The sequence below is a fragment of the Danio aesculapii genome, chromosome 9 (assembly GCF_903798145.1).
Source record: "Danio aesculapii chromosome 9, fDanAes4.1, whole genome shotgun sequence".
NCBI classification, from domain to species: Eukaryota; Metazoa; Chordata; class Actinopteri; order Cypriniformes; family Danionidae; genus Danio; species Danio aesculapii.
Window position 1 is genome coordinate 18,002,077 of NC_079443.1, and position 67,716 is coordinate 18,069,792.

General features: G+C 34.9%; 3 protein-coding genes across 5 annotated transcripts; all 3 read right to left on the minus strand.

Moving 5' to 3' along the window:
• Window positions 1-2,989: 2,989 nt before the first annotated feature.
• On the minus strand, window positions 2,990-8,723 carry creg2 (cellular repressor of E1A-stimulated genes 2). Its single transcript, XM_056465356.1, has 4 exons — window positions 8,226-8,723; window positions 6,401-6,570; window positions 6,016-6,129; window positions 2,990-4,536 (listed from the first exon to the last, which is right to left on the minus strand). Exons 1-4 carry the CDS (start codon window positions 8,643-8,645, stop codon window positions 4,395-4,397), a joined length of 846 nt encoding a protein of 281 aa, XP_056321331.1. The 5' UTR covers window positions 8,646-8,723; the 3' UTR covers window positions 2,990-4,394.
• Window positions 8,724-10,764: 2,041 nt separating this feature from the next.
• cracdla (cracd like a) lies at window positions 10,765-48,693 on the minus strand. Of its 3 annotated transcripts, XM_056465072.1 has the most exons (12): window positions 48,289-48,693; window positions 32,635-32,686; window positions 27,492-27,563; window positions 27,212-27,341; window positions 24,457-24,592; window positions 22,047-22,208; window positions 21,747-21,815; window positions 21,417-21,611; window positions 19,381-20,845; window positions 17,261-18,192; window positions 13,590-13,704; window positions 10,765-13,508 (listed from the first exon to the last, which is right to left on the minus strand). In XM_056465072.1, exons 3-12 carry the CDS (start codon window positions 27,547-27,549, stop codon window positions 13,327-13,329), a joined length of 3,444 nt encoding a protein of 1,147 aa, XP_056321047.1. In that variant the 5' UTR covers window positions 27,550-27,563; window positions 32,635-32,686; window positions 48,289-48,693; the 3' UTR covers window positions 10,765-13,326. The 3 variants fall into 3 exon arrangements, with proteins under 3 accessions (XP_056321047.1, XP_056321048.1, XP_056321050.1); XM_056465073.1 differs by lacking the exon at window positions 21,747-21,815; XM_056465075.1 differs by lacking the exons at window positions 27,492-27,563; window positions 32,635-32,686; window positions 48,289-48,693 and having other exon boundaries at window positions 24,457-24,537; window positions 27,208-27,274.
• A 148-nt stretch (window positions 48,694-48,841) lies between these two features.
• Window positions 48,842-60,684, minus strand: mitd1 (MIT, microtubule interacting and transport, domain containing 1). The gene is given in 8 exon segments (XM_056465076.1): window positions 48,842-49,282; window positions 52,137-52,197; window positions 52,327-52,439; window positions 52,639-52,725; window positions 52,805-52,941; window positions 58,533-58,634; window positions 60,281-60,328; window positions 60,331-60,684. Coding segments are annotated over 8 exon segments (729 nt in total). The 5' UTR covers window positions 60,416-60,684; the 3' UTR covers window positions 48,842-49,186.
• Window positions 60,685-67,716: the final 7,032 nt, after the last annotated feature.

Below are 67,716 nucleotides of genomic sequence, written 5' to 3' on the forward strand. Positions count from 1 at the left end.
ATGATGGATGGACGGACGGACGGACGGACAGACAGACAGACAGATAGATAGGCGGGTGGACAGACAGACAGACAGACAGACAGATAGATAGGCAGATGGATAGATTGATAGACAGACAGACAGACAGACAGACAGATAGACAGACAGACAGATAGATAGATAGATAGATAGATAGATAGATAGATAGATAGATAGATAGATAGATAGATAGATAGATAGATAGATAGATAGATAGATAGATAGATAGATAGACAAATAAACAGATGGACGGACAGACAGATACAGTAGATATTTTAAATACATTTTTAATCTATCAGTTGAGTTTGTCATTGATAAAAGCACTCACACAATAACAGAGGCTCATGATTGAAAGCAGATTGTTTTTTGTTATTTTTTTCCCGCACAGATGTTATTGCTTCCCATATGAAAGAAATGTCATAAAACATTTACCTTCCTGTCAATATTTCTACTATTCATATAGTTATATATCACATAATATATATAACAACAAAAAAGTGAGTTGTCTGTTATATTTAGATGTGCATGTGTGCCATGTTTGCTGTCTGAATGTGGGCACCAGAGGGCATGCAGATTTAATGAATAATTGATTGGTTTATCTGACCTTCACTGTCTGTCACTGATAGCTTGTGCGCCTGATCCTTTAATTTGTTATTATTCCTCATATACCCTTACCAACTAACTGAGTAGAACCTTTTTATTAATGCAAATATCAATCACATGTCAGCAACTCAAATATTTCAACATGCAGATAGGGTTAAGATGATCTGCTGACCTGATTCTCAGAATAGGTGATAAAGGTTATTCAAGTGACTTTGATCCCATGTGGGCTGGTCAGAGAGTATTTCAGAAAGTGCAGATACGCTGAGATTTTCACATACAGCTATCTCTAGAGTTTACAGATAATGGTGTGAAAAAAGAGAGCGAATATATCCAATGAGTGGCAGTTCTGTGGGTGAAAATGTCTTGATGCCAGAGGAGCATGAGAAGATTGATCCTTGATCCTGCAGTTTTGTCAAATTTTAGACCAGTCTCTCACCTACGCTTTTTATCCAAGCTTTTAGAAAAAGTTTTTATACAGCTGCACTCCTTTCTTGAAAGAAATCACATCTTTGAGAAATTCCAATCTGGTTTATTTCACGTTAGAGTACTGAATCTGCTCTGTTAAAAGTTCAAAATGAAATTCTCCTGTCCCTTGATGCTAAAAAATACCTGTGTTGTTAGTCATGCTGGACCTTACTGCTGCATTTGACACTGTGGATCACTCAGTCCTCCTTTCGCGGTTGGCCCACAAGGTTGGGCTTCAGGGGGCTGTCTTAGACTGGTTTAACTCATATTTAACTGGTCACAGTTTCTCAGTTATAGTTGGTGACTTCTCTTCATCTCCTGCCCCTTTGTCCTCTGGTGTGCCTCAGGGATCCATTTTGGGCCCTGTTTAGTCCTCTTTGTACATGCTGCCTTTGGGTTCACTTATTTTAAACCACAATGTCTCTTTTCATCTGTATGCTGTGTGTACTGCTTTATATTTCTGTTACTTATATATTATATTTATTCACTTTTGTTAGTTCGCGTTTGGATTACTGTAATGCACTTTATGTAAGAGTTAACCAGTCATGTCTTCATTGTTTGCAGCTTGTGCAAAATGCTGCTGCTCGCATGTTAACTAACAGTTGGAAAAGTGAACACATTACACCAATTCTGTACTCCCTCCACTGGCTCCCTGTTAAATTTAGAATGGATATAAAACTTTTGATGTTTGTTTTTAATGCCATCAATGGTCTTTCTCCTTCTTATTTTTGCGAAATTTATATTATAAACCACAGGAGAGGGCAAATTCTTCAGCAGGACAGCTTTCCTTCTCATACTTCAGCCTTCACACCAAAGTTCCTGAAAGCAAAGAAGGTCAAAGTGCTCCAGGATTGGCCAGCCCAGTCACCAGACATAAACATTATCAAGCATGTCTGGGATAAGATAGAGGAGGCATTGAAGATGAATTCAAAGAATCTTGATGAACTGTTTCTGCAAGAACACTTTCTTTGCCATTCCAGATGACCTTATTAATAAATTATTTGAGTAACTGCAGAGATGTATGGATGCAGTCCTCCAAGCTCATGGGAGTCATACACAATATTAATTATTTTTCCACTACAACATGACTTTATATTCTATACTGTACATTATTTCTGTTAAGTGACAAGACTTTTGTCTAAGCAAAGTCAGACCTTACTGTCCTAATTAAATAATTAAAAATCAAGGCATGATCCTATTTTATTTGGGTAAAATAAGCGTAATCTAGCAGCTTTTTCCTTTCATATAAGCCACTTCTGATACCAAATCATCAACTAGAAGTCAAGTTATTATTTGTTGTTCTTAAAACTTGGATAGGTAACAAGACTGTTTTTTTTTCTCTCATCTTGAGGTTTAATGTAGAGTTGGTAAATTTAGCTAGTACTGAAGTCCTTTTTAGAGACTAAGCTCTTTGCCGCAGACTGCTTTTATTCATACGCTCATCTCTTCTATATTAACTCTACAGCCAGCAGTTTACTCCTATATTCATCCATTTGTGGTTGTGTAACTAAAAGCAGCACTATCTTAGACATGTGCCAGTGTAATTATTTTTATTCTCTGTTAATTTGAAACAAACTCTTTCATTTCCGTTTCTCTGTTTCACAGAAAAGTTTGCTTTATAAGAACTCGTAGGCTGAAGATAAAGCTGAAATCATTTAAAATAGAGATGATAAATTACAACCCACACAGACCACTTTTTAATTCAGCTTAAGCCAGATACAGTATTACATAAGACAGTTTTTCTGAAGTCTCCTGGCAATATTATTTTAGGCTTAATTATGCATTATATAATCAAATTACTCTAATAAATCCTTTTTGAAATCCACGTCATTTGCTCTTCATTTCACATTAAGAACAAAATTAAAAAGCAAACCACAAAAAAATTGACTTCCACAATACAATATCACTTATTATTTAGAATTTTATTTGAGCAGCTCATGTGAGGAGGTAATGCAAGGCACAAACAGCTATTTGAGATTTTTCATTAAGCCGACGATTACATTATAGTATTAGGTAGTGTAACATACTGTATTAACACACCACACCTCAATTCTGACCATAAACTAAATGCATTAGATGCCATGAACATTAAATTTGCAAGCACATGACTTGTATTTCACACGTCTGCCATTAATGAAAATTCAGACCTTCAATGATATATAGCGTAAAGTGTGAGTTTTAGAGAAAACAGGCTAAAACCTCTACTGCTATTTGGTATATAGTTTTTGTGTGTGTAGTAAAGCATTCAGAATAGAAAGTACATACTTTCGTGAAGGCATAAATGGTGGAAATATTTAATATGAGTGATTTGAATGTTTATGTATAACGAATTAATAACTTTTCTTTCAATGTAACTTTAGTAAGTGTGGAATTATTTAATTAATTAATAATTTTAGACTTTCTTTGAATGAACAATTCATTCATTTAACAAATACTTGAAATTTGTTAAGAACACCCTAATGCAGTGAACTGGCATCACTGCAAAACAACAACAACACCTACAAAAAACACTGTTTGGAAAAACCCAGAGTCGTTCTGAAAACGTACCGCTATACATTTCTGGAGATCGCAAAATACGTCCCAGGAGCTATGTTTTTTTGCAGTCTTTGTTTTTGCGAATCCACCAGAGAGCGCTGTGTACGCTTTTTAAGATCTCAAACCGAGATTCTCTTGGTAGTGTTATTTGCACCTGCTATTCTCATGTAAATCCACCAGAGGCAGCTGTCGACTGAATGAATGATGAAGAGTGTTTTCAAAAGCACCAACTGACCAGCGTCCAATCACTTCCCTAAACCCAACCAACATCAAAAGCAATCCAAAAAAGCCCTTGCTTGATTTTTACCACATTTTCAGATTTTACCACAGTCTCACCCTGTTATTTACTTGTTTATTTTATTTTTTGGCTTCTGTTTTTGTCTTACGCACTTTCTAGAACCATTCTTCGCCAGACTCAAACCCCATTGCCATGATCAACTCCTCTCTGAGTCTCAAGTCCGCCAACGTACACGGCCAGCTACTGGACAAATTGGTAACAGCAGGAAAGCCGTCCTTATGGAGGTAAGCAGTCAACTGGTAAACGAGAAAAGGAACGACGTCATACCGCCCCGTAACATTTGTTTAAAAGACGAAATGTAGCCAAACGTACTTCTGGATACAATATTTGCGATCTCCAAAAATGTATATAGGTTATATGCAACGTTTTCAGAATGAGCCTATGTTGGTTTGGAAGTAGCAAGAAAAGCATAACCACCTTCTGTCCATAATCAGTTCAGCTCTGCTTCTCAAGATAGGATGTTGCCATTTTGGCCTTAGAAAGGTGTCGCTTTGAAATACTCTTCAAGTGGAACGACGGACACCCCACCAAACCAATCCTGAAGCCAAACTTGCTGCAAAACCATCTTCATGAAGAACCACTGATGTCCAGGGGGCCACTTCTTCATGACCGGATGCCTAAACACAGCGAAAACACTCAAATTACTTTTAACAAAACTTTACAAACACACCGCTCACCCTAAGAAAAGATTTTGATATGCTTAATATCAGTGGCATTAGCAGTACCTCTTAGGTATAAAATAAGAGTGCAATTGTAGGTGAAAAAACTTTAATATGACAACCTACTAGTAGGGCCAGACAGAATCTGCGGGCATTCTGTGCAGAATTTTGTAAATAATCTGCAGATTTATGTGAAATGATTGTGCAATGCTAATCCAATTAGATCCACTTCTTTGATAAACACAGCAAGTCATATAATGTATCTACCAAAAGAAACTAATACTTTACAAACTGAACTGTATTGCAAATAAATCAAATGAACATTTTAATATCCATCAATATTACTAAAATTAATATAAAGACTGAATAAATATAAATTTATAAACATTTACAGTAAATAAATAGACTCAATGATGGGAAAAAAATCTGTGGAAATCTGCATATTTCTGCGCTCACAGATTCCGTGTGGGCCTAATAACTGTTTAATTGACCAGAGAAAGCCATCCCAAAATATTTTAAGAATGTTTTAGCACTTTTGAGCTGCAATTATCACATTACTAGCACAGTTCTAGCTTGTTTTTCCGCACATAAGATGTCTAGTATGTTGCTAGCATGTTTTAGCTTGTTGTTAGTGTATACCTTGCACACTAAGCATGTTGCTAACATGAATTGTCACTGAAAGCTGCTTGTTTAGCATGCTGCTTGCATGAATTATCATTAACAAATTTCTAGCACTTCACAAACACATTTAAAGATGCCACTAATATGCCTTAACCTAAAGCTTGCACAAATTAGCATGATTGGCTTTTTAACACATGGCTAAGGCTTTTCCTAACATTGTTTAACCATAAAACCAAGAAATAACACTTACTACCATCTTAAGCATGTTGCCAGCATGTATTTAACATATTTTTAGCCTTTTTACATCATGCTGCTAGCATATTTTCACCATGCTTAAATCAGAAGGCTAGCAGCTTGCTAACACTTAATAATTGTACAACATTGTTCAGTCAAATAAATAGTGGTAATGTTGTTTTGAAGTCACACTTACATGTGATTTTAAGCCAAATATTCAAAGTACTGTGGTCAACAATATAGGAAGCATGTCACAATTTGTCACTGAGAGAATATAAAACCAACTTTACCTCAATTAAAAAAAATACTATAGTAATTTTTAACAAATACTAGGGTGTTTGTGAACCATACTACGATAAAATGTATTATACTGTACATATTATAATACTTTTTGATGAATGCTACAGCTTACTATATTAACTATAGTGAACTGATAAACTGTAATAAATAGTTTAGTATATACACTGACTGCACTATATATACTTGACCAACAGAATCAGACATAGTACACTTCCCAGCTTTGATTTAAAATGTTTTTGTTGCATTCACAGCGTTGTGTATGATTTATATTGTTCATATTACCTGGAGAACATGGCTTCTTTAGCAAAATCAAGCTCCTCTGGTCCTACCTCCACCATCTTACCAGTCAAAGTGAGTCTAGCGCACCTAGGGTCTTCAGGGTCATAAACCTGCTTCCTTTTGAGGAAAATGCACAGGAAAACACATCACTGTACAACACAATTATGTATTCAATGTAATAATAATAATACAATCTATTTTAAGTACCTTTAAAACCACTCAAGGTCACCATACATAAGACACAATAAATAAAAACAATAAATAACCATAAACTGTCAACAAAAAAAACATAAAAAAGCAGTAATTTTAAAAACAGTAATCAAGATAATCTAAACTAAATGAAATAGATAATCTAATCTAAATAAGTAGGTTTAGCAATTCAACAAACCTGCAGAAATCTCCTTCTGCTTCAGAGAAGGTTAAGGAAGCAAAAGGGAAGCTGCGGAGATCAGTTACAGTGTTGTCCATTGGCGTGACATAGAAATAAGGAACACCAGTGCTGTTGTCTGCTGGACCGTCGCTGACTGAGAAGATGTTGCCAAATGGAAGTCCTCTAATCTAAAAAGACAAGGTATAAACAGCACCCTAAAATAAGCAAAACGTTTAAACTTTGTTATGATCCCTAAAGAGTGCAAAACCCTTAAAGGGATAGTTCCCCAAAAAATGAAAGTTCTGTGATAGATTTGATAGGTTTGAATTCAGTTGTTCTGCTTAACACAAAAGAAGATATTTTGAAGAATGTTGTAAACCGGTTACCTTTGACATCCAAAGTAGGAAAATAAATACTATCGAAGTCAATGGTTACCGGTTTACAACGTTCTTCAATAAATTCTTTTATAATGTGACCTGCATGTGCTGCAGCAGGAAAAGGAACAAACAGGGTCAAAAAGGTTCAGCGGGGTCTATGAGGTCCACCTGTGCCTCAGTGTTGACAATGACTGCTTATTCAAAGCCGTTTGTATTGGAATTGTGACATGTGAGAAAGAATAAATGAATATTCTATTATGTATTTATTTATCTATTCATTTATATTTTGTATATGTGGCCTATATTTCAAACTTTTTGGCGAAAATAAAGACTGACAAAAAACCGTCACTTCATTTACACAACACAAATTAATATTTATATATCAGAGGTTACAGATGTTAAAATCATGCAATAACCTTAAATGACACTCCAGGGTTGAACTTTTGCATTTCCAGATATTTAACTGAGCGGCCTATATAGCGTTAAAAACAGATAAAATAGTGTCAACATTCAAAGGATGTTTTTTCATTTTAAAAGATTAACAATCATGTCATTTATCTCCACAAATCATAGTTTCAGTCATGGTTTTATAGTAGTAACACTAACGAGAACCACTGGCAGGGGTATTCATATGATATATTAAAAAATATATTAAATGTGTAATATGATTAAATGTATGCACTTTTATTTGTACTAAATGTCTTTATTTTTGCTCTTTATTGCAAATGTAATAGAACACAAAAAATAAAGCGTAATTTTTCTTCAATAGTGAGGTTGTAATATTTATAGTCACAGTACTGTACTAAAAAATATATATATATATATATATATATATATATATATATATATATATATATATATATATATATATATATATATATATAATGTGTTAACATTTACTAATGAGCAATTACAGTGTTATTGATGTGACAGTATTGTAAAAATAAATGTATTGTTCATGTTAGTACATTTACTAACATTAACTAATGCAACCTATTGTAAAGTGTTACTGAAAAATATATAGATTTTAATAGAAACTATAATGGTTTTTGGGTTTCTGGTAGTATTTTTGGCACCCATTGGTGGCATATTTAAAATATCCAAATGGAAATATGTCCCAAAACACACTAAACCATTAAATGTACTTTTTTAATAGTTAAACTTTGATGGCTTGCAATGTTTTGAGGTATTTTTAGTGGAAATGGTCTATTTTGTCTTTTCAGCTGGCTGGGTGAAATAAATGTTATTATATTAGTAATATTGCATTTGCAGCGTGTTGATGCCAGCATATGTAGAGCTGAATGGCACCAGTGCCAATGCTTTCAAATGTAAGTATATAAGTCCGAAGCGCTGGTTTGTTTTTGTTTGTTTTTTTGTTTGTTGACAGCTGAAAGAGCTGCACAAAAAACATATCACTAAACGGGCACTCGGGGAGAACGACAGGGCGGTCAACATCGCATCATCACCTGCTCCAGCGTGGAGAGGGTCGACAGGAGCCCCCAGTCCCCCTGATGCGCCATGTATCGCGCGACTCTAGCTGTCTCCTCGTGTGGAGGCGGTGGCGTCGGGATGCTGGACGGCACTTTCACCTCCTCCATCCGATATGAGAACACGCGGGACGCGGACGACACATCCTCGCCTTTCGAAATCTGCTCGGGCTTCTTCTCGGCCCCTTCCCGGTACACCGAGGACGGGTAGGACTGTTTCCAGATGCCAATGTTGTCGACGAGCACAGCGGGCGCCTCGTCCGAGTGAGTGTCCAGCTCCTCTTCCGCCGCGTCCCCGGTAACAGCCCATGACACTGAGCTCCTGATGGTGTAGCTCTCGCAAACACAGAAGAGTGCCGTTAACGCAGTAACGAGAAGCATAGTGCTGTATACATTCATGAGCACCGAGCCCGTTCAGACTGCATGTTTATTTCGCAACTACAGTACAGACACAGTATGGCGTTACATGATACTGAACAGAAAGTTTGTTGGCTCCGAAACAGCGGCGCCGTCTGGACCGCCTGACAACTGCAGTTATTTCTAAACTGGGTTCAGATATGATATTGTGATGGTGATTTCAAGATTTGGATATTAAAAGTACAACAAAGTATTTGCAGAAATAAAATCAAAGAAACGAACGAACAAAAAAATATTTATTTTGTTAGCTATTTGTAGTATATGTACATATTGTATTGTAACCTTCACAGTCACCATTCAATATAAAATACAAAATAAAAAGGTGGTGTTTTGGTATAAAATACATTTTTAAAACTCAATATTGAAACCCAAACATAAGGACTGAATTTAAAGAGTTTTATAAATCGATTTTGGTATTAATTGTTGTATGTCAGTACAAAATATTGCCATGTATCGATTGTTTGTGTTCTGGGGCATTTTGATGATAATCTCACATAAAAATACATGTATTATATACTGTAAAAAAACAGTTCATTTTGATTTATATTATTATTTATTAAAATCGCTATTGATTGTGTTCAGTTAATACAAAAAATAAACAAAAAAAATTATTAAAATGAATGTAGAATAATAATATTAATGTATTCATTGTATTGAATAATTGCAAATAAATAAAATATTATGGATCTATGTGTTGGTAATTTGCTATACCAAATGTGCTCTTTTTAATAACACCACAAAATAAATATATGGGAGCCTGAATTCATATTATTGATAGTACAATGCACATAAAAAAATTAATACTTAAAATAAACAAGTAATTTTAAAAATGATTGAATTGAGTTAATACAAACATGAATGCAAGTCTGAAATTCGGCATTTCAAAATAGGTAAAAAAAAAAAAAAGCATCTTTATTTTTAAATAATACATTTTTTTAGTTGTTGTTGTATTTTTATGTATGCATTTTTATGATGAAGGGAGAGGTTCTGGCACTTCTCCTGTTTAACGTTTATATGCTCCCACTGAGCCGAATAATGACAAAGAACCAAATCTCCTACCACAGCTATGCTGATGACACTCAGATCTACTTAGCCTTATTGCATAATAACTTCTGCCCCCTTGACATCCTCTGCCAAAGCATTGATTAAATTAACAGTTGGATGTGCCAAAACTTTCTTGAGTTAAACAAGGAGAAAACTGAAGTCATTGCAATTGGCAACAGAGATGAGGTTCTCAAGATTAATGGCTCTAAGGGCCAAACAACAAAAAATAAGGTAAAAAATCATGGTGTGATTCTGGAGTCAGATCTGAGATTCAATAGTCATGTCAAAGCAGTTAGTAAATCAGCATACTATCATCTCAAAAACATTGCAAGAATTAGATGCTTTGTTTCCAGTGAGGACTTAGAGAAACGTTCATGCTTTTATCACCAGCAGGGTGGATTACTGTAACGGACTCCTTACTGGCCTTCCCAAAAAAGACAGCCAGATCATTTCAGCTCATCTAGAAAGTGTGGCCAGAATTCTAACCAGAACCAGGAAATCAGAGCACATCACACCTGTCCTCAGGTCTTTACACTGGCTCCCAGTTACATTCAGAATAGATTTTAAAGTATTATTACTGGTCTATAAATCACTAAATGGCCTAGGACCTCAATACATCACAGATATGCTCACTAAATACAAACCTAACAGATCACACAGATCTTTAGGATCAAGTAAATTAGAAATTCCAAGAGTTCATTCAAAGCAGGCTGAATTGGCTTTCAGAAACTACGCCCCTCGCCGCTGGAATCAGCTTCCAAAAATGATCAGATGTGCTCCAACTTTAGGCACATTCAAATCAAGACTGAAAACACATCTGTTTAGCTGTGCCTTTACTGAATAAGCACTGTGCTACGTTTGACAGATTCATTGTTTTATAAACTGTTTTAACACATTTTAATCTGTTTTTAATCATTTGTTTTTATTTTCTTATACTTGTCTCTTTTATACCTGCTAAGCACTTTGAATTACCACTGTGTATGAAATGTGCTATATAAATAAACTTGCCTTGCCTTGCCATAAACTACAAATCACAGGTCTCATATTTAGTGTGATGAATTTATTTAAGATGAGTATTTTCAAAAGCAAGCTGACCATAATTTGATATTTCAAAGTACATGATATTCTTTACAGTCACATAATTTAACATAAGAGAAATCTTTAAACCTAATAGGTGTCAGAGAATCAACAGGTCATACAATGATTCAATACATAAAAACCCACGGATGGAATCACGGAAATAAATAAAACACATAATTAGAAAAGGAATAATCATATTCAATTAAATTAATACTCAGACAACAAGAAAAAATACAAGAAAAGGTAAACCTGAGAAACACTGAGCAATATATTATACAGGAACAAATATATAGATTTGGGTAAAACATATACAGTAGCATCAGTTTCTATTCCTGAGATCTCACTCAGGACACTTTTGTTTGAGTGTGAACCTGAATTCCTTTCACCTTCATCTCTAAGAGTTACACTGTTGTGTTGTGCTGTATTGTGGCACTTTTACAAAACACATCACCAGCAGGATATTTACTTACATATTTGTTTTCTGTTACTGATGCTTACACATGACAATCAAAAGATTGGAATAATTCAGTAAGATGTGTAATGTTTTTGAAAAAAAGTCTCTCATCTCATACTGCATTTATTTGATCAAAAATACAATACAAACAGTTAAATATCTATCTTTACAATTAAACTAACTGTATTTAACTGCATTAACTGCTGTATTTAACTGCTGTATTTTCTTTGATACACAACTGACTTTTACTTCAAGGTCAAATGAAACTTCAGAAATCAGTCTAATGTGTTGATTTGCTGTTCAAAAACATTTCTCATTAGCAATGTTAAAACTGTTCAACCAAGGCTCATTATGGATACGTACCCAGGCCTACATTTCTGGGAACTGCCAAATATGGAACTGGAGGTACGTTTGTTCGCAGTTTTTGGTATTGCAAATCCACCAGAGACCACTGTGTACAATTTTTGATGATCACAAATTCCTCTCGCGCCTCCTCTTCTCGCAAAAATCCACAGGAGGGTGCAATTTACACTTCAGCCAACCAGGCCAGCCTGCTGTCAACTTACTGACCCACTCACCCCTTCCTTAAACCCAACTGATAGTGTTTTTAAAAAGCAATCCAGAAAAAGAAAAGCAGTCGAGTGATTTCACCATATTTTCAGTTTTCAGAAACATTTTCAGAAATGTTTTTTATTTACTTCTTGCTTTTGTTTTGCTTAGTATCTGGAACTGCTCTTCGCCAGACTCAAATCTTGTAATTGCGGTCAACTCAGCTCAACGTCCCAAGTCCATCTCCATACGTGGTGAGTGACTGAGCAAACTTGTAGCACCGGAAAAGCCATCAACATAGAGGTAAGCGGTAAGCTGGTTGTGCTAAAAGGAACAGAAGTCGTCGGCGGCCTCATATCGTCCTGTAGCATTCATTTTAAAAACAAAATGCAGCCATACATACCTCTGGCTACATAATTTGAGCTATCAAGAAATGTAGACAGGGGTACGTATCCACAATAAACCTGTGTTTCAAATGTTTGTGCGGTTCAACAGTACAGAAAAAACAGAGTGAGTAAATTATGACAGAATGTTTATTCTTGGGTGAACTATCCCTTTAAATTGTAAAAATACAATTGATCAAATGAATGCTTTCTCTCTGAGCAGAAGAAACTTCATTGGAAAAATAAAAAATATATATGTTTGGTTAATGCATTCATAATTCACAAGGAGAGAATGCAAGCAACATACAGTACAGTAAATAGGTAAACCTAAAGGGGTAGTTCACCCAACAATGAAAATTCCACTCAAGTGCTTCTAAACATATATGAACTTCTTTCTTCTGTTGAACACAAAACAAGATATTCTGAGGAATGTTGGAGAAAAAACAGCCTTTGACATCCATCAGAAGAACAGAAAATATCGAAGTCAATGGCTGGTATTTTTTAACATTCTTAGGTATATCTTTGTGTTCAATAGAAGAAAGAAACATGAGTAAAGGGATGAGTAAATGATGTCAGAATTATCTTTTTTTGGTGAACTGTCCCTTTAAGAGATTCAGTGACTGACAAATGTGTGACTGTCCCTCAGTAATACACAAATTCTGGTTCACTTCCAGAATGCACCGCTTTAAAGTCCAAGTAAAAGTGATTTACAATGTTCATTTTCCTAGCGCACATTGTCATTCTTTAGGTGAATAATTAATTAATGCAAGTTATTCCATTAAAAAAAAAGTTTGTTGTGATAATCTTTAATTAAAGAATGGCCATTTTTCCCTGTTTGGAGTGGTGGTCCTTCTGTTGACGTCAGTTTGATGCTTCACTCTTAATATTCTTAACCACGCCCCTCTTACCATTAATTTGCTATGAGGGAATGACGCACAAAAAGAAAGCTCTGCTCCCTACATTAACATACTGAAATAAAAGTCTCAACAACTTCTGGTTTATGCTGACATTAACATTAACTTAACATCTGCTGAGCTTCATATGGAGCAAACCACTGTCACTTTAAATCCACGTTTAACATGAAAAGCCCTTCAAACTTACAAACCGTATGCACAGACTCATCATCCAACCCCAGATTTAACCTCTGTCACCTTTAGTCCATAGTCATATCACTCCATGCCAATGATTTCCTCTTGGCGAGCTCCATCCAGGACGGTTGCCCACTGTCCCGCGCTGACTGCAGAGGAGATGATGATGGTGAGGATGATGGCGATTTCTGCTGCCCCTTTTCCTCTCTTTCTGCTGACCTCACAGGAATAGAAGACACTGATGCTTCTGGAAACATCAACACCAAGTATGAGCGTACATTTAAACTGTAGCTGGCATATAAAATCTCATACAATGTTGCTCACTTACGCGATGACAAACTTGAGTCAGGTCCCGTTCCGGACACCTTTGAGAACGACGATCGGAGAGGACGGTCGGAGACTGCTGTGCTTCGGGACTCTGATGAGCTTTTCTGATCAATATTCTGGTGAAATCAGTAAAATAATCTACAATGTTCACCAAACAAAACACCACATGCAGAATAATATGTGCAAATATGCTAAGGCTGCAAATGTCCACTCCAGAAATCATAGACTTTTGGGTTAGTTAATTGATTTATAGCTTTATATTATTAAAGGTCCTATGAAATTAAAATCAAGTTTTTTAGGTGTTAGTATCAGTATTGTTAGTCTTTAGAATATCATAATGTAGTGTGCTCCAAAACAGTGACAAAATTCACATTTAGAAGACATAAAACTGACAAATGTGGATCAATGGCTTTCTTGACCAATCAAATGCTCTCTAGAATATGACATGCCTTCAAGACGCTTCTCATCTGCTTTTCCGTTGATGCACTTGAGCTCAACCACTCTAACTGGCAGAGCTGTGATAAAACAAAACACCATTGGCTGTTTTTAAAAAGGGGGAGGAGCTACACGATGTCCCACCCACTCTTAGTATTTCGGTTGAGATTACATCAAACATTGAATAAAAAAAAGCATATTTCAAAGCACTTCACTGGACCTTTAATAGTAACTTTAGTTTAAGTACCATTTCTTATTATTGACTTGGGGTTTGTTAGTTGCCTATTATAAAGATATTGGTTGTTTATTAGTACTTATAAAAGTACATAATCTGTATAATCATTTTCTACATCGCTAATCTTACTACTACTGCCTTAATAACTAATAATAAGCAGAAAAACACCAGTTTATTGAGTCAAAGTCATAGTTAATAGTTTATCAATAGGGAGAATTGCATCTTAAAATAAAGCGTGATCTTATTCATTAAATTTTAAACAACTTTGAGGCTGTTGTGAGAAATGTCTAATTAATAAGATCAGATCAAATCAAAATGGGAACATTTTTAACTTTCATGAGATGTTTTTTTTTTTAAATTGATGTTTTTTTTGAAAATTTACATTTTTATGCAAACTCTAATGAAGGAGGTCTGTTTATTGATAACTGGCATTTACATTGGCTAAATCAGTAAAGAGAAATACTATTGCAGTGATATAATGTCGAGCATACAAGTGTATACAGTTTTTCTACAATAATTACCAGTCTAAATTGAGATTAAGAGCATGTTAAACAAAAGTGAAAGAGAACAGAACACAAAAGAAAACATGGATGAATCGCTCCATGGTACATAAAAAATAGCTGAAGTTTACTAGCCAGAGCGAATTTTCCAGAAAGTTCACTGTAAAAAAAAGTGATTAGCTACTTTACTAAACCCATTGCCCTAAAACTATCAAGTAAATGATCTTTGTGCATATTTTAAAAGTTCCAAGTTCCACTGACACACAAAAGATAAAAAACAAAAGCATTTTTATTCAACAAAATAGATAAATAATTCACTGAGTTAAAGCTTTTATTAATCAGAGTAACTTGGAACTGTTAAGTTGATTAAAACAGGTTTACTCACTTTTTAAAGTAAAGTCAACAAAACTGCTTTTTAAGCAAAATGTTTACTCACTTTTTAGGTAAAATCCCACATGGAAAAATGTCAAAACCATGTGTTTCATATGGTGGCAGAGAGCGCTTTACATGCTGCAATTTAAAGGTGCTGTGTGTAAGTTTTTGACTCTTCTAACGCATTAAAATACCATAATATGTTTGCAGATATTTGTGAAACATGCCAAGTGAACATAATTGTTTATCTGAAAAACAATGCTAAAGTCAGTTTTTAAGTTCAAGTGTTTTTTGGTTCAAGAGTTCATACTTAGATAATGCTTGACTATGTTAGCAGGTTTGGCATACTGTAAGAGAACCCTGAGCTCAGAATTAGATGAGCCCAAGGCTCCAGCCTGGTCAATAAGCATTAGGAGGGATACGAGATCGGGTAGTTCTCGAGAGCTCCCATAATTTGTTTAGCCTATACCTTAATTAATAGGATGGCTCTATAAGAATTGACCGCCCACCATGCCAGTGTGTACGCATTAAGTGATTGTGACTGTTACTATATTTAATTCACTTGAGTCGCATGTCTTTAGACTGAGAGAGGAAACCGGAGTACCCAGGGAAAACCCACAAACTCAGGGAGAACATGTTAACTGCAGAACATGTTAAAGCAGTGCTAGCCACTGAGCCACCTTGTCGCCCGATCTTAGAATTGAGGAGGAGGGAGAAGAGATGGATGGGGGAGGTCTTTCAAAAAAAGATAGGGATATTTATGTTAAATTTGGAATGATACAATTGGCTAGCTAACGATTAGCGATAGGGACCAGCTGCGGTCAGTCATATCATGTGCTCCTCTCGAAATTAATTTGTAAAACTTCATTTATTTTACTTTGAAAATGTGCTTTCCGTGTCGGAATGTCTGTCTTTGTTTTGGTCCCTTTAACCAGCCCAATGCCAATTTCCCCAATTATAGATTACCACCCTGGGTTGCCTTGATGGAAAACAGTGTATTTTATTCATTCACAGTCAGGAAGGCTCTTGAAGTATGTGTCCGCAACTGAAATGTGACCTCCGGTGGACAGGAGCAGACTCCAAAATGAGATGTAGATTCAGAGTTCCACATGAGGTGGTTATTAATTAGCAAATAATATAAACATTACAAATGCAAACATTAAGTGAGCAGGTTACATTGTAACCCTGTGTCCTAACAACCTGCTACGTGACAAGATTTGTAGTGATAAGCAATTTGGCTGTTTGCACCAGACGAAACACGACAGAAATTTAAAAACAGCCATTCAGAAGCACAGAATCCATGTGCACTCACTGCACTACAATGAAATGGTAAGGTTTATAATCTAATGGATACATATTAAACCTCTTTAACATTATTAAATGTAGACGCTGAATCACTGATATGTGTTAGCTTCCACTGTGTTAGTTTTAAAGTTCAATTTCAAACAATTTGTTTTACTTTCAAGATCTGAGGTAAATGATCTGCTGCTGCTTTCAGTAGTACAGCAATAAATGTCATGTAAAATGGCAATCAAACTCGCATTGTTAGCATTTAACAGTTAATAAATCACATGAGGTGTACCTGAGGTGATCATTGTCAGTTTTCTGTTGTTCAGCTGCAAGAAATAGAAGCCGTTTCTAAAGTATAAGTTTCAGGTGTTGGTTAGAACAAAAACTTCTTTTAATATGGAAAATATTCCTTCTACAATGTGCTGTTGCTATTATTTAGAACACGACTTAAACCAGTCTTAAATTAGCCTTTAGCTTGATAGTCAGGCACACTCCTGTTGATGTCGTGAATCTGGCAACCTGCACTTGCGTGTTTGATCCAGAAGTGCAATACCTAGTTCAACCACTGCGTGTCATACTTACATACTGCACCTTTAAAAAAACACAGGCAATTACAAAAAATGCCAGCAAATTAAGAAAAGATCCTCATCAGCTTGACAGCATACGTGTTACTCAGAACGCAAACACATAAAAAAACACCTTAAGTTAATCTCTCTCTACCACCGTAGTTTCATGTGTGATTTTAACATGTGAAGCTAATTTTTTTTTCCTAAGAATTGATTTTGTTTGAAAATTATATATGATTAAAGAAATCAAGTGTGCTTGAATGTTAAATGATACCTTAGTTGCGGTAGTTGTTGGGTTCTCCCATCGCTGCACCAGTGAGCTCTTGTTTCCTAATCCTGTGGCCCACACTGGTCTGCCATCTTCAGGTTCAGACCCCTTCCCCTGAAGCACAGATGCCCTGTCAGCTTTTCCTGAGATTACGGTGGGCTCTCCCTCCTCATTCAGAGGCTTTTTCTTCAGGACAGTACTGGCAGAGTGTTGGGAGTCTAAGTGGGATGTTACCTTTGGGCTTGAGAATAAATGTGGGGGACCAGGGGGAGTTGTGGGATGCTGTATAGCTTGTGAGGGGGTCTGTGATGCTGCTCGAAATGGCGAGGACTGCTGGATGGGTGGTGTCTGTGTTGGCTGTTTGGATGCATGTACGTTCGATGTGCTTGTAACCGAACACTGAGTTGGTTTTACTGTTGAATTACAACCTTGAGCTTTAGACTGAAACTGAACATCTTTTGTACTGTCAATTAGAGGCTGAGTAGTGGTTGAACTTGCTGAAGGTTGGCTTGTTCTAGTTTGAGTCTGTACTGGTGTGAACTGAGTGTTAGATTGTGTGGATCTTCCGCAGTGCTGTGCAAAAGGTGGTTGTTTTGTTTCTGTGGGTTTGGGTTGAGGTTGTGTAGCTGTTGGCTGGCTTGTTATGTTCTGAGTGGTTTTGGGGTTGGCTTGTGAAGGAGATGATTGGGTTTGTGTTGTGCTCGAGGTTGTTGGTCGTGATTGCAAGCTTGGAAACTCTGGCAGTCTACTGGTGAAGAGCTGTTGGAGACTTCTAGTCTTCTCTCTGGCCATATCCATCCAGGACACCTCTGAAGCTGTGGATGTTGGAATCGTCTCCTGAGAGGACACAGCTGGGGTCTCAACTGGAGGCAAGTCTGTACCTTCTTTGGGGGGAGAAGGTACAATCTTAGTGTCTGATGTTGAGGGCTGAGGAGGTTCTGAAAAAAAGGATGAGAATATTTATTTATCTATCAGAAAAAAAAACATGTAATTTTGGGCAAAGCTGTCTACTTGCACAAGTAAACTTCCTTTGATGCAAATGTATTTATTCAGCTGCGCCACAACCATTATAAAGGCTATTCAGAAAACAGACATCACTGCATACCAATGTAGCCTGACTGCCAAATAAATCACTCTTAAGGCTAATTCACACTGCACTGACAAATACAGACCAGAAGTCGACAATTACCAGACTTAATTATGTCACTTCACTGACATTTCAACACCCACAGAGTTTTAAAACATGCCTACTGATCGTGTAATCACCAATGGTAGTCGAAATGTGTTTCGGAGCCAAAATGAACTTGACAAAAAAGTTTTCTTTGGTGAGCTGTTCTGAACTTTATTTGTCTGAAGTGACATCATTTCAATTAGTTTTTCGATTTTGTTTGAAGTATACAGAGGCCTTATAATAATTGTTAATACATTTAGGAATGCATGCTTTCATTTTCCTTCAGCTTAGTCTCCATTTCAGAGGTTGACACAGACGAATGAACCACCAACTATTCCAGCATATGTTTTACACAGCAGATGCCCTTCCAGCTGCAACCCAGTACTGGGAAACACCCATACACGCTCATTCTCTCACACACACACACACTCATACACTACGGACAATTATAAATAAACACAAACCAATGGCAACAGATGTCAAGCATTGTTAATACACTTAGGCCCAAACCCAATTCTATTTTTGTGCCCTTACCCCTACCCCTTCCCCTTGGCCCTTGAAGCTCAAAATTTACCCAGGAAATGGGACACCACTACAACACCTGCACACGTAAGCTTCTGTAGCCAAAACAAATTCCTTGTGTGTGTGAAGCACACTTGGCAATAAAACTGATTCTGATTCTGATTCAGGTATAATAAACAGAGATCTACGAGCACAATCTGCCATTTGTTTACTGATTTTAATGTGAATACAGAGTCAGACATGCACAGTTAAACATTTGCTTAATGCAGGTTTTATAAGCTATACCTCACACAAACACAGACTGTTTCTTGGTATGACCTGGAACATCATCCTCTATAAGATATGTAGCTGCTCAAATTCATCATAATTGCAAACTAAATAGGCCAGAAGATTAATCTTCAGGTACCTTGGGAAACCACAAAAAGAAACTCACCAGTCGGTTTGAGGAAGCCAGCTCTCTCTTTGTCTCTACTGAAAGAACTCGAGGCCTGGACTAAGATTGTAGAGCCATTGGTTTGGAGAGTAGGGTCTTTGTGTTTGGCATGCACTCTTATGGCCCCTGTGCCAATGCGTTGGGCCTCAGATTCAGCACAGCTGGTTGAATCAGATTGTGAGGTCACAGATGGAGCTTCTGGAAAGGTTTCAAAGCTGTAGCGTTTTGCCTTATCTTCTGACTGAGCTTTGTCTAATCGAAACTTAAGAGAAAGAGAGGTAGAGCGAAGTTTCACTCCAAATGCATTTGTAGACTCTTTCACTTTGCCTGCCATGGCATCTTCCACCACATTCTCGTCTGCCTCTTTGGCAGCCTCCACCTCATGTAAACCTTGCTCGGTAGCCTCTACCCTGATCTCCTGCTTCTCATAGATCTGAATCTCCTCCACATTCTGGGGCTTTGAAAGGTCCATGGACTTTGGTGGTATCACAGAATCAGAGTATCCTTTGTCTTCCTTCTTAGACGATTGTGGCAAGTTAACACACGGGTCTTTTATTGCTTTCTCAACTTGTGAACCTACTTGCCAGTCTGTCTTGAATTTCAAAGTTGGTTTGTTAGCTTCGGTGGCTTCCTTTTTCAGTCCATCTTGTCCAACTACACCAGTGAAGCTTCCAGTCCTCTGGCGCTCTTGATTCTTGTCTGAAGAGACACTGAATGATCCAGACACAGTTCTCTGGCGCTTTATAGTTTCTGTTTGAGTGGCATCCTGACTGACAGCTGACACTGGGATGACTGGAGGAAGAGTCTTGAACTCCGGTTTGTCATCTGTTGAAGGTACATATCTTCTGAAAGATGATGGTCTCAGATTTACTCCACAAATTACATTGGGTGGAGCATAAGTAGAGCTTTCAATATTTACTGGACTCTGAACACTATATTTGCTCAATATGTCCAGTTGGTTTTGTACTGGCACAGTATTAGTCTTCTTCTCATCTTTCACAGGATTTAGTTCAGGTGTAGTTGACACAGCTGGTCTTACAGTTGACACTGGGTTACTTTGGTTGCTTTTGAGTAGTTTAGAGCTGCTGAATGTCTCACTCTCTTCTTTTCCCTTTCTGTCAATTGGCACCACTGGAATAGGTGGTTTTTCTACTAGTGGCTCAGCTGGAGACATGTCTTTTGGGCTAGGACTCCTCGTAGGAGATGTGGACAGGATTTTACTCACAAGTTCCGGTTCAGATGAAATTTGTCTTGCATCTTCAGCAGTCAGCAAAGACATTAAAGGTGAAATTAGAAGGCTCTTGGCTGGCATAGCTGTAAGCTTCTCCCCTGGACGTAATACTTGAGAGGAATATGACCGAGCGCGAGGTATCTCTTTTACAAGAGCCACCCCCTCCTCTTCCTGCCTTGTAGCAACTGACTGGTCCAGATTGTTCAGACTCTCAGACCGTGTTCTGCTTGTATCCTGCATAAGAGGGACATGGTGAGATGGGAAAAAATATATCAAACGTATATATCAAAATATATCATGAGAAAACTCAAGACTTCCTTGTCAGTTCAAACCAAGCTTCCAAAATTACTTGTTTCAGATTGTGTGTCGTTATTATGTAATAAAATAAAGACTTCTTCTGCTGAAGAAAGAGTAATGTAGTAGGATGTAAATACAATAAACACAAGCACAGCATTATTTCAGGAACAAAAATATTGAATCCTCAGTGGGTTTGGTAGACAGCTTTCCTTTTCCTTTCTTGTTTTTCTAACATTGTATCTACTCCAGATGTTACTGTTTTACCAAACCATTTTCCCAATGTCGGTAGTTTTTATTGTTCTGTTGATTTATACTCTACAACTGTGTTTTACTTCTGGTGATAGCATTTTACCTTCAGTATTAATTTTCATACATTTTTGAACACTATCTTTTACCGAACAAACAAAATGTGTAAGAATTGTGTAGGTCATTTATTTGCAATAAAAATTCTAAATCAATTTGGGAATTCCTTGTTTACAGGTTTAGTAGAGGTCATAAAAAGACTCACTGTAGTGGTCAGCCTCTTGTTTTTGGCACTAGCCCTTTGGTTCTTGGGTTTGAGAGACATTCGGTGGCGGGCAGCAGAATTATCCAGGAGGGAAACGACTTGTGGAGGAGTGCTGAAGTCTACCTTTGACCCTGGTGCCTGTGGGGAAAGGGGTGTTGGGCTGATCGACTGAGGAGAGAGAGGCTGTGAAGAGGCCTGGAAGGGGAAGAGGAGCACACTTTTAAAACTACAACATTTTACACTAAATAAACCATTCAGATTTAGGTCATAAATAAGATGTATGATTGACAGGCTTAATGTAAACAGCATGATGAAATGACATGAGGCTACCTGTTCTTCCTCCTCACTTCCTGTTCCAGCTAAGCTCAAAGTGCTACTGTTCTTGGGAGGGAGGGAATACTGCAAACATAACGATGTGGACGTTTACACCATATTTAGCTAACACCCAAGCTATTTTTGCTAAAATATGCTGAAAGACACATTTTGAACATATGGAGACACCAAATGAGTCACACAAATGTATGCAGGTGAAATTGAAAGATGATATTAGCTGAAAACATGCAATTATCACCACAACACATACAGTATATATGAGCTTAGGATGTTGCTGATGTCTTTTAGTACAAGCACCTTGTTCGATATGCTCATGTACAGTACATCACTGTGGGAAACTTCAGGTGGGCTACGAGGAAGACCATCATCTTCTGAATTTCTACCTGCATCTTCACGATGTTTACCAGGCAACAGCAGAGGAGGAGGACCTAAGTGCATCTTCTGCTGCTGGAGTTTCATCTGATCAGCCGGGAGAAAAAAAAAAAGATCAGCTAAAGAATTAATTCACGCAAAATAAAAATTCTGTTATTAATTACTCAACCTGCTATTCCAATAACCTGAGATCCAAACCAAAATTATTTTCAAAACATTCCATGTGACTTCAGTGGTTCAACTGTAACCATACCACACTCTATGAATTCTTGGACTTTTGGGAGAAAAAAACCCTGTAAAAAGACTTTGTTCACTAGTGTTTTTCATGTCAGCTCAGGGTGTGCATTCACTACAGAAAATTAACGCTTGCTTGTTGCTCTGCTGACTATAATAGCAATACATCGTACAGCCCTGTGTAAGCATGCACCCTGACCTAATAAATAAAACAAGACACAGGTGAACATAGTCATATTTACAGTTTACATACTTTTTTGGAGTTTTGTATACTTACAGTTGAAGTCACATGCATAGTTTTGGACCATTGATAGTGTTGGGGGTAACGTGTTATAAGTAATGCACGTTACGTAATAATATTACTTTTCCAACGTAACGAGTAATATAATACATTACTTTTAAAAATAAGTCATATTATTGGAGTTAGTTTTAAGTTACATTTCACCTTGCTTAATTGGCTTTTACAAAATAATATACTGCGAAATAAAAATGAACTTAGTCAGGTTGAATCACACACTCAATGAAAAAGCGTGCTGTGAGGGAACAGACTGTCGACTCGTACTCATCATCATCATCAGGTCTCCTTTTTCACAGCAGATGAGTCAGTGTACTGTTCTACTAACTGAATATTTAAGGATATGGCTTTATTTCGAGTCAGTGGGAGTATGCAGTATGTTAGTACTTAATGAAAACACAAACCGTTTCATGACAACTTCGTTTAATTTAATAAACTGGCCCAACCGGTTTAGGCAAGGCAAGGCAAGGGAAGTTTATTTACATAGCACATTTCATACACAGTGGCATTTCAAAGTGCTTTACACAAACAGGAATAAAAGAAACAAGTATAAGAAAAATAAAAACAAATAATAAAAATGGTTAAAAAAATAAAAATAAATAAATAAATAAGCATAAAAACAGATAAAATGTGTTATAAAAGAATGAAAAAGAAGAGAAAAATAGAATAGTGCGATCTGTCGGACGTACACAGTGCTCATTCAGTAAAGGCACAGCTAAACACATGTGTTTTCAGTCTTGATTTGAATGTGCCTAATGTTGGAGCACATCTGATCATTTCTGGAAGCTGATTCCAGCAGCGAGGGGCATAGTAGCTGAATGCTGATTCACCCTGCTTTGAATGAACTCTTGGAATTTCTAGTTTATTTGATCCTAAAGATCTGAGTGATCTGTTGGGTTTGTATTCAGTGAGCATATCTGTAATGTATTGAGGTCCTAGGCCATTTAGTGATTTATAGACCAGTAATAATACTTTAAAATCTATTCTAAATGTAACTGGGAGCCAGTGTAAAGACCTGAGGACAGGTGTGATGTGCTCTGATTTCCTGGTTCTGGTCAGAATTCTGGCCGCAGCGTTCTGGATGAGCTGTAACTGTCTGACTGTCTTTTTGGGGAGGCCAGTGAGGAGGCCGTTACAGTAATCCACTTTGTGAGTTGTGGGTTGTGTGTGGGTTGTGAGTCTCTCTATCGTTGCAAAGAGTTTAAGAGCATTATTTACGTTGCTGTTTATAAGGCTTGAAAAGAAAGTCTGCCTAGCAGTTTTTAGTTCCATATTAAAAGCACGAAAACTGTCTTTATAGATATTATAAAGGACTACTAGTTTCGTCTTTCTCCACATACGCTCAGCTTTTCTGCACTGTCTTTTCATCATTTGTACTCTTGGGGACCTAGTCCAAGATCCCCTTTGCCTGCTAGTTATCTTCTTGGCTCTAACAGGAGCAATGTCGTCTATGACATTCTTAACTTTAGAGTTAAATAAATCAAGGAGAGAATCAACAGAGTCTGCAGATATACTTGGTGCTAGCGATATGGCCTTCATAAACTGCTCATTAGTGTTCTCATTTATGCATCTCTTTAATAAATTAATCCTTAAATTAATCCTTAAAATAATACTTTAATAAAAACTACTGAAAACATTTCTGTCAGTCACATTTGGTCAAATTGTTAATGGAGCACTTTAAATTATGGAGATTGCACCAAAGAGCTGTACCATTTTAAAAAGGAAATAAAAAATAAATGTGTAACATTACAGGCAGGCTGAGAGCAAATGTCACTTAGTCTTATGGATGTAGTTTATTGTACTAACCTGCAGAGCTCGGATTTTGCCATGGATGTTCTCCTGAGACAGAACTCTCAGTGGTTCTGTGTCTGGATGACTGTGTTCGGCCTGAAAAATGCTGTCATGTGAAAATGCTCTGGATCCCAGCATGCCTTTGGAGCAACTTTAAAGAAAACATAATTGTTGAAGAGGAGAACACTGTATACACTTAAATGTATACATTAGTGTGTATGCTATTAGTTGAAATTTAGACTATTTTTACAACATTTTTACAAAAAATATTTGGACTTCTGGACTTTACTAGAACTATGTTAAGCTGCTTTGACACAATCTACATTATAAAAAGCGCATTATAAATAAAATGAATTTAATTTAATTGAATTTGACCCTGAATGACAAAGCCAGTCTTATGTTGCAGAAGTATATTTTGTATCCTTTGCATGGGTCAAAATTATTGATTTTTATTTAATGCCAAAAATCATTTGAATATTAAGTAAAGATCATGTTCCATACAGACATTTTTGTACCGTAAAATTTACCAAAATGTAATTTGTGACTAGAAATATACTTTACTAGGAGCTTAATTTGGACAAATTTAATGGCGATATCAATATTTCGATTTTTTGAGCCCTCAGATTCCAGACATTCAAATAATTGCATCTCAACCAAATATTGTTCTATGTTAACAAACCATACATCAGACAGAAAACTTATTTATTCAACTTTCAGATGATGCATAATTCTTAATATCATAAAACCGACACTGACGTTTTGTGGTCACATATATTTATTTATTGTACACTTCTTTTAACGTAAGAATGTTTAAGAATAATTTACACAAGATTGCTTTCGACTAAAAACGCAACACTTTTTTGTTCAATAACAGTATTTTGTGACCCTGAAAATGCTGGGCTTCAGAGTAAACTATTTAAATAAAACTATTTCTTTATCTTCTCCATGTAAACTACACTATAAAAAATATCTGTTAATTAATAGTTTCCGTATTTTGTGATTTAAGTGTTTTCTTATAATGCAATTCACATCCGTAAATAAATGAATGTTGATCTCTACTCTGTTGACTTTCAATGTGGAAAACTCAACTGACAGTTTAAAAAAGTGACTTATTGACAATTTAGCATTTATATATAATGTATAAGAAATTATATAAAGAGAAATAAGTAACAGAAAATGTGCAGTTTAATTTTTGTACTGTAATATACAACACCCACCCAGACAATAAATCACTTTAAACTATTAAAAATGATTTCACTTTTTCCAACTTTTCAAGATTAAAAGTTGTTGGAAGAAAGATCAAGGTCCCATAAAGCAATTCAAAAGCATAAATAAGCAGGGAAAAGAAAAAAACATGAATCACAAAATACTGAAAACTGCTACTTTACGATTTTTTTTTACAGTGAACAAAAATGAGATTTTACTGAAAACAGCGTCTTCAGTTGCATGTGTATTATGTGTTCAGTCTTTTGACATTTACAAGTACTCAAAACAATGATAGGGGATTATCAGACAATGTATGTGTAGTCGCATAGCATATTTTAAACTGATAGTTCACCCAAAGGTGTCCATTTTCTTACCCTGAAATGGTTCCAAACTTATATTTTCTTTTTTTCCTGCTAGAAGAAGAAAGCTGGAAACTGATCATCATTGACTTCCATAGTAAGAAATATAAATACTATGAAAGTCAATGGTCACAGGTTTACTGCTTTCTGCAGAGTATCTTCTTCTAGGTTCAGCCAAAAGAAACTCACACAGATTTATAACGGGTGAAGGGTACGGTGGCCGAGAGAGCTTAACTAAGCGGTTTTTTGTTTTACATGAACATTAAGTGACATTTTAGCCATTTTTGCAGATCCATTTGAGCAGGGATCACTTTGACAACATATTTTACACAAACATTAAATATATGTTCATTAAAATTGTTTCTGTTTTTGATTTGAAGTAGCCTACAAAAGCACAATGCAATTAAACAAACTCCTTTTATACAAGGAATCCTCAAATTGCACAGAGCAGTAAGAGGCTTGAGAGCTGCAGTGGTAGAAAGAGTACTGAAAAATCATACTCAAGTAAAAGTACCATTTCTAAGCCAAAAATGTAGTGCAAGTAGAGTAAAAGTATCTGTTGTAAATATTACTCAAAGTATGAGTAAAAAGTAGCCCTTTTAAAAGTACTCAAGAGTTGTGAGTAGTGAGTATTACGGTATGTATGGTTGATGCGTCAATTTGTGCATGTGTGTGTGAAAACGTGTGATTAAGGCCATTTGGTGATTTCATCATACAGCAGACATTCGCGACTTTCTCATCAGTGGCATGCAGTCTAAACAGTTTTTTAGTCATTGCATGTAACGATTTTGTCATGAGGTTGTTTTGTATAATGCGATTTTCTTTGTGCAATATGATTGGATGGCAATCACAGAACTGTTTATTATACTTTTAGTACTCTACTTCTTTTCAACTAGTCAATAACCGTAGACAAAAATAATAAAGTAGTGCATACAGACTGAAGAAAATAGTGGAGTAAAAGTACAGATACAGCACTAAAAATGTACCCGAGTGAAAGTAAAAGTACACATTTTTAAAGCAACTTAGTAAAGTACAAATCCGGAGAAAAACTCCTCAAATACAGTAATTTGAGTATTTGTAATTTGTTACTTCACACCACTGCAGAGCTGTGGTTTTTAATTGTGCTTTTTCCAATAACACCATTTGCAAGTTGAGCTTTTTTCAAATTGTACCATGCAGACAGTGAGTGTTAAGTGAGCACCTACTCGGAGTCTTCAGCACCCCATGCAATGTCACTTTCAGACTGACTCTGCTTCAGTCCACCATCATCCTCCTTCCTCTTTATCTTCACAAGCAAGCGTGACTTTAGAGACTTTAACCTGGACTTCTTCCTTCCTAAGCATCAAAAACATTACATCTTAGCATTAAGCATTTCATGTATGATAATAAAGGTGCAGTGGATTCAAAAAGAAAAATATCTTACATAAAATTTACTGACAATCATATTTATATACAGTTCTTAAGCCTTACTGAAAGATTTCTGACCTGTTAAGTCATCAGTGGCTTCTCCCTCTGGATCTCCTGAAGCCTCCAGAACATTCATCTTCACCGGTTCTGCTGTTAATGAGGACAGTTTCACACAAAATCAGAGAATGAGAAGAGAGAAAAAAAAAATACAGGAGAGCTGCAGAAACTGTCAAAGGAAACTTTCTAAATGGACAACAGCATGTTATCGTTTATTAAATGTGTTTCGTAAATTCACAGCAGAAGAAGGAGTGAAGCAGAGGAGTGATTTACTGACATGTGAATTACTTGATGTGGCAACGTGGCTAAATCTGCATTGCTTGCGATAAGGGACGACTTTTCTCAACCCAACAGAGACCAAAGGTTTCTTTGCCCGTCGTATTTTCCATGTGATCTGAGATTTGTTACTTCAGAACATAATCTGCCTTCTAAAATGTTGAAGACATTTTCTTTTTATTTTGTATTTATTTAATAAAAAATATAATAATTTAAGACTTATTTAATTTAATTGCAGTAAAGTGAAGAAATGTACCACAGATTTACAAAACAAATTAATTTTATTAGAAAAATGTACTCCTGTTTTACATTATTTTATTATCTTAAACTAATGTAATCTGTGGTTCACAAATATGAACTAAGGGAACAGAAATATTTTATTTATTTATTTAAAATAATGAATGAATAAATTTAAGATTTATATTCCGTAAGGACGCTTTAATCACATAAACAGTGTCGTACAATTGACTTGTTTTCAAAGAAATGCAGTTTCACAGAACAATAAAAAAACATTTTATGTAATATCATTTTACGTTAATTTATTACTTATTCTGTAATATATGAAACCAAAGTATGCTACAGTTAAACAACTATAACCCAAGAATGGTCAGTTTTTGTCAGCTTTTTAAATAAATGTTTCATTTTATTCAGCATTATATTTGATAAAAAAAATAAATAAATCACAGTAATTAAAGTAGAAAAATCTAAATAAATGCTGTTCATTTATAATTCTATTCATCCAAGACAATACATAAGTATTATGCTGTTACTGTTTACAACATTATCTAAAACATATCACAATTTCACTTAAAGCATCTGCATAAAATGCACTTTTTCCATCCCAAGTGTTCAAGAAAACAAAATTGTTCCTTCATAGAAAAATTCACATAATAATAATAATAATAATAATAATAATAATAATAATAATAATAATAATAATAATCATTATTATTATATTATTATTATTATTATTATTATTATTATTATTATTATTATTATTATTATTATTATTATTAATAATGATGTATTCACTTCAGCCCTTTTTCCATCCATGGTTATTCATTCCTAAATATGTTTCCATTGTAGTTTATGTAAACATTTATCTGATTAAACTAAATTGGTGTGCATTTTTAGAATTTATGCTCATCTTGGTGTTTCTTTTTTTTTTTTTGTCATATCCTAAAATGTGCAAAAAAAATAAAAAGTGGGCGGAACACAGCTGCTGATATTATTAAGAAATGCTTCAAATCAGCATACTAGGATGGGTTCTGAAGGATCTGAAGACTGGATTAATGCTAAAACTTTAGTTTACAGTAAGTACCAATTCTCACTATTAACTAATGGCTGTAACTGCCTAATATTAAGATTTTGATTGTTTATTTGTACTTACAAAGTACATATACTGTCAACATGCCCAATCATACCTAATACCTAAACTACTATCTTTATAAGTATTAATAAGGGCAAATCAGGAGTTTGTTAATTCAAAAGTCATAGTTAATGCTTAATTTATAGCAAGAATTGTACCCTGCACTCTCTGAAATAAAGGTACAAAAGCTGTCACTAGACAAATATCTTTTCAAAATGGTCCTTATTGGTACCTCAGATATACATATTAATACAGTACTTCAAGAGGTACACTTTTGTACTTTTAAAGTACCAATAAGTGGACCTATTCTCCAAAAATCACTTTTATAAGGAGTTTAATCACAGTTGTGTGGCAACAGTCTGTAAATATAACCAGCTTATGATGGCAAAAATGTACACATTTTTTTTTGTAATCGCACTTGATCAAAGCAGTCTGCAGAAACGATTTGATTGACATTCTCCCTTTGTATGTGTCATCAAAGGAGGAAAGTCCTGTCCATTAGTGACAATCTTTCCCTCATTAGCACAAACAGCCCTGAGTGAGAAGCAGCCTTCCGCCATTAGAGTTTATGCACTGTATTACTGAAGATGATGTCAGCGACTAAGAGGCATTATAAATGTGGAGTTTTAGGATGCACTAATGAACACTGTACACTCTCAGAAATTAAGGTACGTGAGCTGTCACTGGGGTGGTACCTTTTCAAAAGGTACACATTTGTACTTGAAGGGTCCATATTGGTACCTCAAAAGTATATATTAGTACTTACAAATTTTAAGAGGAACACTTTGTACTTTTTAGGTACTAATATGTACCCTTGAGGCATTAATATGGACCTTTTAGGTACCACCCCAGTGACAGCTCGTGTACCTTTATTTCTGAGAGTGTAGACTACTTTCTTCTAAGACACTTCTTATGACATTTTCAGTTTTTCACAGAAATAGCATTAGTCCTTTTTTGGAACTGTTGCTATTTTGATGCATTTGTAGCTCTTCCCTCTTTTAAAAAAGCCACAATCACATTTGAATTTAAAGTGAAAATGGTACAATTTGGATCATAGGCTAAAATGGGCAGCTTCAAAGAGTTACATGTGTGGGGTATTTTGAGTTAAACTTCACATACACATTAGAGACGTATTTTACATCTTGTAAAAAGGGACATAATAGGTCCTTTTTATAATATCAAAAAGTACCTTTTGTAAAGTTTCTACCCCAGTGACAGAAATACTTTTATTTGTGAGTGTAAATTAAAGCATGACTACATCTTAAAAAGCGTAATAAAATTACACAATATTACTGATTTATTATATTGTTTTTTGATCAAATGATCAATGTTAGAAATGCCACTTCATTTAACCTCAGCCAGTCTTGTCTTGTTCAAATGTGTGACTGCTGAACAATGTGCGTCACGTTTCTCTTAATGCATATCCTTTATTATGACAACAAACCTGTCTTATCACTGGCCATGCCTTGATAACACAGATATGCACTATAACAGACAAAAAGCACAAGCAAAGTCCACCTATCTGTCCTTTTAAAGGCATCATCAGAAATGCCAACATTATGTAATAAACTGCTAAACAAAACCAAATAAGTCTTAAATGTGTGTTCACAATATTAAATTATTTTGTGGTTCCAAAATTATCTTTAAAATATATTGCAGGCTGTGCAGTGGATATTTGATGAATACATAATCAGCATGTGGGTAACGACTTGTTATATTCCTAAATGCAAGCAATCACTGCCATGTCAACAAGGCGAATATCTAAAGCAGAATCAGACACAGATCACATGAAATATGAAGATAATCTTTGAGCAGGATAAGACTGCATAGAGATCATTGTACAGTTTTACCAAGCAGATTAATGATAAACTTCCAGTACAGCCCAAGAAATGCTTTTATTCTGTCAAATATGCATTTAAAGAACAGTAATACAGTGCATTTACCAAATCCTAAAACTGTAATATTCTGATTAATCAACTCTTTTTATTATTATTATTATTATGTTTTATATATTAAATATGCATACTAAATCTGCATATATTTGATGAAAATATTATATAATATATCATATAGTAAACTAGTATATTGTGAAATATTATGCAATTGTTGTCTGATTATGCTAATTATGCTATTTGTCTGATCAATAATTCAGTGAAAATACTATATTGTGAAATTGAATGCATTAATGTGATCAACAATACAGTACAAACAATAATAGTGGGAAATATTATGCATTAATTTGTTCATTAATAAAGTAAAAATGGCATATTGGGAAATATTATGCATTTGTTTGTGGTCAACAATACAGTTTAAATAATATATTGAGAAACATTAGGCATTTATTTGTGATCAACAATAGTATAGTGAACTGTGCATTTATAGGGTCAATAATACAGTATAACCAGTATATTGTGACATATTATGCATTTATTTAATCAATAATACAGTACAAATAATAATATTGTGAAATCTTGTCCATTAAATAAATTAATAATATTATAAAAATAGGATCTTGTGAAATTTAATGCATTTATGTGATCAACAATACAGTAGTAATAGTGGGAAATATCATCGATTAATTGATTCAATAATATATTGAAAAATATATTGTAAAATATTATCCATTAAATTGATCAATTATAAAATAAAAATAGCATATTGTGAAACATAATGCATATGTTTGATCAACAATACAGTATAAATAGTATATTGGCCAATATTATGCATTTATTTGACCAATAAAAATAGCAATACTGGGAAATATCCTCCATTTTGATCAATAATATAGTAAAGATAGTATATTGTGAAATATTATGCATTATTTTGACCAATAATACAATGAAAATAGTATATTGGGAAATATTATATATTCATTTGGCCAAAAACACAGTACAAATAGTATATTGGCCAATATTATGCATTTATTTGACCAATAAAATAGTAATACTGGGAAATATCATTAATTTTGATCAATAATACAGTAGTACATTGTGAAATAGTATGCATACATTTCATCAGCAATACAGTAAATAGTGTATTGTGAAATATTATGCATTTATTTGATACCCAATACAGTATAAAGAGTATACTGTGAAGTATTATGCATTTATTGTATCAATAATACAATACAAATAGCATATTGGGAATTATTATGCATTTATTTGATCAACCATACAGTAAAAATGATATATTGCGAAATATTATAGATTTATTTAATTAACAAAACAGTGCATTAGTATTCTGGGAAACATTGCGCTACATTACAACGTTAAATTGTTTATTTGATAGAAATGATAGTAAAATAGTAAAACTGAAATATTATGCATTTATTTAGTGTAAAATACAGTAGTTTTTAAAATATTATTATTTAGAAAAATGTAGCACTTTCTATTTAAACAAACGCATATGTCTGATGCCAAGAAACTTTCAGCATCAGTACTACCACACAATCCTTCAGAAATCATTATTATCAATGTTACATTATTAAAATGTAGCATTATAAAAATAGATACTACTTACATTGTCAGCGAAAAATCCTCTTTCCTCTTGAGTGATTTAGCTTTTGTTCTGCCTGTTAAAAGACAAGCATTGCCTAATATCAGATAAACCCCAGTAGCTCTGTTCCAATCCCAAAAACACAAAGAGAAGAATAAACTGAAAGATAGACCAGAGAAAGAGCCAAATCACAAAAACAACTCATGAAAGAGAAAACAAGGGGAAAAAAAAGCCAACTAAAATGACTGGAGAAGCGCAGAGACTGATGGTTGAACACGTTTTTTTTCCTGCACATTTAAGCTCCTTACGAAACACTGAACAGCCTTTTGAATGCAGAGCTGATGAAAACATCAGTCAATATAACAGACCACCCAGCACTTTATCAGCCACAGACTGCGTATGTGTTGATAAGGAGGACGTTTAATCAAAAAATAATGTTAATAAAGACACAGGGGTCAACTGCGAGCAGCCAGAGCATCGCATCTGATTTAAGCTCCTCTTGTGTTTGTAAATGATTTGTTAATATAAGAGACTGTTGAGCGTTTGTGTCAGGCATTTGCATGAACACGTCATCATTCGGTTTTTGTATGCAAATCTTTTTTTAAAACTGTCACCTAACATTTATTTTTGTTTTGTATACGCTCTACCATGTGTACAGTTTTTAAATAAATACAAATTAAAAATTGGTAAGGTCAGTAAGATTTGCTTTTGAAGAAAATGCAACAATGCATTAACTGGTCAAAAGTCACAAAAGTGAACAAAACTGCTCATTATTTGACACAATATAGATATTTAATAATGTTAACAATATTTCCAATAAATTGCATTTTTGTAATTAAGTGGATTGAACATAAAACAATTAAGTTGTACCCAAAAACTGTTTCAGCTCATTTAAAATAAATAATTTAAACAAATAGATTACATCACAGTCAAAATCAGAAAGTTAAGGTGTTGTGTATAGGGTGGACAATTGACTTGTAGTATATATAGTGTCTTTTATATACATACATACATACATACATACATACATACATACATACATACATACATATACACACACACACACATATATATATATATACACACATATATATATATATATATATATATATATATATATTTAAAAAATATAAAGAAAATATATATATATATATAAATAAGATATATATTTAAGAAATATAAAGTTATATATATATATATATATATATATATATATATATATATATATATATATATATATATATATATATATATATATATATATATATATATATATTATACAACAGTTCTGTCTGGTCCTTGAAACTAATTGGCTGATAGCCATGCAATATTCTGCAAATAACAGCACTCGTCCATCCTCTTAAACCTTTACCCTTGTTTGTTCCTCCGTCCACTTACTGCAACAAGCAGAGGACACTGTACAGTTTGACAAATATTGCTGCTGTTGGACAACATATTGTACTTTTGAAGATTTTTTCAGTTGAGAATGTAGTATGTTTAGATTGCAACTATGCAGTTTATTTATAAGGATAGTGCCTATTTTAAAATATGTAATTTCGGAGAAAAACAGCGTATCAGCGTCTTTAGCCTCATTAGCCTGTCTTTGAGCAAAGACAGTTGACAATGTTCATCCACAAGATGGCAACAGAAACCGCCTTATAAGCCCTAAAAGAAAAACAGCGTAATTTTAAACTACAGCTGATCAAATCATTATTTAACAGGTAAGTGACTTTCTAAGTCGATCTCTCTCTTTTGTATGTTGTAGTGCTGTTTTTATACCATACTAATATTGTAATCTCCCGATAGTAACAGAGAAATACTGGGAAATCTCTGTAGACTGATAGCATTTCAGCATTCTTAAAATGTGAGCAAAACCCCTAGTGTTGTCATCACTTTAGATATTACACTAGAGAATTGATTATAGTCAAATCCTAGCTCTAAAGTGACGTTGGTGAATGAGCAACGGTTTCTGCTGTTCTGACGTCAGCTGCAGATGTGAAGTAATGGCGGAAGAAAAGAGTTCCTCATACAAAAGGGTTTTGAGACTCTCCGTGTTTGATATTCTTATTTATATACACGATTGTGCCGTCGAACTGTTGTATAAACGCAATATCACACTCGTAGCATTGCTATGTGGCTGTATATCATCAATAGTGGGACACTAAGGCACTACACTGTAAAAATTAAAGGTTCCTGGAGGCACTTTTTGGGGTTTTTCACATTGCCACACCGGCGGAACCCTCTAAAGAACCTCTAGGCACCATTTCAAAAAAGGGCAGTTCTTTGAGGAACTTCAAGGGTTCCTGGAAGAACCCTCTTATTATCACTGTAAAAATGAAAGGTTCATGGAGGCACTTTTTGGGGTTCTTCAAATTGCCACGCCGGCGGAACCCTCTAAAGAACCTCTAGGCACCATTTCAAAAGGGGCAGTTCTCTGAGGAACCCTCTTATTAAGAATGACCAGGAACCACCTTGAGTGCTTTGAAGCACCATTTTATTTTTTAATGCTTGTTTTTCCTATCTCTCTTAATTTATGGTTTGTGCAAACATGTTTAATCACAAATTCAATAGACATCTATCTATCTATCTATCTATCTATCTATCTATCTATCTATCTATCTATCTATCAATACATGTTTATAGATTTTTAAAAAATACAATTGCATTTTTCTTAAATAATTACTTTTATTAATCAATATACATCACAATTACATTCACATAATATGATTAATAATGTAATATACATTTAATGCAAATAATCAAATTTAAATAATGTCTAGCAATAACAGTCAGCAACATCTTTAGCTGTCCACTGCTTCACATTGGAGGTGTCCCTATAAAAGTAAATTAAAGAGTAGTTAACCTGAGAAGTTATGAAAACAAAAGAAATTCACAATATTCCCAGAGCCATTTTTTTTTACTTATCAAGACATATACACAAAAGATATGCAGAACATTTCTGAATAACAAAAGGAAACATCAATAAAGTTAGGAATTGTCTTAATTTATATAAAAGGATTTTTTTTTCACTGCTTGCAGAGTGCCCGTATACATCAATAAAGGCAAAATCCATAGAATGTAAACCTCTCAAATATCTGAGCACAAGCAGAAATAAGACAACACAAAAGCTGTCTGAAACCACTCCCTCCTTAGTGCACACCACATATTTTCCCACTCATTCACACAGATAATGCACTATAATTTTGAGTGTAGTGCATTTGCGATAGTTATTTTATTCAGGTTGTAGTTATTAGCTTTTTTTTAAATTAACCATTAGTTGATTAAAAACACATTAAATAAAGAGAAAATTAAATGAGTTAAAAATTTAAATCAATTATGCATGAAGGTCAAATATTGTTTTTGGACAATTTAAGTGGCCTTTGAAATACAGAAATTAATATTACAGGGCTCAACAATAAGTTTTTACAATAATACAATGTAAAAACATGTATATACAGTACTTAATAAGTGCATTGTACCATATTATTAATTTAACTTTAAGTACTGTGGTTAAGGTGCCTTAATATAAAGTTGGTCTTGTTTTTTAAAATATATAAATGAAAGTAAAGCAGTCTGTCAAAGTTTACATTATTTTGCGAATTGTTTTCTACTTTGATGAAAATATATATTACAAACTCGATTAATGTAACCATTTAGAAGAAAATGCCATGTTTTACTGTAGTTTTTAGAGCTAGGGTGCAGCTATTTTGGAATGTCGCTGTGTCACCGGGTTGGTTCCATTCCCTCAACTGAACTGATGTCGTGGAAGTAATGGACTGAACATAAGGACTGAAAAGCCTAATTTAACACAATGCGTGAAGTTGTGGACATGCATCGCAGAGCTGGTACAAATACAAGGAACAGACTTGTGTCTAAAATCTAAACTTTTTTTGATATGTTTACTATTTTTCTTTTTTTTTTAAATACTGTTCATTTGATGTGCTTTGGTCTACTCTCTCACACTGGTGAAGCGCTGCCTGGCACGGTGATTTACATTCAGACTAATGCAACGATTACAATAATCTTTCAACATTAAATATGAAGCACGAAAAAACCTGTGATGAGAAAAACTGCACCGATCTTAGTTTGGTTTGAACATGAACAGAAGTGAGGGGCTATATAGTGAAAAGTGAAAGTACCTGCCTCCATTACGTCAGGTGCCAGATCTTGTTAAAGACATTGAGGGCAGTCAGGCATTGTAATACAGAGAGTGGACCAAAGCACATCAATTGATCGGTAATAAAAGAAAAATTTAAAAATGTATTTTTATGTTTCGGACATACAGTTGAAGTCAGAATTATTAGCCCCGTTGAATTATTAGCCCCCTTGTTTATTTTTTCCCTAATTTCCAATTTTTTTAACACATTTCTAAACATAATAGTTTTAGTAACTCATTTCTAATAACTGTTTTATTTTATCTTTGCCATGATGAGAGTAAATAATATTTTACTAGATATTTTTCAGAACACTAGTATTCAGCTTAAAGTGACATTTAAAGGCTTAACTAGGTTAATTAGGTTAACTAGGCAGGTTAGGGTAATTAGGCAAGTTATTGTATAACGATGGTTTGTTCTGTAGACTAACAAAAAAATATAACTTAAAAGGGCTAATAATTTTGACCTTAAAATGGCTTTAAAAAAATTAAAAACAGCTTTTATTCTAGCTGAAATAAAACAAATAAAACTTTCTCCAGAAGAAAAAATAGTATCAGACATACTGTGAAAATTTCCTTCCTCTGCTAAACATCATTTGGAAAACATTTTAAAAAAGAAAAAAAAAATTCAAAGGGGGGTTAATAATTCTGACTTTAACTGTAAATGTAATGCTTGTATTTGCACCAGCTCTGTGATGCACATCCAAAACTTCATGCATTGTGTTAAATTAGGCTTTCCAGTGTCCGTGTTCAGTCCATTACTTCCACTGTATCTGTTCAGCTGAGGGAACGGAACCAACCTTGTGACGTCAGACAGTGATATTACAAAATAGCTGCACCCTAGCTCTAAAAATATTAACTATTGTAAAACATGCTCTTTTCTTCAATAATGGTTACATTAATCGAGTTTGTTTATTATATTTTCACTAAACTGGACATCAATTTACAAATGAATGTAAACTTGACTGAGTGCTTCACTTCCAATTTAAAGGAACAGTTCACCCAAAAAATGTAATTCTGTCATCATTTACTCAACCTACACTTGTTCCAATCCTGTTTAAGTTTCTTTCATCTGTTGAACTGAAAACAGAAAACCTATAACCACAATCCATACTTTTGTTATACTGGTTATAATTTATTTTTAACGGTTAAAAATGTTCAGCTTTATTCAAAATATAATGTTTTGCGCTCAACTAAAGAAAGAAAATCAAACAGGTTTGGAACATATTAGAGGTGGGTAAATGATGACAAAATTTTTATTTACTTTAAACCATGTTTATTTGTGAGGTGGTATTAACTAACTCACTACTCTGTAAAAAAACTTTAATTTGGTGGACACTTTATAAATATTATTTTAATTGAACAACTATTAATTTTAAATGTATTACCCAAGAATTATGTTGCTTTATCTAATAATAAATGTAATTTAATTAAATTCAAGTTCACATACTGTAGTTATTTTGCTTTAGTCAGGTTTCAGTAAGACATTAAGATTAGGATTATTAGTGCATTAAGATTGTTGTCTGTTCATTTACAATACGTGCTTTAGGTGCAAGTGGCCTGACGTTTAGAAGACCGAACTTAAAAAAAAAAAAAAAGTATTTTCACTTATTTACCATTTTTCTGGTTTGATTTTTAATAGATTTTTTTCTAGAACACATAGTAAATTAAATTCGTGATCTAATAATACGAGGAACAGACAGTTTCTATGAAGTTAGCCAGATATGCATTACTGTGATTAAAGTGGGACGAGCAAAAGTCTACATGACTAAAATGTGGATTTTCACTAACTAGTCAAAGCATCCTGAAGATGTTGTCCGACAGGAATTCAGCTCCAGTACTGCTGTGGTGCAGCCCATCAGCATGGGCAAGCCTAGGACGATCCTAGAAAAGATTCCAATTGTTAATAAAGAGCAAATTCTTCACACCATGTTGATAGCCATTCATTCAGAGCAAAAAGTCTGCTGAACCTTTCATGTCCACAGCAGTAAGTAGAAAGCTGTCCAGAAATGATGATCTGCATTGCAAGTGAAGTGCATCGGACCGTTTTAACCTGGCCCTCTGCTACCTGGATTTGATACAGCAAACTTTAAATTTCTAGTCTATATCTGTCACAATGATTTACACCTAATATGGATACATCAGAAACAAGCAAATGAGAAAATAAGTGAGTGATTTTAAACACTTAAATGGTTAAAAGTTTAATGTCATTAGTTCAGTGTTACCCAGCTGGATAAGGATTATCAAATAATATTGTTTGTTAAATGAAGTATTTTTACATTTATTTCCAATTCAGTTAGTTACTTAAAAAAATACTTACATTTGAGGTGACTCAAACAGCTGTTTGAGAGAATACTGAACAATTTCAGGGTTTATGTGGATGTTCTGAGAAGGAAAAAAGCAGGCGTTATGTACATTATTTGTGTGATTGAATAAAAAATGTATTGAAGTACATAACTTAGACACAATTTGTCACACAGGTAACTGTTTAAGAAACGCAAATAATAACAAATGCCTAATATTACTCACAAACAATATGAGGAAAGAATATTAGATAGCATCGCGGCTAGAAAATAATATAAGCAACCCTGCTCAAGACTCTTGCTACACACTGTATATGTAAGGGAAGACAATAAATAAATATATTTGTGGGAAAAAGCCGTCTAATAAGTAGGAATGTATAACGTTATCTGTTTAATTTGAAATTAACGGTCGCTTGCAATGGCTTTCATGGAAGCTTCGTGTTCAATGACAATAAAATATTTCGACATAAATCAATATTTTATATCAAAATATTTATATTTGTGTGAGGTACACGTGTAATTTGAGTGATTATGTATATTCGGCCGATTGTTATTATCGCAAAATAATAATGTTTACCCAATCTTATACAACAACAATCGCTTCGCGAGACGTTCCTAAAACAGGTTACACGACATAATGATGCGTGTAAGTGTAGATATTTGTGTGCAAATCGTATCTAATTTGTATATTTATTTTGCCAACTTACTCACCTTCCGTGTGTTAGAGATGACAGCCGTCATGAAATGGAGGAAAGGAGCCGTTACAAATCGATATTTGAAAACGCTCCTGCGACCTGCGCGTGCACGATGATGCGCGTCCGCGTCATGTTTATATTATTTTGTTAGTTCCGGTTAATTTTTATTTATTTATTTTGGCAACACAATTAATTCCATTCCATTAATCCAAGAAACAGATGAAAAAAAAACATTTAATTCAGAAAAATAAAAATGTACAAAATACTGCATTCATTAGCAAGTTATCTTTGTTGGTTTATCAAAACAAACTGGAGGAATACTTTTTATTAATAACCCAGAGCCCATAGCCTATATACTTAAGTTTAGTTATATCTTAAATATTTTTCATGAGTGGATTTTTGAAGAACTGTGCTATATAGTTCTATTTTTATAAAAATAACAACAATAATAATAGCTTAATATTTATTATTATTATTATTGTTAATATTATTATTGCAGCAGTTGTTGTTGTTATTATTATTGTTTTAAATGACAGACAAATTGACAGAAAATTGAATTAGTCCCCTATAATAATTATCATTTTCATAATTGTACAAGCCTGTGCATGTTTTGTCTCTTTTTTTCCTCTGTTGTGGCTCATTTGTATTTTATTCTCCAAAATTACTTTTACATTTTCACATTTTTTCACAATTTCCCAGTCAGCCTCCTAACTGCAATCAAGTTAACATTTAGACTCTTATCAATGATATTCTTATGTGTTCACAGTGAGTGCCACACAAAAAAAGAAAAACACACACCAAATTTCATATCATTCTAAAAGCACAAATAACTAAGTAAATATTAAGTAAATTAACATCCATCTCATTTTCTGGTCTCCACAATTTTCTATTTAATTATAACAAAAAAATATATATATTTTGGTTCCTTTAAGTGCTAGCTTTTAGAGGAGAGATCCACCAGAAACCATTATATAAGTTCATAGATCTTTCAGTAACTCTTTTTTGAAAATTGAGTTCCTCCAATAACTTTCAAAGTGCTTCGAGGTCTTAGTGTAAGGAAACAGTGACTCCAGAACCTCAGTATTGACAAAAAAGTGCTTGTAGGATCCCAGTTACTGCAAAAGGGTCCTGCAAGCACTGCAAAGACTGTCAGTGGTTCCTCAAGAAACCCCTTTTTGAGAGAAAGAGCTTTGAGGTACTTAAAATACATTTTAAAGTTCCTTGAGTACTCAACAGGGTACTTGAAGCACCTTTACTTTTTACAGTGTAGGCCTGCAGCCTCATGCCAACGCCTCCCACCATATGTACAGTCATATCGTACTGCTACTCGTGTGATATTGCTCATATATATACTGGTGGGCCAATATACATTTATTTATATTTATCTATATATCATATGCATGTGTGTTTGTGTGTAGTACATTTTCAATAAAGTGTATTATTGCATCTCTGAACACTGAAGAACCACTACTTAAACAACTCTGTCTGTCAGCATTTAAAGCAGAATACTCTACTTGTCCACATTGTGTTTTACATGAAAAAAAAAAACAGAAAATGTTATTCTGCCATATCTATATCATAAGTCTTAAAAAGTCTTACATTTAAAAAACAAAATTTTAGGCCTTAAAAAGTCTTAACTTGACTGAAATATGGTGTTGTGGGTCTTAAATCATTTTAAACAGGTCTTCATTTTCCTTTGTCCATCTAACATTGGGAACCATCAATAGTTCATCTCGAAAAAATGTTTAGGAAAAGTTTTTTTAAAAGGGATAGGAAAAATCATTCTTATATGGGGTGTAAACACAACTGTTGGGCAGCAGTGTGTGAATATAGCCAGCTTCTAATAATAAATATTAATTACTTTTATTTTCTATAATCACATTTGATAAAAGCAGTCTGCAGAAACTCTTTGATTGACATTCTCCCTTTGTATGTGTCATCAAAGGGGGAAAGTCCAGCCCATTAGTGATGATCTCTCCCTCATTACCTCAAACAGCCCTGAATGAGAAGCAGCCGTCGGCCAATACAGTTTTCACCTGCTGAACAATGTCAGCGACTAAGATGTATTATAAATGTGGAGTTTTAGGATGCACAAATAAACAGAGTAGGGATGTAACAATTAACCAGTTTTACTATTTACTGCGCTATAATTCATCACGGTTAAGTCATCATAAAGGCTTCTCAACACCATGTCTCTACACGGAACAAAACTGCAGCAACTAATGTTAAACAAAGTTATGCCAACTGTGCGCTAGTTTAAATTTCCGAGCTTGTACGCCGACACTAATAACCACGCATACTGGATTAACTATGGCTGAGGCTATTACCTAAGGCAAGTTCGTGTAAGTTTGTTATTTCCAATGCAGGGATACACACGCGACTGCTCACACTTTCCAGGCGCACCTTAAGATGACAGGTAGCTTTTTTGACCGCAGGAAATGCAAATGCCTGAAGTTTGAGGAAAAGTACACAGGTTAGCTAAACCACCTAAGTTACAAATATTGGCACTGATGAGAGCGATCATGTGGTGAATGTTGATCCGCCAGCCGAGATCAATTGAGGGTTTTCAAAAAGAGTGCTGAAGACCCTGAGTGGATCAGCAGTTTAACGGCCCAAACCTCGATGCGTTACATTCATTGCGTGTTCAGCACAAATGGCTGCATACATCATCGTCAAAGTACTTGAAACTGCGGCTCTTGACAAGGAACGGTATTGTGCGGGTGGTCATCGAGAGAATCCTGCTCTGCCCCGCTAATATATTGGGCCAGCTGGCTCGCCTGCTTTTTCACAAACACACAAAATGTAAATCAGTGCATAATGAGACTGAGCATTTAAATTGACAAAAAATGAAATGTTTAAAGAGTAGTAGAAGTGAGACTTTACATACTTTCTTTTGTCCTTTCTTTCTTTTGTTTTTCTATTTAGTTACTGCCGACTGCTTTGCAGCTTTCAGCATTGATTTGAATGATTTATTATAATCTTACATTTATGTTTTGTAGCAGAAATATAACTTGTTTATTAAATTAACATGCATATAAAAACAATAGTGCGAAATGTATATTTCTTAATGCTTCATTTTTGTTTGATGCAAACCATAGATTTATTTAATGCAACAGTAGGACTTTTTATAGCAGATAACTCACATTCAAGCACATTCAAGGCAGCATGATAATGAGAAATGTAATTCATTGTTAGCATTATTGTCATCATTAAAATTATAATTATTAGACATAAATTTTGGAATTATTGCACAAATATCAATAAGTCATCACAGAATTAGTTAAATAGTTGTTTCTGGTTTTTGTTAGTCCTGATTGTTTTCAAATACAATAAATCTGTTAATATACAATTTGCAGGGATGCTCAATCATTTTTGGTGGGTGCTCCTGATTTTTTTCTGGTGCTTCTAAATTTTGAAGTTGTAAAACATTTATTTCAAGCCTTGTACTAGACAAATACATTTTTTTATTTATTCTTATTGTATTTATTCATTGTTCTGTCATATATCAGTGTAAAATTGTTACTTATATTTAGATGTAAAAATATCACTTACTTTTAAGCACATAATTTGTTTTTAATATTATTATGCACTTTAAAATATGAGTTTTCATGCAATTTTCTAAACTAGTAGTGTTTCGAAAATAATGAATGCATAACAATTGTGATAATCGTGGAACCGTGATTATACCTCAGACTATAACCGTACAAACAAAATCTATAATTGTTGCATCCTTACACCAGAGACCCCATAGACTACCTTTTCAAAGCCACTTTAGACATTTTCAGTTGTACACAAAGATAACACATTATTTGTAGCTCCGCCCTCTTTTTAAAAGAGCACAATCTCATTTAAATTTAAAGCGACAGTCAGAAAAATGACACAATTAGGATCAAAGCCTAATAGGGGCAGTTTCAAAGAGTTATAAAACATTATTTGTCTGGTATTTTGAGCTGGAACTTCACGTACACACTCTAGAAAATAGACATAAAAGGTCCCCTTTAAAGAAAACTTATGCTGTAAAAAATGGATGTATATAACTAGAGTTTGCTTGTTTTGAAACATTATTTAAAACATGTGCCTAGGAAATGACTACATTTGAATTTTTAGGGGCCAAGTAAAAATCCTTTCCTCTGGTCATAAAAAAAATCCATAGCATCTTTCCCTGTATAAGTCTAAAAATGTAATTCACAATGTTCTTAAAGAGGTCTTGGAAAGCCTGTTTAGTATATGGTTTGGTGATAACGTGGAGTTAAGCAGATGAAATTCTGCCTTTTCTTCTGAGCAGACAACGACAGGAGCTCTCAAGTCCCTCTTGTGTGTTACTATAAGTAACTCTGAAAGTAGGCTGCAACCTATTTGAAATCTGGAAAAGGAGAAAGAAAGGAATGACTGGCTGTCAAACGAAAATACTCAGCCCATTGTACACATCTATGTTTATGTATATGGCTCATTCATTGACTTATAACCCTAAAAGTGTACTGAACTGTCCATTATCTCAGAGGAAGGAACGTTTTGTATTTGCAAAAACACAGAGCTGGATTGCCCCAGATACAGCCGCAAATCTGTGTCAGATCCAGAGTTGGCCACAAATCCCTCTCCTTTCCTCCTACTGGACAAAAGTCAGCTCGACATCTGGGTGACTTTCAGCCAGCCTACATAATGCGTCTGGCCTTTGCATATAATCCAGCGTGGGTTCATGTTGTCAGATTCACACATGCATATGAGAGGATGCAAAAGTGATCTGCACATATATGTACATATATGTGTCGTTTCGTGATAGCAGGATATCAATGAACTATTTTTTGTTTTACTTTTAAAGTAACTTGTCGCTATGATTGTTGCTGGACTATAGAAATATATTGATATTATATGCTGAAGCTACATGCATTCATGTCCAAATTGGATCTGATTGTATATTATAATTCTTGTTTGATTTTAATCAGAAATGGTATAAATATGAATCAGTGTTTTATCAGTTTTTATATAAGGGTTGCATCCCAGTACGATTAGGTATTAAGAAAGTATAATTATGTAAATGGGATAGTTCATAAAATATAAAATAAAATAAATAATAAAAGGGATACTTTATCAAATAAAATACAATAAAACTGTATTTGAATAAAATACAATAAAGGGAGAGTTCATACAATAAAATATAGAAATAATAAAATGCATAGTGAATAAAATAAACAAAACAAAAATAAATCAAATAAGATAAAAACTTCAGATCTAATTGACTTATCCCTCAAGTCATTAAAATTCCAATCCTGATTTTGAAAGAAAAAGATTTTCTGAACAATACTATATGGAAACCAATAGGTATCACTAACTGATTGGTTTACCATCAGCTTTCAAAATATCTTTTGTGTTCAACTGATAAAAGACATTCATAAAAGTTTGGAATGAGTGGAGGGTGAGTAAATGACACTATATTTTTGAATTATTTTTCATTCAAATTGGTTTCATTAACAATTTTATTTATTTTTTTTTAAAGTTTTGAACTTCATAAAAGCTAACAACTTACAGGAACAGCTGTGACAACATACCCCATAGGGCTGTGCAATATAACAATATATATACACACACACACTCTGTTACATGCCGTCTTGTTGTCAATCCAGTTGTAAGAGCAACAAATAATAACTTGACTCGATCATTTGGTAAAAGTGGCAGAAGGTAGATTTTTCTGATGAATCATCTGATGAACTGCATCCCAATAATCACAAATACTGCAGAAGACCTTTTGGTACCTGCATGGACCCAGGATTTTCACAGGAATCAGTCAAGTTTGGTGAAGGAAAAATCATGGTTTGGGGTTACATTTAGTATGGGGGCATGCGAGAGATCTGCAGAGTGGATGGCAACATCAACAGCCTGAGGTATCAAGACATTTATGTTGCCCATTACATTGCAAACTACAGGAGAGGGCAAATTGGTCAACAGGATAGCGCTCCTTCTCATACTTCAGCCTCCACATCAAAGTTCCTGAAAGCAAAGAAGGTCAAGGTGCTTCAGGATTGGCCAGCCCAGTCACCAGATATGAACATCATTGAGCATGTCTGGGGTAAGATGGAGGAGGCATTAAAGATAAATCAAAGAATCTTGATGACGCTTTCTTTTTCATTCCATATGACTTTATTAATAAGTTATTGGAGTCATTGCAGAGATGTATAATAAGTCAGAAATCAAGTTATTATTTGTTGTTCCTAAAACTTGAAAAGGCGACAAGACTTTTGTCAGGTAGTATATATGTATCATATGGACAAGATATAAAAAGTCTATGGTTTCATACTATGCTCTATCATTTATATTGAGGTGTTGCAAAATACATTGTTTACCATAGTAATTTTTTATAATTCAATTTACAATAATAAATACACAGTAATGTTTTGTAATCATTTGTAATACATTTTCATAATTTAATTTACATAAGTGCAATATTACATTCCATTACAGGGATGCACACAGAAACATGAATAACAGCATTGTGAGAAAGTTGCAATATTAAAAAGTACAATGTTTAAATTTTGAATTTTATACAGCAAAGTGTGTGCTAGGCCTGCAATCATTAGTTTAGATTAGATGAAATGTGTTTTATATTACATTAATTCTTATTTTGAATTTATACATTACTTTATTACATTATTTCTTAATTAAACATTTGAAGTTAACAAAGTGAGGCGTATGATCACATATGAACTTTACTTTGAAATAAAAAAAATGCTTCTTTCCATATGGTCAAATGGTGTATATAAACTATTAATGAATTGAATGTAAAGGAATGGTGATATATCATGATATTGTTATCAGGATATGAGAATTTATATCGTGATTTTAAATTTTTGTCATACAACCCAGCCTTACCCTATAGTGCTGTCTATGCATTCTCTCACAAACCTAGCTGTATCTTTTATTCTGTTATTTAATCAACGTGTCGACAAACACTTACATTTAGCTGATAAATTGTCATCTGAAGTAAAATGAGACATTAGATCCCACCTACAGTACAGTTTACAGTATAAACAAACTTTCTAACAATAATGCAGCTGACTTGTGAATCATGAAGATCATCAGCAGGGTTATCACACAAACCCTTATGTTAAAAATAACATGTTAGTGGTTCTATATTTCAATTCAAAATGATAAGAAATTATGATTAAAATGTATTAAGTAGTTGGCATCAAATAAGATTAACAAATATTTGTTTAGATTTTATTTACATAGGGTGTAGGTTTTAAATACAATAGGTGAAATATGATCGATTATTATAAAAATCTTCCTTTATTATAAAATTCAATTCTTGAAATTTTAATTTTCAAATATTTCCCAAGTGAGGCTAAACAGAGAAAGGACATTTCTTCCACAGTACTACACAGTTTACACAGTACCTATTATATATTTCTTCTGGATAAAGTTTTATTTCTTTTAGTTTAGCTGGAATTAAAACAGTATTTTTATCAAATACACTTTTTTTGTGTGTTTCTATTACAAACAACTGTTGTCCAATGACAATGACTAATTTACCCAATTGGTTTAGCTTTTCAAGTGCAGTTTTAGATGAAAACTAATATATGAAATATTATATATCTTTAACAGAGCAAGGACATTTTTTTCCACAGTATTTCCTATTATACTTTGTTTTAGAGAAAGTCTGTACGTTTATCAAATACACTTTCATTTATTTATTTTTTAATCAAACATACTTTCGGGTTTCTTAAATAACTGTTATCCAATGACTTGCCTAATTAACCCAATTAGTTAAGCCTTTTAATTGTGGTTTCTGGTGAAAACTCATATATCGCAAAATAACTAGTAAAATTTTATGTAGGCCTACTGTCATCATAGCTAAAACTAAAGTAGCCTAATTAAAATTTAGAATATTTGTTATTAAAATTACTTTTAAAAAATGTTGATATATTTGAAAGATGAAGGCTAATAGTTGTGTTTTTAAATTTAGCCCTAAGAAAAAAAAATGAAACGGCATAATATTCTCACAGTTTATTTCACTGTTTCTCTTGACAGCTGAATAGTGTTATTCAGAGACAACGCTCTATATTTTTTCAGAACCGAGATGAGAAGCGCATATCGAGATTAAGGGCGATTATAGATTTAATCTCCTGCAGGGAATTCATGCGAGTTTCATTGTAACAAATGGTTTCTAATATTACAAGCTAAAGAAACTCTGACAGACACAAGCAAACAAACACACAAACTCGACTGTGTTTCAATTACACTAATAGACATCATTAGTGGTCAACAATACGTTTCCCTTCCCAAAAAATGTATAGTTTATATAAAACATGACTTCATACAAACACATACTCAAAAACACATGAACAAGGCTATTAGCATGTTGTTCGTCACGTAACTGTTAAGCGTAATATAATTGCACATTCCTACGCTTAAATTTAAAAACAAAATAAATGTGTCGTAAACAATCTAAAATCCGCATTAACACGAAAATTGATATTATGACGGCACTCAGATTTAATACGAATGTAACTATTGTGGCGTGTAGGCTACTCACATGCTGATGTAAATCATTGAAGAAGAAAGTTGATGTGATTTCTGCCATTCATTAGCTCTTTGACTGAGCAGGTGGAGCGAAACATCGTCATATCAAGAGATGCGTGACGTTGAACACAAGATGTAATATTAACGCGCAAATCTTTCCTCTTTTCACAAAGAGTTAATGACCGCAGGATGGCGCCGCTGCAGTGCAAAACGTTTATTGAAATCAGCATCGTAAGTAAAACGGCTTACCTTTACTGCTTTCATCAAGGGCACATAATGGTGACAGAAATATTAGACAGTTTATTTACAAATCTACTTCAGTTTTTACAATAGTTACAGAAGCAGAGCAAAAAAATAAACATATTTCAGTGAACAGAAGTTTGAGGGAAATTTTATTCACCCCAAAAATGACAATTCTGTTGTTATTTAATCACTCTTTATTTGTTTCAAACCTTTAAGAGTTTCTTTCTTCTGCTAAACACAAATGAAGTTATTCTGAAGTTAAAAACATGTAACAATTGACTTTCATAGGATTTGTTTTTCTTATTATGGAAGTCAACGATTGGTTTTCAGCTTTCTTAAAAACATCATCTTTTGTGTTCAACAAAAGAAGGAAACAAAGGTTTATAACCACTTAAGGGACAGTAAATAGTGCGGAAATGGTCATTTTTTTTTTGTGTGTGAATTAACGCTTTAATAAAAAAAGAGCTCATATAATTCACAAAAGCCTCTGCATATTCCCCTGCAATTCAGATTGGAGCATGTAAAAGTAATTAAATCAGTTCTCTTGCATCTTTTAAAAGCTTAAAATGGGATCAAAAGGCACATTTCCAGTCATCTACGTAGGCGTGCGGATTGCATATGAAGTCCCATAAATATGTCAGGCAGTGGAAAAGCTTTCGCATGCAAAATTAGGTCTTCTTGGTGTGTTTGGTATGAAAAATGTCAACTGTAGTCTCATGACACTCTCTCAAATCATAGTCACAATATCCAACAGAGAAGCGACCCTTAAAAAGAGAGAGAGAGAGAGAGAGAGAGAGAGAGAGAGAGAGAGAGAGAGAGAGAATTATGACTTTAATTTATGGTCCAGCTTTCTATTAAATGGCATTAATTACTATGTACTTACATTTAAATTAATAATTTGCTAGTTTGCACTTATTGTGTGCATACACTTTTTTACATTATACTTCTATTTAATAAAAAAATATGTAACTTAGTAGTAATTATAGAAATTTACTGTAGTAAATTATTTATAATCACACTGTTGACTCATAGTTTACATCTTAACCCACCCATATCACCAAACCTGTCCCTAAAGATACCCATATCCCACATCAATAGCACCACAAGTGTTGTGCAATACAATACAAGTACTTATTTTTTTATTAGTAGTACCTAAAAATGAAGGCCACTCTGTCACAATCACAAGCAATCTAATCCTTACAGATCGCAGGTAAACACACATATCACATAGAACTACAAATCTGCCGGTATATGGACTACAATATCCAGTCATGCAACACACACACACCTGCTCCAAGTCTCCATTGATTAGACTGACACAACTGAAGCTGCTCATGGACTGATTACTGGACTATTCATACAGCACACAAACACACAGAAGTTGCTGAGTCTTGTTATACTGAATGAGAACATTACGACACAGTTTCCTTGCCTTGTCTTGCCATGTTTGGGACCCTCGCCTTGTTTGTTTGTCAGTTTTAGGGCCATCTATATCACTCTGTAATGACTTTGGAAAATTCTTTGCTGAGAAAAATAACAACATTAAGATCACAGCTGCCTGTCTCGGATTATGTATTTAATGATGTTCCTCTATGCTCTTCCACTTGGTCTGAGTTTCAGCTTATTGAGTTGAACTCATGTAAAGACATTGTTCGCCATTTAAAACCTTAAATCTGCCCTCAGGACATTATCCTACTGTTCTTCTTTAAAAAAGTTCTGGTTACAATTGGTCCTGGTTTGCTACTGGTGATAAACAAATGTTTGTTTACTGGTTCCTTCCCTAACTGTCTCAAATGTGGCGTAGTGACACCTTATCTTAAAAAAAAAAAAAAAAAAAACGATTCGATCCAGCCTCTTTCTCTAACTTTTGGCCTATCTCTAATCTTCCTTTTATTTCAAAGTTGTTTTGACTGAATTACAAACCTATATTTGACTTTAAAGTCAGTGCATGAGACATTTCAATCTAGTTTTAAAGCTTTACACAGTACCGAATCTGCACTTTTAAGAGTATTAAGCAACATTTTTACAGAAACTGATTCTGGGAAATCTATGGCATTAGTCTTATTAGATTTAAGTTCTGCTTTTGACCTGATTGAACACAAGGTCCTGTTGACATGTCTAGAGACAGCTGCGGGCCTTCATGGCACAGTTTTAGAGTGGTTCCGTTCTTATCTGAACAATAGATGTTTTAGTGTGCACATTGGCCATCAATCCTCATCCAATATTCCTCTTAACTATGGAGTTCCACAGGGATCAATCCTTGGGCCTGTATTGCTCACCCTGTATATGCTTCCCCTCGCTTCCATTATCAATAAATATAAAGTTTCCGTCCATCTATATGCAGATGACACTCAGATGTATTTTGCTCTAAAACAAAAAGATGTAAGTGGCTTAGAAACCACCCCTGGCTTGCTTAGAGGAGCTTAAACTTTGGCTCTCAAGCTATTTTTTTTTTTTATTTAAACGAAAATAAAACTGAAGTAACTGTATTTGGGCACAAAGAAAATTCTCTGTTAAATGTCAATGTGGGATCTTTGGCCCCACATATTACCCAGTGTGCAAGGAATCTCGGTGTTACGCTGATGAAAACTTAAAATTTGACAAAAAGCTCAGTACTGTTGTAACATCCTGCTTTTACCACCTCAGACAACTAAAGTCTAGCCATTTTTTTCCAGAGAAATTTTCAAACGGTGATTCATGCCTTCATAAGAACACGTCTAGATTACTGCTACTCTCGCTATTTTGATATTTCTCATTCTTCTCTCTCTCGTCTGCAGCTGGTACAAAATTTGGCTGCTAGATTACCCTCTGGCTCCCGCAAGTGTAACTCGGTAACTCCAATCTTAGCTGCACTTCACTGGTTACCTATTAAATACAGAATTGATTTTAAAATGTTATTATTCATTTACAAAGCCGTCAATAATCGTACTCCTCAGTACCTTACTGACTTGCTTTGTCCGTATACCCCCTCTCGATCATTGAGATTACCATGCCCAGAGCACGCCTTAAAATATGAGGTGATCGAGCGTTTGCTGTTGCTGGTCCTAAACTCTGGAACAATCTACCAATTCACATTAGACTTTCCCCCTCCGTTTCTGTGTTAAAGTCTGTTCTAAAGACCTATTTATTTTCTCTTGCTTTTAATACTCCTTGATCACTGTTTTATTGCTTTTATTTGTTAAAGGTTTCTTTTATATTCTGCTTCTCTGTCTTTAGCACTCTTATGTACAGCACTTTAGTCAACCTTGGTTGTTTTTAAATGTGCTTTATAAATAAATATTGTATTGTATTGTATTGTATTGTATTGTATTGTATTGTATTGTTTGTTTACATTGCCTGTTGGCTACCTGTACTGACCATCTGTCTGTTTATGACTACGACTCTGGATTTTCTGTGTACATACGTTTGCCCGTGATGACCATTGTTTGCCTGACCATCCTGCTAATGAATCCTGCGTTTGGATCCGCACTTCCCTTGTCAGCGTCCACCTCACATTACACACATAATATAAAGTGTGACCTTATTTGTATTTCATGCAAACATGCACAAACAGTAGGTTCTGTTTTAACTGTTTCACAGCTTTAAATGCTTAACAAAAAAGATGGCAAGCCTGCTAACCTTTGATTTCTTGAAATAATCGAGTCCCCTGCCGATCTTAATAATCCAACCGTTGTTAAACCTAAAGAAACACAGAATATAAATACAATTCAACACAACCGATGCAGTTTTGTAGGCAAAAGGAGTCCAAAAAAGTACTAGCAAAGCTAATAGAGTGGGTGTGAATATACAGTAAAAGAGAACGATGTACCTGATCTCTCGGTCATGAATCGTAGAGGAGAACTGAATGTCCAGACAGATATCTTTACTAAGTAGGGACTGCTTCATTTCTGCCAGAGCATTGCTTTGCTGAGCGGAACTGTCCTGGAAAACCACAGGAATAAAGGCCCGTTCACATCAGCAATTACATGCTTTAAGTATTAAGAATTCTACTGTAATACTTATATTAGCATAAACACCAGCTCATGAAGTTTATTTTATGCCACTTTAAATGGACCGTTTTGCCCTTCTCATATACATTTTGTAGTAATTTTGGTTGTTAATACATTCCTTTCAAGTTTACCTCATCTTGTGAGGTCAGAAGGTGAATGGTCTTCACTGTAGAGGGACATTTCAGCAACATCTCACAGAAACGGAGGAAATTATACAACTGCAAACAAAACATTGGTCATTCATTCTAAGCTCCATCACTGCTGTTTCTTCACTCTGTAATACAGTGTAGTCTGTACCTGATGGACGTGCCGTACATATGGGTCTTCCACCCAGACTTCAGTCAGTCCATCTGTGATGTACGGCTTGAAGAGGGATTCGTAGCTGAAACCAGTGGAGCTGTCTGCTATCTTTATCTGCTCGTGGTATTTACCCTCTGACAGTGGAGAAAATCAGGAGAAATCTGACTATACCGAGTGCTTCATGTGAATGGAAAAAGCTGATTAAACCAGGGGTTTAAAGGCTTAGAAATGGCATCATCCTCATCATGAATGAATCTTAAAGACTGATATATTTTCACTTATACATACCCAATTTTAAGTCTTTAAGATTTCTACTCACTATAGAACTGTATTGTTAGATGTGTTATTTAAAGGGTCACGAAACACCAAAACACATTTTTTGAGATGGTGACAGGCATATATGTGTCCCATGCTGCTAAAAACACAATTAGGACAAATATATTTCACAAAAAAGTGAAAATTGGTTGTTATTGGTTGGTTTGTTATTTCGAGCAAATTTGTTCTTCCGGTTTGAAATGAATTTTTGAAGCTGCGTCACGCCGATTAGATACTTGCATGCAATCTAGCGTGTAGACTGTCTGTCTGTACCTGGGAGTACTTTGTGATGTCTCTGAGTGTGCAGCATTAATTCATAAAAAAGGCTTGGTTCAAACCAATCAGCGCGCTCTATTGTGTATGTGGTGCAACTCCATTAATATGCATGATAGCTTTGAAGATGGCAGAGAGACGGCACGTTGTGGAAGATGAAGAATTGTTTGGAGATACGGGTCGTCAGTGTTGCTTTTATAATTCGCTGCAGCAAAGGTTTGTTTTCATTTACCCGCTATGAGAGCGCAGCTGGACTTACGTGTGGATTATGACTCGTTTCCACTGACTGGTACGGTACGGTACGGTACGGTGCGGGTCGGTACGTGTCACCTTTATCAGGCTTGCGTTTCCACTACCAAGGTTACCCTTTTGGTGGGCGTGGTGTACGACAGAAAGTTTAGTCGACGTCATTTTCGCTCGAGAAAATGTCTACAATAAAGCTGTACAGGTCATTCACATATCATATTAGAAGCACTTCTCACAAAACAGATGCTTTACACACATAAATACTTGTGTAGAAATGTTTATTACTAACTTTTCTATGAACATGAGTTATGATTATAACTGCAGATCAATGACAGTGCGAAACATGTAATGTAACGTCTGTAATTATGTTAAATAACTAAATAAATGAACATATATAAACACATACAGCCCCTTACAGTTTCCGATATGTTACCAACTACAGAAAAACTACACACAACAGACATTTCATCCTTATTTAGGTTCAAAAACAACACAAAATATAGCCCAGTCAGTGTAAACCTCTCATCTGTCTCTGTAATCTTCAGCAGCACATGTAGCCTCTGTTAGACAGTAATTCCATCATTCCCAGTTCATATTAGTCCAAAAGGTGAAGATAATAGTTAAACATGGCATTTTGTTCATGTTTGCTAACACACACGGTTTTCTGACGCTACCTACCGAGTGCATCTAAGCTACAGAGAATTGCGGAGGTATTTTTCTCTCATTCGCCGTGCGGTATCAAACATTGCATTAAAAATACACGCATCCAGCAGTTCCTCAAATCAAATATCTGGTTTGTCATGAGGGGCATGAATGAAATGTTCCTGAATGAAAGTGCCAAACTGCAGTTAAAATCCACCATTGAAAAATTTGGCTAATAATTCGATTACTGATGTCCGTTAAACACAGTCACTAGGTGCGTCCCAAATAGCATACTTATTTTGTACGCCATTTTGTAGTAGAATAGTGTAAGTAGTGCGTTTACACTGAAAACTCTAAAAATAATAAGTGCACTCTAGCGGAAGGGGCGGAGCTATCGGGCGCACATGTTGGATAACTTTATTTATTTTCGATGGTGAAAGCAAAATTCTCATACGGGAGTGATTATAGCGCCTCCTGATGATGAATGCGGTTATACTCATGGCAGGTATTATTTGGTATTTTGGTCATTTATTTTATTGATTTGGCAACTGTCAAACGTCATCAGGGAAACGGTTTGAATTTCCACTTAGTAAAAAAACATTAGAGCTCCATTTGGGACAACACTACATACATATACTATGCTGTTGAGTGTGTAAATACATAGTGCATGAGTGCATAGTGTGCCATTTGGGATGCAGCTACTGTTTTTCTCCTCGGTGTCTGTGTGTTTGTTTTGCCTCTGTGAAAATCAGCGTGTGCCCTAACCAAAACTCCTATTTGTTTGCAAATTTTTATGCACCTTCCCTCTTTCCCTCCCCAACACTCTCCCCTAAACAGAGCTGGACACACCCACTATCCTGACTTTTTCCAAACTAGAGGTGTGAAAACACCCTGCAGTAACAGAAGGGTTTCGTGGCCCTTTAATATTCTGGTATTATTTCTTTGAATGAATTACTTAACTTAATGTATACTTTAATTTACTCTATTAATTACACTCACTCACTTTCCTTTGGCTTATTCCCTGCTTTATCAGGTGTGCAACCATGCTAACAACTTAGCCAACCTGCCGCTTAATGTGTTAATTTAATTATTTGTATTTATTTTCCATTTATTAATATTATTTTAGTTTAATTGTTAATAATTAGGCCTGTCACGATATAAAATTTTTGTTGTAGATATTATTCTCCTTTTAAAATCAATTTATGCCACTCATTATATAATACAAGTATGAACATAATAGCCTCATAATCGAAGTACACTCTTTCAAAGAACAGATAATATTTTATTCTTAAGAATATTTAATATAATTATAGCAACTTGAATAATTCAGCATTGATATCAGAATGAGAAAATGTACACATCCTAAACAAACACATAAAAAATGTTAACAAAAAGTGCAAGATACCAAGAACTAGGAAAAAGAAACACGTTTAACAAAGTCAATTTAGACTTTTAAACACAGAGGCACAGGACACCGAACAGGCCACTCTACCAGATCTATTGTTAGGCACCAACATGAAAAAAATACTATAGTAACTTATAGTATAACCATCCTTAGTCTGACACCTTTAATAGAGATTAGAAGAGATGACAGAGGCTATGGTATTAGCTAAAATGTTGCTGACACTGGTTTTTAAGTATGGGCGATATATATATTGCATCATAAAAAAATAATTGAAGTCATGTTCATGTGTTGTGCAAATTGATTATTGTGTCAGGCCTATTAATCATTTATTAAATTATTTTTTATGTATTAGATGATTTTTTTGTTTTGATTTTTTATTTTCTAAATTCATTTACAAAATAGTTTATTTTGTTAATTGAATTTTCTTTTTATTTATTTAGTTAGTTTTTCTTTTTACAATTTACACTACCTTGTGGTTCCTTAAGAGTCTCTGGAGCCCAGTGCAACATTAAAATATGTGTAAAATATTTCGTTTCTATTTCGTTAGCAAGTGTTTCTTCTTCTTCTTCCCATGCTGCACTGTTAGATGGATTACTTCATTTAATTATCTAAAATGTTTATTTTAATAATATTTAATCCATTATATTGAATGGATTATTCATTCACACGAAATGCATTTATTGATTTATTTACTACTTAGTTAACTGTACTTCCTTCTCATTTACTTTTTAAATATGTCAATTTCCTCACAATTTTAAACATGAAATGTGTAAAAGATTTAGTTTCTATTTCCTTCAAACTGTTTTTTATTTTAACTATACTACAGTAGTACAGATTTATTAGAGGTCACTACAGTTTGAGAGTTATAGGTAGAAATGTAAAAGAGACCAATTTGACGATAAATCAAATGATTGATGGTTGACCATTTCATTAAAAGTCTATTTAACAACAGCTACTGGAAATACATTCCAGCATTTCTGCCTTCATAAGCACCACCAATGGTCAAAAAGGGGAATTACATTTTCATTTAGACTGCGATATTTGTTTTGTTTACACTGGGGGACCACTTGTCAGAGTGTTTTATACATTAGTGCAAATATTAAACAAAAATAAACACTATAATTGGCGACGCAGTGGCGCAGTAGGTAGTGCTGTTGCCTCACAGCAAGAAGGTCACTGGTTCGAGCCTCGGCTGGGTCAGTTGGCATTTCTGTGTGGAGTTTGCATGTTCTCCCTGCGTTCGCATGGGTTTCCTCCAGGTGCTCCGGTTCCCCCCCACAGTCCAAAGACATGCTGTATAGGTGAATTGGGTAGGCTAAATTGTCCGTAGTGTGTGAGTGCGAGTGAGTGTGTATGGATGGATGTTTCCCAGAGATGGGTTGCAGCTGGAAGGGCATCCGCTGCGTAAAACATGTGCTGGATAAGTTGGTGGTTCATTCTGCCGTGGCGACCCCGGATTAATGAAGGGACTAAGCCGAAAAGAAAATGAAAACACTACAATTTGGTTTCATTGTATTTTATATACAGTGGAAGTCAGAATTATTAGCCCCCCTTTGATTTTCTTTTTTTAAATATTTCCAAAATTATGTTTAACAGAGCAAGGAAATGTTCACAGTATGTCTGATAATATTTTTTTCTTTTGGAGAAAGTCTTATTTGTTTTATTTCAGCTAGAAAAGCAGTTTTTAATTTTTTTAACATCATTTTAAGGTCAAATTATTAGCCCTTTTAAGCTATATATATTTTTTCAATAGTCTACAGAACAAACCATTATTATACAATAACTTGCCTAATTACCCTAACCTGCCTAGTTAACCTAATTAACCTAGTTAAGCCTTAAATGTCACTTTAAGCTGTATAGAAGTGTCTTGAAAAATATCTAGTAAAATATTATTTACTGTCATCATGGCAAAGATAAAATAAATCAGTTATTAGAGATGAGTTATTAAAACTAATGTGTTTAGAAATGTGTTGAAAAAATATTCTCTCCGTTAAACAGAAATTGGGGAAAACAAACAGTGTGCTAATAATTCAGGGGTTTAATAATTCTGACTTTAACTGTATCTTAGTAGATCACATTAGTAAGTCAACCAAACATTTTTTAGCTGCCCATCATTGTAATTTTTTTATTTTAATAATATTTGTATTATTAAAAACAATATATTTTGTTTAATTTCTTGACAACAATGTTTTTTTTAAAGTGAGTGAGGTGTTGTTAAGGATTTTGAATATTAAAATAGGGTCTACTGTGGGGAACAAAAAGCTTGAGAGCCACATTGAGGTAAAGTCTATTTTATATTTACACATTCACTTATTTTGGAACAGTGACACGGTCCCTATATTACTACTTTGAATTTTCACATATACTGTAAAAAAAGGACCATATATTTAATGTTTTTAAAATGTAAGTGGGGAAATTATGGGATTATGGATTCATATAGAGAAACGGGATTCATAATTTGCTTTTATTATGGGAACATCGAGGTAAAATGGTACTATATTCGCACATTTGGACTTTGTCCTTAATAATATATCTTCAGAAATTATTCTTTGCGAATTCAAAACAGTGAAATCATATTAGCAACAAATGACTGTAATAGTACAGCATTATTCACAGTCAATTAAATAGTGCTAATGTTAATTTGAAGTTATAATTACATGCAATTTCAGACTGAATATTCAAAGTAGCGTGGTAAACAAAATATAAAGTTGTCACTCTTCAAAAATGAACTAATGTGTGAATATAAAACCAGCTTTACCTCAATGCAGACCACTACCTTAGACCTCTAATCCTTTAGAAAAAAACCTGGTTTAAACCACTTTCTCTGATGAACACACAACTAACCTTCTTTCAGCTTGTTGGTGTGCTCCTTGATCTGTTCTGCTCTTTCCATGTAGCCTTTGATCTTCTCTCTGTAGTGCATCTTCTTCGCTTCATCTTTTACAGCTAAACATAACAAAATGAATAAACAAATCAGAATCAGACTACAATTAACAGTAAACCTCCACCAAAAGACATAAACTAGCATTCAGTCGCCCTCTTTTAAGTGTTTTCCTTCTGGGTATAGAGAGTGTCTCAAGCTTCAAATACTTCAGAAACCAAAATAAAAAGCTCTTTGTACTTTCAATTTCAACAATGTGCATTCAAAATGTGTAATTGTGTGAAGTATGTTTTTTTACTGCTCCTTACTGCTTTTTTTTTTTTTTTTTTGATGGTAAATGTGCCTTGCAATGATTTATGTATTTATTTTTCTTTAATCTTTTAACTTAATTCCACTGAACTGAAGGTGAATTAAATACTAAGCCATGAAATGAAACAAAAAAATCAAAATATATAAAATAACTTAACAAACCGAATCAACATGCAATGCAAACATATCCACCAGCAGTGTTGGGGAAAGTTACTTTTGAAAGTAGTGCATTATAATATTGAGTTACTCCCCAAAATAGTAACTAGTTGCGTTACGTGTGTGTGGCAGGTAATGCGTGACGTTACTTTTGCATTATTTTTTCTGACCTGGCTGAGGTTTGATCTCTTTCAGAACTTTTTTCTTTCTTTTTAATAGAGGAGCTCTGCAATTAATAATGCACTGTGTAACCTTCATTTATCTATAAAAAACACATCAAAAAATAATATTTTAGGATAATGTTATATGAGAAATTCCTGACCCCAGAGCTATACATGCTGGATATAATAGATTATAGAAAGCTTAAAGCAATGTGTTTGCTACAGTACGTTTGTTCTATTTGTCTCAAATAAAATGACTGGCCATTGAGACAAAACCCCTTTTCCCTTTCTTTGATGTGTTCAAAATCATGAACATGAACATTCTCTCATTGACTGCGTGATTCATTGTGACTACTTTTAATTCAGCAATTTAATTTTTAAAAGCTAATTAATTAAACTAAAACTTGCATTACATTTTCAAAAAAGTAACTCAAATATAACTTATTTTTAAAGTAATGAGTTACTTTTTACAAAGTAAAGTAATATTCTCACATAACTCACGTTACTTGTAATGCATTACCCATGAACACCAGGAACTTTATAAGGGTTTAAATAAAACCATATTAATAAGACAAGGATAGCATTTATGCACAAGACAATTTCTAAAAAATTTATTCATTCATTTCTTGTCCAAATTTGCAACAACTATTATCTTTTTTTTTTTGAAGCATTGAGTCAGACTTCTGTCTCTCTTTCTTTTTTTTATTGGAATTTCAGAACGCAGAACATAAAAGGGCAATAACAACATTAAATTGACATTAAAACACTGACAACCCGGCAAATCATTCTAAGATACTTTATATTTTAAAAAAAGTTTATTCATATATTTACACCTTCCAATAAGACTCAAATCTAAATTTTTATTTTGAACTATATTTTTTTTCTAATAATTTCTTTAGCTTTAATTACCACCATATACTCTTTTGACAGGCATATAAAAACTTTTCTAGAAACTCTAAATAGGTAAGCACATGACCATTTCTATTTAAAAAGTTGTAAACCAGCTGATATTATTTCTAAACCAATTAATTAAAAAGGAGATTTATTTATTTTGTATATCAGACCTCCATCCACCCTTTGAGCACCGTCCAGCAGCAGCTGAATGCCCTCCTGATAGCAGACCAGAGCCTCTGGAAGCGGGAGCAGTGGTCGAGTTGTACGGCTCTCTTCAGCACGGACACGGCGGAGCTCTCCACACCCGGCAGCAGATCCTGAGCCATGAGCCCCTGTCAACAACACTGATGATGACTGCTCTGCTGCCAGTAATCATTAAAAGCTCACCTTTAGCAACGCCATTCAACAAATCAAAACATTCAGATTTGTAGGCTTTTGTAGTTTAATGTTACGCTAATCAATGGAAACACGCATTTATTTAGTTAAAATGAATTAAAAGAATGTGACGTCGACTGTATTCAACTGCGAAAACAACTTTACGAGAGAAATATTCTGCTTTGAATCAGACGCTACTGCCTGTTTACACGCTTCCTGTAGGAACTAAAGTGCGAAGTCCTCCGTGGACCGTGGAAATTATGTAGAAGGACCAACTTCCGTTTAGTTGAACAACTGCAGCGGTGCATAGATATTTACAAAAGCAAAATAAGTTACAATTTTTATTTGAATTGTTCATATAAAGAATTTTATCTGGTTGTCAAAGCTATTTCTGTAGCTTTGAGGAATTTAGTTAAATGTAAAGTACAATACTCTTCTGTAATACCAACACTGGTTGATTTATTTATTGATAATTATTCATTTTTTTATGTTAAATGTAACAGCAAGGTCTTGAGATCGCTACTCACAAGAGAATCACATTGATTATCACATTGTGAAATTTAGTAGAAATTGAATTTTTGTGCAATAATATGTTGATTGTAGCAAATGTAGATTTGTTAAAGTTTCACCCTGTTTCAAAGCATTTTAAATTTTTTAAAATGTACACATTTCATATGAATAACATAAACAGCTCAAAACAAAAAGTGCCTCAAAGCTTCTCGAAACTTTCGTCAGCTTATATGGATTGACCCCCCAATTATAGTTTTCATTTGTGTTAGTAGCTATGATTAAAGGTTTTATTTATGTTATTATTATTTTGTACTATTTTATTTTGTTTTTGTTATTTTGTTGCTTGGATGTAATGTTATATATCTTTACAATTGAAGTTGAAAATGCCTGTTTGTTATTTGAAGATTAAATAAGAAAAAAAAACTAAAGCAAAATGAATGAGCGCACAATGAAAAAATGTGGTACAACTGCATAAAATGACAATAGTTTACTTTTTGCAGTGCAATTTATTTATTTATTTTTTTTATCAATGACTTTTTTTATGAAACATTTTTTTTTATTATTCAATTAAATAAATATATTTTTAATTACAATGTACCTAATTTTGGTCAAAAACTTCATATGTTTGCTTGAACAACGAAAACAAATTTAACCCATGGTGTACATGGGTTAAAACTTTTCAAACTCGCAAGCAAAGATTCTAGATGTGCAATAATGACAGCAGAACAGAGAGAAAAATGAATAAGTGTGCAATGAAAATTGTGGTAACTGCATAATATGAAAATAGTATTTTATTATCATTGATTATTGATCATATGTTTTTAATTAAATTATTTTTTTATTTTCAATCTTTTATTTTTTAATTACTATGTACTCATTTTTTCCTTAAAACTGAATATTTTGATTGAATAATAAAGATACATAAACAACTCCACATTGGCTACAAGACTGATTACAGGCCAAAGAACCACTTTTGTTCATATTTAGTACCTTTATTAAATGTTATCTTTGCAGCACAAACATCGCTGTTAGTTTCAAACTGGTGGAATGAAATGTTACAATTCTTTTTTTTCTTAATTTATTCAACACTGAGTTTTCAGACCTGTTATTGGTGAGTTTTTTCCATTTTATTACGGTTCCTTTTACAGCATTGATGTTGTAATGTAATTAAAAATACAATCAGTTAAACAGACTTTGGAATTCATTTAGTTTCTCAAGCGTAAACGAGACAAAAAGCTGTGTGCTCGCAAGCGCCCGTCAGAATCGACAGGCTAGCGGCAGAAGCTCCATTTAATACAATGGGGTAAATAATGCTCATATTATAAAGACGTGGCGGGAAAAATGTAATTTACTGCAGTGCTTCTTGTACAATCTGAGACCCACTTTATATCGGATATCACCATCAGCCATTGGAGATCGCTGATTTTTTAAAGAAAACAGACCTTAAACGTGCCGATTTTGCATTGGCATACACTTCACCGGAAACAATTAACCCAGGGTTACTGGCAAATTAAACAGTCCCATTAACATGCTTCGGCATAATACCCTATTGGTGTGTGTGTCTCTGTGTTACAAAGCTAAATAAAATGTGCAGATGTGTATACCCCCGCCCTCCTTAGCTACTTCTGTCAAGCTTTCATGTCTGGCACATCTATGTATGCGCCGTGTCAGACATACCCGGGATATAATTAGTAATTTTTGGCTAAAAGTTGAACATATCCGAGAAAGCCAGACAAAAAAGGATTGCAGTATGCGTTTACAGATGTATATTCACGACATATAGGAAACCAATTAGAAAATAATTTAAGTTAATCAAAATTGAAAGCTAGGTTAGCCTAGCTGCCTCATACGCTGACCATTCAACAGCTTAGTTCATGCACACCAGAATGAAATTTAAAAATAATCCTAATAATAAACTAATTAAACTGTGATTTTTTTCTTTTTTAGCCAAAAAGCCTGATAGACTAAATGTTGTGTAATGAAATATAGCATTACTAACCTAGCGAGGAAACATGCATGGACAGTGCTTCTACATAATTCCTTCATAGAAAGACACAGCCAGAAAGGGGAAATTGATGGATTTTGTGCCAAAAATTTGCATCACTGACTCATAACAATGTACAGTAGCTATAACTGTCAGTATGTTTGTGTGCTTTTTTATACAGTATCTATTCTAACTGCAGTTAAGTGAAAAAAATAAATTAATTAATGAAATGCAAATCAAAGTATACATAAATAGCAGAAGTGAACAAACAGATTTTCCCTACCAGCAAATATTAATCCGACACCAAATATAAAAGCAGACACTAACCCTGCATAATGACTAAATCTCAAAACAATGAACAGAAAACATCAGTGAACTGTAGCTCTGACATGGACATGAGGGTTATAAATGACCGAATAAACAGCTGCGGGTGAAGTATATTGATCTCAAGTGCTCAGTTGTGATCACATCTCTGTTTGTTTCTGTTGATATGTAATCCAAATATTTGTAGCTTGAAACAGATAATATGACTGCTATAGTATGACTACTATGGCGAGGGCTTAAACAGAGCAGTGCTCATAACATCGAGCAGAAAAAATAAAAAGATAGCTGGCAACTTAACCTGCTTTGTATTTTGTAAGAAACACAGTTTAGATCTGTTTAGGGTAAGAAGTGTGTGAGTTATTGCCATCTATCACTGAATGTGTCAAGAATATTGAAAACAAAACCAACTTAACTCCGCTCCTTTAGCGCCCCTCACAGAGCTTGATCCACGCTGGCATTTCTACCCTTGGGTTTTAGGTTTTGGAAAGGGGGAAAAAATTCCACCACACTGTCCAAACTTTTAGGATACCCGGTATCAGATTTGCACAATCCATATTCACAATGCTTCGGGCTTGTTTCCCTCGCTCGAAAGCTTGACAGACCTCCTGCTCTTAGCTACGGTTGCTAAGCCACGATTGGTGCGTGGCGGTTTTCGGGTGTGGCTTCAGCGAAGGGTCAATTGAAACACTATTTGTGTGTGCACACTTCATTGGGCCACAGAGGACAGGTCAAAACACTGAGCATAAACTCCTTTGGCTTTGAGGTCTTTTTTTTTTCAAGAGCTTTAGGAATACTGACATTAAAAAAAGATAAAAACACAGGTCAATTTTGCTTGGGGTTGGTGGTAACATTTCACTAACCAACTAACCAAGAGTATTGTTGTTACAACTGACCCAGTAGAATCTTAAGCTTATTCCTTCACAATATTTACATTGAGACAAATATTAACAATAAGTTAACACAAACATTAAAATTAACCTCCTACTGATGTTTTCCTTCAGTCTCTTCTCCTCCTCCTTCACCTCCTTCCCATATGCTCACCCCAATACTCCTCCTCTGATATCCGACAGCTGACTTTTTTCTTTATTCTCCGTCTTTATTCTCCTCCTCCTCTTTTGTTCTTCCTCCTTTTTTGCTAGTGTTTTTTTAACTGCTTTGTAACTTGCCTCTTTTAAGCAGCACATATACACCTTTGCCAACTTCAGAGATGTGAGGAACAGAAACAATGATTTCACATCAGGCCTGATGTGTCTCCCACGTCAGGCATACAATCTCCTCCTGCTTCACATCATCCACCTTCTCCATTTCAGCCACTCCTCTTCACTCTCTTCATTCCCCATCTTCCAATGTTTTTAATTTCTTCCTTTGACAACCTGCTTCTGATCTTTTTCCTCTGTCTCCTTTTTTCGCTTTCTCCTTTGTCTTCTCCAACTCATTATCTTCCTCCTCCATCTCCTTCTCCAATATCTCTTCCATCACCTCCCCCTCCTCTTTCGTCTCCATCATCTCCTCCTTCTCCATCTCCTCCTCTTCCATCATCATAATCTCCCTTTTCCCAATCTCCCCTTCCTCTTTTTTCTCCACCAACCCCTCCTTTTCCATCTCTTTCTCTTCCTTCATCTCCTCCTCTTTCTCCATTATCTTCTCCTAATTGATCTCATTCTCATCATCTGTTAAAAGAGTTTAACAGTCATTTTCAAGGAGACATTAAATTCCAGATAAGGGGAGGAAGTCTAAAAAATATGTAGATACAAAAATCATCAGTAAGACTGAGCTGCTTCTTGCTTGAAGGTGTGTTGTGTAGAGCTGTATCAATATTTCTTGAGTACCTCAATTGTAATTGTTTTACCTGATGAAGACCATGTAGGTCAAAACGTTGTGATATGAAAAAAATATTTGAGTGCTAAGTGGCAGCGTGTCGATTTTCTTTTGATCTTTTGCTACTGTGGTTTATTTTGATCGAGCACCTGCCTTTGAGATTTTTAGATGTGCGCACATTTCTGTTTTTTGTTTGCTTAGAGTGAAACATCTGGAAACAGCCCTAAAACAATGACAGCCTGCTCCTTTAATTTCTCCTTCATCTCAGCCTCCTCCTCTCCTCATTTTTTATAATATCCATTACAAAAAATTCACCAAAAACCAACCCTGTTTTTGAAAAGTTATTGTAAATTATTTAGCTTAGCACAAATTACCTACTACACTAAACATTTGACCATTTTATTAACAGCTGAAGCTGTTCGGGACTTACTGTCAAGCTGCTCGTTAACACAAATTTCTAATCAGCCAATCACATGGCAGCAACTCAATGCATTTAGGCATGTAGACCACGGTGAAGAATATCTGCTACAGTTCAAACCGAGTATCAGCAATGGGGAATACAGCTGATTTAAGTGATTTGAACATGGCAAGGTAAGCATATGTTTTACAGTGTAAGTTTTGTAGGCATGGGACACACAAGTGAGATTTCAGTGTGATTTTGAATCAAGTTTCAGTTTAATTCAATTGTAGTTGTATAGGCGTTTTACAATACTTATTGGTTTAAAAGCGAGTATATGGTACAGGTATTTGATGCAGTGTGTGTAAGCTTTACTAAAAAGATAGGTCTTTAATCTAGTTTTGAACTGAAAGAGTGTGTCTGAGCCTCAGACATTATCAGGAAGGCCATTCCATAGTTTTGGAGCCATAGATTGCAGGCTTGACCACCTTTAGGTAGACTTTGCTATTCTGGGTACTATAAGCCCTGAGTTTTGAGATCTTAAAGAGCGGGTTGGATTGTAGCGAGACAAAAGGTTGGTTAGATAAACAGGAGCTAAATGATTTAAAAGCTTTGTAGGTAAGAGCAATATTTTAAAATCAATACGAAGTTAAGCAGGCAGCCAGTGTAAGAGGATAAGATTGGGGGTGAGTGTGATCATATTTTCTTGACCTGGTAAGAACTCCGCAGCTGCAATTTTGCACTGTGAAGTTTATTAATAGAGGGATGCTGGGCAGCCAAACATTTTGATCACTCAACTAATTTACATCTCAGAAATCTGATCACCTTATTGTATGAAAAGCTCCCAGGAGTCACACAAATGACAAATAATTAGATTTTCTTGCCAATAAAATGTTCTACAAGCTTTCATTGATATTTTTTAATAATTTTGATTTGGATTGTTAGTTAACCAAACCATTAACTATAACTACTAACTACTAAACTACCAATTAGCTGTTTATTAAGGTTGAAGTTGTGATTAGCGTTTGGATATATTAGGACTGCAGAAGATCATACTTTATAACTATTATTACTATTTTAACTAAATATTAACTAATGTTAATAGTTTAAAAATAGGCAAGTAATAAGCCAACCCAGCGGGCTGCCCCAGGGGCCAGCCACTCTCCCTGGGTTGCAGTTTGGGCTCTTGAGGGCCCCTTGCCCTCCAGCTGCAGGGTCTGTGACCCAGCGAGCTGACCCAGGGGCCAGCCACTCTCCCTAGGTTGCAGTTTGGGCTCTTGAGGGCCCCTTGCCCTTCAGCTGCAGGGTCTGTGACCCAGCGGGCTGCCCCAAGGGCCAGCCACTGTCCCTGGGTGGCAGTTTGGGCTTTGAGGGCCCCTTGCCCTTCAGCTGCAGGGTCTCTGACCCCAGCAGGTTGCCCCAGGGTCCAGCCACTCTCCCTGGGTTGCAGTTTGGACTCTTGAGGGCCCCTTGCCTTCCAGCTGCATGGTCTGTGACCCCAGCAGGCTGCCCCAGGGGCCAGCCTCTCTCCCTGGGCTTGCAGTTTGGGCTCCTGAGGGCCCCTTGGCTTAGACCTAAAGGGCCTCTGACCTCAGCAAGCTGCCCAAGGGCCAGACTCTCTCCTGGGTTCAAGTTTGGCTTTTGAGGGTCTCTTGCCCTTCAGCTGCTGGGTCTCTGACCCAAGCAGGATGCCCCTTGGGTCCAGCCACTCTCCAGGGGTTGCAGTTTGGGCTCTTGCCCTCCATTGCAGGGTGTTACCCCAGCGGGTTGCCCAATGGGCCAGCCACTCTCCCTGGGTGGCAGTTTGGGCTCTTGAGGCCCCTTGCCCTCCAGCTGCAGGGTCTCTGACCCCAGCGGGTTGCCCAATGGGCCAGCCACTCTCCCTGGGTGGCAGTTTGGGCTCTTGAGGGCCCCTTGTCCTCCAGCAGCAGGGTCTGTCACCCCAGCAGCTTCCCCAGGGGCCAGCCACTCTCCCTGGGAATGCAGTTGGGCTCTTGAGGGCCCCTTGCCCTCCAGCTGCAGGGTGTGTGACCCAGGCAGGCTGCCCCAGGGGCCAGCCACTCTTCCTGGTTTGCAGTTTGGGCTTGAGGGCCCCTTGCCCTTCAGCTGCAGGGTCTCTGACCCCAGCAGGTTGCCCCAGGGGCCAGCCACTCTCCCTGGGTTGCAGTTTGGGCTCTTGAGAGCCCCTTGTCCTTCAGCTGCAAGGTCTGACCCAAGAA

What these genes read in the sequence shown, in the direction of transcription:
- creg2 (XM_056465356.1), bottom strand. Translation starts at nt 8,645, where the DNA reads ATGAATGTATACAGCACTATGCTTCTCGTTACTGCGTTAACGGCACTC. An exon ending in GCAGAAGGAGATTTCTGCAG is followed by an intron (nt 6,130 to 6,400) that starts GTTTGTTGAATT and finishes TTTCCTCAAAAG; the next exon opens with GAAGCAGGTTTATGACCCTG. An exon ending in AAAGAAGCCATGTTCTCCAG is followed by an intron (nt 4,537 to 6,015) that starts GTAATATGAACA and finishes CGCTGTGTTTAG; the next exon opens with GCATCCGGTCATGAAGAAGT.
- cracdla (XM_056465072.1), bottom strand. Translation starts at nt 27,549, where the DNA reads ATGAATGTTCTGGAGGCTTCAGGAGATCCAGAGGGAGAAGCCACTGAT. An exon ending in ACAAGAGGCTGACCACTACA is followed by an intron (nt 20,846 to 21,416) that starts GTGAGTCTTTTT and finishes CCTCTTATGCAG; the next exon opens with GATACAAGCAGAACACGGTC. An exon ending in CAACAACTACCGCAACTAAG is followed by an intron (nt 13,705 to 17,260) that starts GTATCATTTAAC and finishes TGATTTCACCAG; the next exon opens with AATATTGATCAGAAAAGCTC.